Consider the following 72,089-nt stretch of genomic DNA (forward strand, 5'->3'; position numbering starts at 1 on the left):
ATCCAACGTTTGTGGTGAATTTAAGTCGAATAATAAATAATTGTCAATATAAAACTTTAACAGCATATGATTCGTAGCTTTTTTTAATGTTTAAATTATTATTGTAAGTAATCTTTATTATAATTTAAAAGCTTTAAGATACATCTTTAAGATGAGTTATAACATTTTTTTAGTTCTAAAACTATTACAATACTATCTTTTAAAATATAAATACATTCAATACAGTGGGCTGGCAAATGACCATTAAACAGTTTAACTACTTTAAAAATAAACCAAAAGAATATATTTAATTGCTTAGAGCTGTGCTTCAACTTTTTTAAACTTTTTCAACTTTATACTAGATTTTTCGTCTTTAGTTATAAATGTAAGTTATAATCGAGTTGTAAGACTTGCAAATAATCTAGTTATACAATAATAATATAGAAAATGCTGTTTTAAACAATAATATGTAAAATGATGCTGATGATAATTTACCGTAATAAAAACTTTATCTAATTCTACCTACTAAATTGTATGAAATTTTGTCATTTAAATGGTTTACAATAGTCGATAAAACAGGTAGGTTGTAATCAAACTGTACAACTTATTGAATAGATTAAAGAAGTAATTTTATATGTAAAAGGCTGTTTAATAACTAAAAAACCAACTAAGACAATATTTATTTTTAAGAAAGAATTACTTTTAGAACTCTTAAAACATTGTATGATTAAAATAGTAATTCCAAAATGGATTTTGTTTAAAATGAATAATTAAAAATTAAAGTTGTCTAGTGAAAGGAATAAATATTTTTAAATTCTGATATTTTGGAAGTCGAATGAAACTATAAATGTCTTGAATCTGCAAGCTAATATTACTCGAGTAACTTATAACGTAACAAAACAGTTTTAATAACGTGATGCATTAAACTAAACTTCTATAAGTATTTTCCAAAATAAAATGTCTCAAATTATATGGTCATTTAGTTTTTCTAATAGCTTAAATGATTAGGTATTTCCTAAAAAAGAAGAATAACTAATTAATTTGAATTTAGTCAAAAAAGCTGACAGTTATTGTTTTTTATTGTAAAATGAAATAATTTTTTTAGGTGTTTGTTTTTAGATAAATAATTATAAAATATTAAGATATTCTTAATATAATGAGTCTATTCATACATATTCTAAGAAACCATATTTTCAAATGTTTTGAAATTTTTAATTAAACTGTAAAAATAAGACAAAAAATTAAATTATGCATGGTTTGCATTTAATGTTTACGTAACTTAAAAATGTTAATAAAATAAAAGCCTTTCAATACAAATATTCGCAAACAACTTGTTAATATGAACTAAATTTGCTACTTCTTTTATTTCAATTTGTAACTTTACGTTTTTTTTTTTTTCAAATCATACAATTTACATCAAAGTATGTTTGACAGCTTTTCTCCTAATAACTTAAATCATTTAATTTAATCAGTCGTGTTGCACGACTTACAACTTAGTCTAAACCTTGCCGGATAATAATCGTATTTTCAACAAATTATATATAACGGCTGTAAGTTAAGGTTTGGGTATTGATTTAATGACGTAAAAAATTAAATTTTTTAGCATCTAATAACTTATAGTTTTATAAAATAGTGATCTACAAAACACTTTAGTACACTTTAGATTATTGTTACGGTTTCACTATAAAATGAGTAATTCGAACTAATTTTATTATTTTTACAGACTTTCTCAACAATTAATAAAAAACTTAATTTTTTTTATAAACTAATAAAAATTTTACATAGATAAACTTTTTTTTTGAAAACATTAGTAAAAAAGTTAAACATTTTTTTTTAAAGTATGTTTAAAAATTAGACTCTTAATAAATTAAAGCTATAACATTAAAAAAAATAATAACAAATGAAAAAAATATAGTTACAATATCCAATAAAAAAAGTTGTATACTGAAAAACAAATTGCCTAAACAAAATAAAACGTATTAAATAATTATATCCTTTTAATTAAAACTATCACTTTTTACAAACCTGAATAAATATATATGTATTGAAGATTAATTATATAAAAATAACAATGTAAACAACCACAAAAAATTTAAAACAGTAAATAAAACTTTTCTTTGAGAAAAAAAAGTAAATAAAATAAAAAACTTTAATAACTATAAAATGAATCAACTTTTTACTAGTTTTAATATTTATCAGTGATTTCAGCTCAAGATTTAAATATTTAACTTTCTTTGTTTTTTTGGGGCAATATATTTAAAGACTAACAATTTTATTTACACAGATAAAATGTAGACTATGTAATGAAATTCTTTACTAAAAAACTAAAAAGCTGCAAACAGAAAAAAAATATATATGTTACAACTTTCTACAAACTAGACTTAACTATTGCTATTGAAACCAAGTTGTTATACTCAAAAAATATAAATACCTACTCAGATAAAAAACAGTAACTAGTCTACTGTTTGAAAATAACAAAAAGTTATGTGAACTCTATTGAATTAGTTGATCATTTAATAAGTTATCCTTTGGTTCAACCTTGAATCTTCCAAGATGGTTTTAGTCTTTTAACTTAATAGGTAGGTCTGTCCAAAAGTTACTACCTCGATAAGCTAGTAATTTATGACCATTACTGCTTTTAAGTTTTAGATAAAGTTAGTTTTTAAGAATCATTTGAATGTCTATGTATTAACTTATATTTTTAAAGTAACACTTAAAATTTTCTGATAAAATATTTTATACAAATTTGAACATAAGAATTCGTAATTTATATTTAAATAAATTTTAAGCATATAACAATTTTTTTGTTACTTTTAAATTTCTTACACTTTCATTGTACTTCTTATAGTGACGGCACCTGAAAACTTTTTTTAAAGAGTACATTGATTTCGATAACTTTCTTTTATCGGTTCTGACCCAGCGTAAGAGACCATATGGCTCATAAAATGTTAGTTAATAAATAAGTAGAAAGATTTTTCGTTTATAATATTCTTTGATCTATAACATGGGTCGGCAGGCAATTGGTGCTCGCGGGCCAAATTTCAATTTTCCAAAAACTTCGCGGGCCGCAGTTTTAGTTTTAGTGATATTTGAATAAACTTTTTATTTTAGTTTTAGTCACATTAAAGAAAGTTTTACTTTCGTTCACTTTATTAATTTTAATGATATTTAGCTACACATAGAATTCCTTTTTAAATTATAATAATTTGTTAGAGTAAAATTTACATTGACAAATATACTTAAGTCTTAATTAACTGTGTAGTACCTTATTAGTAATAAATTAGCTTTTAACAGGGTTTCCACTTTAGAAAAGTAAAAAAACTTGCAATTAATCAAGCTAAGATACTTAACTAAAACATATTCAGTACAAAAAGTACATAATATATAAGTAGACCAGAAAAAAATATAATTAGTTAAGTACACTACAGTCATAAAAACTGTTTTGAGAATTCGAAGATTTATTTAAAGTGTTTGAATAAAGATTTACCTGAGTTTCTTTTAAATGTCTCAAACAAGTTTAACCTAGTTTGAATTTTTTGAATTTTTTAAATTTTTAATTAGACTGTATGTTTGGCAACCCTTTTTAAAATAAAGTCACAAAATAAATAAATAACAAAGTTTATTAAAAGTGAATTAAATATATAGAAAAATATTATCATAAGTCAGCTTGAATGGACAATTAAGTTTCTTAAACATTTTTAACAAAATTTAAAAATTTATTAAGCCAGCATTAAAGTAGAAAAACTTAACTTTTTATTGAACATAATAAAAATTCTTTATCTGCAATAAATATATTGTATACAAAGGGTAAATTTGAAATATAAAACGAGCTATAAAAAATAAAAAACGTTAGGAGTTAGTGCGAGAAACAAAAAAAAACAAATAGCTATAATCAGTTTCAATAAAGCAAATAATTATATTTAGTTACTACAGAATAAACAGAAAAAACTGTTAAGGCAAGTTATAAAGTATCAAAAGTAATTAAAAAAAGAAGATACCGTTTAGAATTAAAAAAAATTTTAAGAATTTATGTCGGCAGTAGTAATTTTTTTTTAGTTTATTTCTTCAATGACAACAAGAAGTCGTGTTTAGTAAATCTCTAAAGATTATAAAGCAACATAAATTAAATTAGAACTTTAATCAATCTGTTAAGATGAGAGAACTGGTACAACAAATATTGCTCATCTGAGAGTTTTTATTAGAGGTGGTTTTACTGACTTTGATATTTTAGAAAAGTTTCTAGGTTTAGTTCCAATGCACAACAATAGCTAAAGGCGTCTTAAAAGCAAAGATACATTGAACTTACATAAAGTTTTTGAAAGTATACTTTTCTGCTTCTTTTTTGGGTATAAAATTAAATTACATTTAATAAAAAAACTGTCTTTAATAATATAGCAATACTAAATAAGTACTGTTAAACTACTTTTAATGTGTTTAAAAAAAATTATCTATAAAGTAAACTTTTTGTGTCAAATCGAAACTTCATACTTTACACGTTAAAGATGTTTAAAATTCCAGTATTTTTCACAAATTCTCAAATTCAAGGTTTTTCTAGAATTTTTAAGCATAATTTTTTAAATTCCAAGCTTTTCCGAGATTCAAGTTTTTTAGCAACACTAATTGTTCACACCTATATGTATACCATTATATAAATTTTTCATTTTCAAATTTTATCAGCTGCAAGACTTAAAAGTTTAATATATATTATAATTTAAACCAACACTGTAAATTGAACAAAACATACATCATAAATTTAATTTGCTACTCATAAAGCAAAAAAGCCTGCCTAAAAACCAAAAACTAGCCTAATATTTTAGTATACAAATATTTATTCAAACCAAAAACTGAAAAAATTACTAAATTGACTTTAGATTTGAAATCTACAGATAGTCATAGTTGAAGTGTGTGGCAATTTTTAGTTGTTTATTTGCTTTAATTTAAACTATTTTGATTAAAAATATACAAACCTTATAAATTTACCATCCCTAAATTTAGTTTGTATTAAATAGGTAGTTCAAAAAAACAGTAACTGTGTATATTAGTGCATAGAAATTAACTTAGTTTGTCAGAAAAACTTTGTTTGAAAAATGAAAATGTATACCTATCAAAAAATATTTTAAATTATATCATGTATTGTTTTAAATGTGTCTTTACACACCTAGATACTACATGTATAAACAATAATTTAAAAAAATATTTAATTAACTAAACTTAATTTAAGTAGTAAAAAAAATTGGTAAAAAATTGAAACTGCTTATTTCCAACCCGCGATCATTTCTCACTCAATTAAATCCGAAAACCGCTTACCAACCAAGGGTTAGGGGTACCAGTGATGGTAAAACATAAATTAATATTAAATAGAAAAAAAAATAAAAAAAGGAATAAATAATAAAAGTTAAAAACATTTTTGAGTGGTAATTGTGCACGGATGGGATATGATCGGTTGGGAATAATCGCGGTTGGGAATTGTCAGTATGCCGATTAAAATATGAGCATCTTTGTACGTTTGTGTGCATAGGGATTAGTTTAAAGTGATAAAAAAACTTATAAAAATATCAAATTGTGTAAAAATCAAATAGAAATAAACATTTTTTTACTAATATGTTAATTAATATGTTTTTGTGCCCAATTAAATATAACTTTTAGTAATATAACGTCTACAAAAGAAACTTAGTCTAAAAAAAAAATGTAAAAAATACCTAAACTTGCTGTTGTAAGAAGAAAGTTATGATGAAACAGAGAAAAAACCTGTTGGAATTCTAATCTGTCTTTTTTACATTTATAAGCTGATACTGTAACGTATTTTGATTGTTTCAAAATGTTAAACAGGGACTTAAAACGGATTTAATAAAATTAAACATAAAACCAAAATAAGTTTAACTTAAATTTTTTTTTGCTCAGCGGGCCACATTTATATGCTCGCGGGCCATAAAATTTTCTTCCGCGGGCCGCATTCCATTCAAAAAATAAACGTGTTTGCGGGCCGCAGATTTACCCTTCAAGGGCCGCATTTTGCCCGCGGGCCGCAGTTTACCGACCCCTGATCTATAAAGAACGCCAATTACCTTTAATAATTTACGTTTTACCATTTTAATATGTTCCGCCAAACTTAAATTATTATCTATTATTACTTCTTAGTACTTGTAACTTTTTACTATTGTTTTACTTATTTTGACACAAAATTTAAGACTTTCAAAGAAATTATTTTAATTTGATGAAACAGAATGCAGAAAACTTTTAGAGTAATTTTTCATTTAAAACATTTTTTTAATAAAACTCTTAGTACTGAATTTATTTAGTATTTTAAACATTTACCTTCAGAACACTGTTTATATATATCAATCATGTTTCTAATTTTTAGCTAAAAATTAGTTTAAAGTAAGTAAAACATATATACCTAAGTTAAAATGGGATGAAGGTAGTCTTCCTCTTTTGATTTTAAAGACCGGACAGGATTGAACTTTAGATTAACAAAAATAACTGATCTTTTTTTTCATAGTTCTAACCTTTTTTTTTTCGTTTATACCTAATGTATAATAATGACTAATTAAGTTTGTGTTAATACAAGAATGATACTTAACTATTAACATTTAGTTTTGTTGCTTACATTATTACTTACGAACTAATTTCAAATTTATAACTTTAGGAACCATAAAGTTTTTCAAAAAATCAAGCAACTGAAAGACTTCAATAGTTTGCCTTTATATAAATTTATATCAATAACTTTAATTTATATCATAAAGCATTTTATTTCAATTATCGTGAAACGGAATTTTATTTTCAAAGTCGTTTAACACAACTAAAAAACATATCTAATTTAAATTTCATCTAAATTAAGTATTTAAAGCTGTTAGTTTTGACGCATATATACTTAGTAATATTGTATTACTGCACATAGTTGCTGTATCTGTTTTGTTTTATAAATTTTTAAACTTTTTCTTAAAACTCTTGGAGTGTCATTCAATCTATACTAAATGTGATTTAAAATAAATATTTAAACGTATAATTAAAAAAGATTATAGAAAAATTAACATTCTGTAAACATAAGTGAGTTTAATTAAAAAACAAAGTATTTTTTTTTTAATTCTGTTAAACAGCTTATCCTTATTAACATTTAAATAGTTTAACTACATTTATGCACCTAATGTACATTTTATATTTCTCTTTAATGATTATTTTCCCTCAAACGTAAGTTTACATCTAGCTTAAATATTTTTAAAATTTTGATTTTTTCTACTTCAATTATTGTACTTACAGAGTTTAAAGCACAGTGTGCAAATTATTTAAATGTGTAATACTAAAGATTTCTGCTTTGAATTAATGTTCAAATGTCTAACATTTAGTGAAATATTTAAGAGAAATTTAGTTTTACTTTGGTATATGGTTGTACTTTGTTAAATAAAAAGTTAATTTAATGTATAACAAATGATTACTTAATAAATTATTTGATAACATTACAATTTAAAAACCCCTATCACATTTTAAACAAATGATTTGACGTCATCGATTTACCCTCAAACATCAGTTTACACGTTTACATAAAAATATAAAAAAAATCTATTTTACGCTTAACATCAAAATTTGAAGTTTGTAAGTCCTAAAACACGACCATAACTCTCACTTTTTCATCAAACGCTTTACTGAGCATAAAGTAGAATATAAAATATAGAAAGGCAAGCAAAATTGATAAAAAATCATTAAGTTACATAACATTGTCCATAACGGTTTTTTAAGTTTTATTTACGTCATTTAAAACTTATACAAACAGAAACATTAATTTGAAACCTTATCCATATCACTTTGGCAATAGAAATACCAAAGTGGTATTGATACCATGCCAAATAACAACTAAATGAACGTTTGTTTATTTTAAATCAAAATGTCAAGCCAAAGTAATTTATATGTGAACTAAGCAACATGTTTTAAAAAGTATGGTCGGAATTAGGCAGTTTATTATATGTAACGAGCCATACTTTATAAAATAAAAGTTGCTCGCCTACTCTAAAGAAAACTTTCTTTAGAAATTTAGTTAGTTTATGGGTTTCTAAAGAAAAATTAATGAAATGACAATAATTAAACAATAGTGTTGTAGTTGTAGTGTATTGATTTTATATGAACCTTGTTGTAAGTTTTCTAATTTCAAAAAATCATGGTATAATTCGTAATCCGCAAGTTTGTAATTTAAGAGGTGTATTTTGCCGAATCCTATTAAAATTAAATTAAGTAGCCATTTTTTAAATAAAAAAGTAAAATAGAAAGTTAAAAGTAATATTGTTTTGTCGACAGTCAAAATATCAGTGGTAGCTAAAACAAAGTAAAACAATATTATGTAAACTTTTATTTCAATAGAATATATTTAACGAAAAAAAGTATTGGTTTGGTCACTTTAAGGTAAATCAATATTTTTTGAAAAAAACTACTAATTTATTTGAATAATAAAACTAAAAGGTTTTTTTTGCACTACATTATTAGGGTGCGCAACAGTTTAATTTCTTACACTTAAATTAATTGTTGTGAACATTTTTAATGATATTACTTAAAAAAAAATATTTTTTTTTGTTGTATGGTTTAGTAGTTTAACCAAATGGGTTATTTTAATGGTTTTTATGTTTTTGTTTTAACTACGTGGTCTCCAGTAACTTACTAACTGCTATACTTACGAGAAGTAAATAATATACTAACAGTATAAGTTACAAAACTATTTCCTAAGTTATGAATAAAACACACTTTGAATAAATGCAATTTACTTTATTTTCAACAATAATTCTTAGTTCTGAAGAAAGAAACTATTAAATCACGACACAAATAAAATCTATAAAAAGTATCAACAATCGTAAAGTTACATGAATACTAACATCAACTCCGCGAGTAGACGTTTTCTTTATTCTCGAAAATTGAAGTAAAACGTTGAACTTAATCGTAACTAGATCGTACCGCAGAACAACTTTGCAACTAACTTTAACGCGTATTTGAAAGACAAACGCCGATATATACTCGTCGGAATGAAATTAACTCCTTGAAATAATAAAAATGTTTGTTTTTAATACTGGAAGCACGTCACGAAATCTGCGTAAAACAGTTTACAACATCCGCTTTAAAATACGAAAATGAGATGTTAATATCATTACATTGTTTCTTTTTAAATTTTCAATTTTAACGTTTAAAGCCTGGTTTTAAATATTTTAAATTCTTAAAATCCTACTTAACTTTAATTTTTTTTATAATTGTTAAAAGGCCGCGTCAAAAAAAAAAGTAATAAAAAGAAACTGAATAACTTATTATCTCAAAAATTACATAATTTACAAAAGCAAAGATAAAACACAACATGAAGACAAAGTTCAATGATAGTCATTTAGTTGGCTTCTGGCTTCTTTTCTTCGGGGTTCTTGTCCTTGGGCTTGTTGTCCTCGGTCTTGTTGTATTCCGGCATTTCTCTTCCGTTTTCTTCTACGGTGGTTTATTTAGCAGGAAAGAATTGTTTTAATTCGCTTGTTCTTCTCTAAACTTCAAATTCAAAAATTCATCGAAGTCACTTGTTGACATAGAAAAAATTGATCTTTTCATTGTCCATCATTGTAGTATTCATTTTAAAAATACGCGGCTCAAAAATAAAAGTTGAGATATTTTTTCAAGAAAGTTTAGTAAAAACTACCAAGTTATTATGCCAAAAGACAATAACGAAACTGTCAGTATTTACGTTTAAACCTATTATTTTATACAAAACAAAACATTTTAAGCATTTAAAGGTGCATTAAATAGAAAATTAATATTTTAAAACACATGAAACATTTTAATTTTGTTTTTAACTTAGAAAAACATATGTTCTTAATATTTAACTCGCAAACTTTAATAAACAAAACAGAAAACATTTTCTTTAAAGTATTTTACAAAATAATAAGTAGTATTTTCATGCACAAACTTTTAAAGGATTCAAGTATAAAATATTTCTATTAAAGCAACACAAAACTTAAGCATTATAGAAATTTATAATGAGAAAAATTTAGCGAGTGCTTTTTTTCGATCGTTAACAGTCAAAACTAAATGGGAGTTGAAAGTACTTTTAAATTCAAAATTTATAGGAAAAGTTTATCACGAGTCGAATTTGAAAGCTTTAAACTTGAACTTGATTTTTTTGCTAGCAAAAAGTCTGGTAATTTAATTTTGTTTTAAAATTAGAGAAAATGTACTTACTAAACTTTCAATATAAAAATAGGCTTATTAAACTTTTTTATTGTATAATTGTTATGTCTTAGCTTTTAATTAATAGTTCAATTACCAAACTGTAATTTATATATAAAAAATATTATAAGACATCAATAAAAGTAAAAAAAGCTATAAAATTTTACAATTCAGAAATTGTATCAGAAAAGAATACAAAATAAATACACTTAATAGTTTCTTTCATTTTAACTTCTTAAAAAAATTACCTGAGTTTAAAAAATATTAAAATAGATGTTCATGTTAATAAAAAATTACAATTTTTTTGCTTTATTAAAATCCGTTTCGTTAGTTTTGTGAAAATACTTATATTTTATCTTCAAAAGGCTTTATGATAAATGTTAAAAGTTTTAGACCTGCTATTAGTAATTGTGACTCTTTTTTATTCTGTGTTATAATTTCTTTTTTGTCAAAGGAATTAAGTACTGCCAAATTGTTTTTCTCTTTAGCTAATATGTTGCTTGATACGCTAGTTTGTGATTTTGTTTTTGAAGAATTGTAATAGCCTGAGTCTTGTTTATAACTTTTAAGCTGCACTGTTGGCACTTGATATTTTGGCTTGCTATCATACTTTTTATTGTAACTGATATTTTTCTGCTGTTGTTTCTGATGTTTTTCTTTGATAAGTTTACCTTGTTTTGCTTTAAAAGCAAAAGCTTGCTTATAAACTCTACTAGCTTTTCTTTTCCGCTGTTGGGGGTTACTTGAATAATAGTTTCCGCTTAATCTTTTTTGTTGAAACTTTTGGTTGTAGTTTGAATTCTTATCTACAGCATATTTAGACCCTTGAACTGTTTTACCATTAGGACCTGTCACGTTTGCGGCTTCTGACATGTTATTTTTACCTACAACAATATCAAATTGGACTTTCTCTCCTTGTGCAAGAGACCTTAAGAATTTGTTCGGGTTGTTTTTGATGATAGCTGTATAATGAACAAAAATATCGCTGTTCTGATCATCACGATGAATAAAACCGTAACCTTTGCGAACATTAAACCATACTACTTGACCAGTTACTCCAAATGCTATAGTGTTTTTGGTTACCTGAGCTTTTTCTTCGGCTGTTTGTGACGCCTTAGTTATATCAAATGTTTTTGTGGGTAAGTATTGATGACATGACAAACACTGTGCTATGTTAACATTGTTACTACTATTCCCATTGTATGATTTTCTTGGTTTAAAATTATCTCTATTTTGATTATGTTGACGATAATTGTAAATATGATTAATACCATTATCTCTAAAATGAAAATTTTGTTGATTATTAGCACGAACTCGCTTATGGTAATTTATTTTAGACTTATATTGACTTTGTTCATACTGCTGTACTCTATCGTAATTAACTTGCTTAGGTATTAATGCGTTTTCTTTATAAGCATTCCATATGGCTTGTCCTTTTCTTTTAAAAACTTCTAAGCTTTCATCAAAATAATCCCTAATCTTATTTTTGATCGAAAAGGGCATTAAGTATGCAAGAAAAAACTTAATTCTGTCCTGTTCTGGACATTTGGCCCAACTTACGGCTGTAGCAAATATTTTATTAAAGTTTGTACAATCATCCCAAATTGGAATTTTATCTAAAATTTCAGCTAACTGATTGTCCCTATTAATAAAAAAGTTTCTTAAAGAACTGTAATTTCTTTCACCTCGTTCTGTCATTTTATAATAGTCTGACAACTCTTCTCTTGGCCAAAACCCAGTTAAAAATTTATACTTTTCTGTATTACTATAAATATTTTCATTTAACATTTCCTCCTCGAAAAAACTAATAATATCACGAGGGTTTCTTACAGAGTCTAACCTTTTAAACTTTTTACTTAGTCTTTGCGCCTTAAATGTGTCGCTAAAAATGTTTAAATTATTTTGATTACTTTTTTCGTAATCATCGTAAAAAGGTTCGCGTTTTTCTAGCATCGCACGTTCGTAATGTGGTGATCTAGACTTCTTTAATCTATTATTTAACTTTTTTATTTGCATTTGCAAAACTCTTAACTCTTCTTCATTTGTTAGCTGCTTAACTTCGCTTGATTTTCTAAATTGTTGTTGAATGCTGTTTAACTGATAAAATTCAACATTATCATTCATCATCTCTGTTTGATGAGAATTATTAAGATTGATATCGTCATTGTTGTTTGTGTGCATTTATGTTGTTGACTGCTTAAAGATTTGTAACCAGAAGATTCAAGGTTCTTAAAAGACACTGCGTGGTTTCCACTTTAACCAAATAGGTTTACTTTCGAGATAGTTTAATATAGTTACAAACTTATTCCTAAGTTATGAATAAAACACACTTTGAATAAATGCAATTTACTTTATTTTCAAAAATAATTCTTAGTTCTGAAGAAAGAAACTATTAAATCACGACACAAATAAAATCTATAAAAAGTATCAACAATCGTAAAGTTACATGAATACTAACATCAACTCCGCGAGTAGACGTTTTCTTTATTCTCGAAAATTGAAGTAAAACGTTGAACTTAATCGTAACTAGATCGTACCGCAGAACAACTTTGCAACTAACTTTAACGCGTATTTGAAAGACAAACGCCGATATATACTCGTCGGAATGAAATTAACTCCTTGAAATAATAAAAATGTTTGTTTTTAATACTGGAAGCACGTCACGAAATCTGCGTAAAACAGTTTACAACATCCGCTTTAAAATACGAAAATGAGATGTTATTATCATTACAGTAGCATTAAAATTTCTATAAACATGATTTTATATATAGAATCTTTATGTACAGGCATATACTTTTTTATTATTTTATTCATTGGACCCTTAAAACTTTTTAAATATTTACATATTTTAGATTTTAATTGGCATGTAAGCAGTTTGGTAAGGTTTAAAATTAACTTTTTAAGCAATAAAAGCATAAAAGTCAATTTTTATACAATCGGAAAAAATAGTAAGGTTCTAATAGTTTCCAAATTCAATTATCAAGTTTAAATTTGATAGTAGCTTATTAACTTTTAATTCAAAAACTTTTAGTAAGATCAATTCGTATTATTTAAATAAAACTCACTTATAATAAGAAGTTTTTTTTTTCTAAATTTACCGATTCGATAAAAATCGTTTCAACTCAATTTTACAATAAAGCAATTGTATATTATTCTAACCATATTTCTTCTTTTCTTTTTGTTTAATGACGTCAATTTTATGCTATACTCAACACAATTTTAATTTTTTTTCTATATGTTTAAACGCTGTTTATAGACATGTGACAAAATATATGGTTGCAGTTTTAAAGTCGTACAACGCGATAGTAAGCAATTTTTAAATTTTTAACTTAAGCACATGGTAAAAGTAAAGTATTTATTTTCCAGAGGCGTAGCGTTTAGAGGGTCACTAGAGCATGCGTGTCACTCAAAAAAGAAAATAAATGAAAAAAGAAAATGTATTATGTTTATCCTTCATTATTAATTTTCGCCCCTTAGTTTGTAATTTTTTTCAACTATGTTTATCTAGTATTTGAAATATTAAACGAGTTTTTGAATAATAATTAACTAATACTGCTAAAATACTGATTAGTTGGGGGCAAGTGTGCAACATAAACTCCATAGAGAAAAATTTATACTAATATACACTTCATAGGAATTTAGACTAAAAAAAATGCTATGAGAGTAGTCCAACGAAGCAGTATAACACTTATGATAGAATCTTCTACAAAGACAAATGCTAACATTTTATAATACAAGAAATATAACAAAAACATATTTCTGTAAATGTTGGTACAAGTTCGCTCAGCTAATAAACATGGAAAAAATCAATATTCAGCTTCGTTAAACTTATAAGTTAAAAATAAACAGCGATTCTTGTTATTCATTATGCTTAAATAGCAACAAATACTTATAATTGTTTCAGTAACTTGTTGAAAATAAATTATAAAGTCTAACAATAGTACACGAGTTTGCAAAAATTTCTTTAAGTTATAGAAAAATATACAACTTGTTTACGTCAACGATATAATACCAAAAATGACGGTTACTGATTTTTGTAAGACATTTATTGTATTACAATTTTTAAGTCGCAAACGCGACTACAAATCATATTTTCAAAGTAAAGCCTACATTGCCTGCAAATGACTAACTAGTTCTAAAATTTAGGGATATATCGATTTTTTTTCATGTTAGCAACATCAGTAATACATCCTGCAAATATCGTTTTACTGATTTTGCATAATAACAAGATTAGTAATTAAGTAAATGAACACTAGTTTATAGCATGTGTGTAAATCGTACGATGTGATTATAACTACTTTAAAGTCTTATAGCTACTTAAAACCTACTTAAAATAAAACTTTAATAGCTATAAAATGTTATTATAATTTAAAAGCCATTTATTTAAAAATTTTATATACATTGCTCAACTAAATATAAAAACAAACTTATTTTTTATTCTATATTTAATTAATTTGATTTTAATATTACAAGTTGAAAACATTTCATAACTTGAATATATATTAAATAGTTCTATATTAATATATAGATAAGATGTAACGTTATAAGGCGTTAAATCCTGGAGATCCTGATAAGCTAAGCTTATCGGAATGTATATCACAGATGTTCTTGTGCTAAAACTTTATTTCAACTAACGGCGTTTCACTGCTCTCAAATAAATTTAAGGACAGATCTACGGAGTCTATAAAATGTTAACACACATTAGAAAAAAAGCAGAAAAAAGCATGTATAATTATGTATAGTGTTTATCTAGGTAGTAACTATAAATGGACTTTATGGTTTAAAAACAAAGTTTGGGATAAAAGCATAAAATTATAAAATTGTCTACAAAAAATCAAATTTAATAAAAGTAGGCACTAACCTCAAAAAGCTCTAAGAATAAGCAAATTTTAAAAATGAAAATTAAATTGAGTTGTGCAGAAATATTACGTCATAATAATTTTAACAAATTTTTCAATAATTTATACAGCTTAAAAACATGAAGTATTAAACTTGCAAGGATATGTAAGTTTTGTGAAATAAATTAGTACATAAATAGACAGAGTTATTTAAAGTAGAATCGTCGGTTATGGGGACAGATATTCGATAAATCTTGCCGCTTATTCAGAAGTAGGTCTTTATCTTCTGCTGCAATTACTGCTCTTTCTGTATTGCAAGTTGGGCAAATTCTACTTACTCCGTTGGATGCATGTTTTATCTTTGAAACAATACTCCACTCCATGTTTGGCCTTTTACCGTACCTGTGGTAAAACACTGTTTTTCACAGGTACGGTAAAAGGCCAAACATGGAGTGGAGTATTGTTTCAAAGATAAAACATGCATCCAACGGAGTAAGTAGAATTTGCCCAACTTGCAATACAGAAAGAGCAGTAATTGCAGCAGAAGATAAAGACCTACTTCTGAATAAGCGGCAAGATTTATCGAATATCTGTCCCCATAACCGACGATTCTACTTTAAATAACTCTGTCTATTTATGTACTAATTTATTTCACAAAACTTACATATCCTTGCAAGTTTAATACTTCATGTTTTTAAGCTGTATAAATTATTGAAAAATTTGTTAAAATTATTATGACGTAATATTTCTGCACAACTCAATTTAATTTTCATTTTTAAAATTTACTTATTCTTAGAGCTTTTTGAGGTTAGTGCCTACTTTTATTAAATTTGATTTTTTGTAGACAATTTTATAATTTTATGCTTTTATCCCAAACTTTGTTTTTAAACCATAAAGTCCATTTATAGTTACTACCTAGATAAACACTATACATAATTATACATGCTTTTTTCTGCTTTTTTTCTAATGTGTGTTAACATTTTATAGACTCCGTAGATCTGTCCTTAAATTTATTTGAGAGCAGTGAAACGCCGTTAGTTGAAATAAAGTTTTAGCACAAGAACATCTGTGATTAATATATAGATATATATTTTTTTATTTAACAAATAATAATCAACTTATTGTATTACGTAACGTTGATAAATTTATTTTCTTAAACAAATATACAGAAGATTAGATAAAAATTTATAACACATTTGAAATGAAAAAAAAAAATGATATAAAAAAGTGCGTAAAATAATTTAGTCATTTTGTATAAGTTACAAATCATCTATTAAAGGCCTAAAAAATAAAATTTAGCTAAATAAATATTCTGTTTATAAATTTAAAGTCGTTTATTAGTTATTCAAAAAAACTTTCAACATTATATTTTTAAATTTTGTTATTAAAAATAGAATGTAATAAATTTTGTAGATGTTAAGACATAAATGTATGTTTAGTTGTATGTTTATGCTTATTTACGAAATTGAGAAAAAACGGCTTTTTGAAATATAAAGCAACAAAAATTTAAAATTTAATATATTAAGTTGTTTATTAAAGTTATGCAATAAGTATAATAGTCGCGCCTGACGACTTAAAATATTCCAGCAAGAAAATTGAGAAATAGAAATAACTTTGCCGATTTACATTTATATATATACAAATACTTAAAACTATTGTTTGCGGGATTTTTTTGATGACGTCACTAAGAGCGTGATGAAATTTGTCGCAAAAATGTTTTTACGTGAATTATACTAAATACGTTCTAGTTGTGTCGTATAATTTGTTAACAGGTTTTCTCTTATTTGCTTTTTGAATCTTTTTTTTGCTGTAAAAAACTTTGACCATAAGTTTTAAAATCGAGAATTTAGGAATTATAGAAGGAATTATTATATCATTTTGTTTTTTTTTAGCATTAAACTAAATATTACAAAAATGAGATTATTTTTACTTAAAACCATTACCAAAATATCAAGTATTTTAAAATTTATAAGTAAAAAACTTAGTAAAAAAAATCTTAAACAGAGTTTATAATAGTTGATTTTATTAGTACTAATAAAAAAAAATTTTATGAAATCAAAAAGTAGTATTTTAATTTTTAGTAAACTACTTATATGAAATAAAAAATCGTGCTAAATGAAGTGTGAAACGTCTATTACACTGATTTTTAGCATTTTATTTATAATTTATAAAATATCGTAAGTTTTGTTAAATTTTTTCTAAAAAAACTCTACAAGTTTTTAAAAAAAATATATAAATAAGACCAGATATACAGAGGAATAAAAAACTATAGTTCTAAAATGTTAAACAGATGCTAAATAAATATTTATGTTAAAATTTGATTAAAAATTAAAATTATTAAAAAGTGCAAGCCAAGTAGAGAAAAACTTACATTAATTTATTAACAACACTTTTAAGCTTTATTTAAAGTTTGATTAAATATAAGGATCTTTTGTAAAAATAAAATTAAATCAGATATTAGATTTATAGTTAGTGAGTATAAAAAAAATAAATAACTATAAAACCTAGAATTAAGCATAAGTATGATACAAACATGAGTAATACTAACAATAAATTAAATAAGTAATATTTATGTACTACAAAAATAAAAGTTTTAAAAATAAGTATATTAAATGTTTCACTTCTAATTGAGTTTAAAAAAGACATGCAATATTGCATTGATACAAAATAATTTTAAAAATATAGTCGCATTGCAAGACCTAAACATTTTTTGTACTATACGAAACTTACTAAAATTTATTATATATATAATTTTTATTTTAAGGTATAAAACTGAATATAAACTATAATTTAGTGTATTGAATACGTTGATCTATTTATTTGTTTCAAAATAAACTTCGTCACCTTGCTCATAAAAAAAAAACGTTTATTTTTTTTTTATCTAATGCTGCAAATTTTTAACAAACGAATAAACATTATAATCAGATATCTGTTTGAGAATAAATAAAAATCATTGAACAACTTTTCTTAAATATTTGTTTGAGTAACCTTAATTTATTCTTATCTAATTAACAAAATATAAATATATTTTTGAATGTTCACATTTTGAACGGTTTCTAATATAATACAATTTCTTTAAAATAAGTGTAAAAACAATTAGCAAAGTTTGAATTGTTATTCAGATTATTTCCTATTTACGTCGCTTAAATGATACAGTAAACAGTTCGCTATCCTATATAGAATTAAAAGCATTCTAATATACTGCATTTGTCTAAATATATTTTAATTTTACTGTTGTAATGATTTGAAAGTCGTTCAATGCGACTATTTATTATGCTATTTTTAATTTGTTTCTTTTTAGTTGATGCAATTTTGTTATAAATTCAGACCCATTTTAGTATTATTTGCGTGAAAATATTTTTATACAGCAGTTTCTTGATAGCAAATATTTTTTTTTTCGGTTTTACTAAAGTAGAGTCACATTTTGTATTTAGCTTTTATTTTTAATTAAATACCACATTCAGTTTGTGCTTTTATATATTACATTTTAAATTAAATTTTATTATAAACCAGTTTTGAATACCTTTTAACTTCTCTAGAATTATCACGTAGTCTATACAAGTTTTTTAATAATTATTAAATATTTAGCTCGCAGTTTTGGTGTTTTTTTAAATAGTTCTACAATATTTTTTTACTTTTTTATTAGCTCACAAACCCATATTGTTTATATAACTTATTTTTAGTATAGAAGCAAAAAGAATTACGAAAAAGGAACTTATTTATTGTAATTAGTTATTTGATTGTTGTTTTAAAGTCTTTAAAATGTTACTTAAACGTTTATGACAATATAATTATTATAAAAACATAATTAATATTAGTAGTTTTATATGTTTCTAATGTTTTATATTTAACTATACTAATATTTTCATGCTTACAAAAGCTTTAAATTACAGTTCCTAACTTATAATTCACTTTACGACTGTTATAATATATTATTTAAATCTAATGTAAATAAATATTATTTCAGTCGTTTAACTTTACCTTACTACTATTCTTACTGGTAAGGTTTTCACTGTTTAATTGAAAATAAACAGTAATAAATAAATTTTAGATAAACACAATTATATATCGATATTGAAAAATTTTAGTTTAGTCAAAAATATTTAAGTAAAGTAGCAAAACATAAAATGCCCTATATATCTTTAAATGATCAATGCGAAAAAACTTACAAACTTTATTGTATAACTTATTACACATAAATATGCGACAAAAATAAGTAAGACTCTGGTAACGTCATAACAAAAATGCTGCAAACATCATTTTGCAGTGTTTTTATATATTTAAATCTACATTGGCTTCATCAACTCATTTCACATAAATTCGTGCTTATTATTTAAAGTCGTCAAGTGCGACTGTAAAGTTTATCACTATACAAAAAGGATTTGATATTTAAAACTATAAGTATTGTTTAAAGTAATTATCTAAGTGCATTATTAACTTTTTTTTAAATTAACCAGTACAAAACTTAATCAGCATAACATAAGCTTGAATTTATCTTTAAAAATTATAACAGACTTAACTTTCAATAAAAAACTAGAAAAATAAATTATTGTGAAACTTGATAAAACTTTTCAGCAAGTTATTAAGTTAATCAACGAAATTAAAGATACTTTATTTTCTTGTAACTAACTAACAAAAAAACCCATTAAACAGTTTTACTCATCAAAAATCATTTAATATCAATATTATGTTAGTTTAAGGTGTAATACATTACATTATTTGTGGTAAGTTCTCGTTTAAATGAAATACTAATGATTTCCTCCTATAAATTACAATTTTTAAATTCTAGTTAAATTGAACAGTTATAACCATATTGTAAATGAGGTTTTGTAGCTTTTCTAATAAAATGTTTAGTTTCAGTCAATTAAAATTTAGTAAATATTAGTAAAACAAATAATTTGTCACCATTTATTATTAAAATTAATATATTTTAACATGAAATATTTAAACCATACTACATGAGTCACAATTTAGGTAAAAACTTTCAAAAAAAAATTAAAATTGCACAATGAAAAATCATTTGGTGTTAGATATTTTCGTAATTGTTTTTAACTTAGATAGCTCAAAAGTAAATTTTTCTAATTACTTTAAACATTGCCTAGTTACAGGTCACTTTAAAATTCCATCAAACTTTAGTTTACTATTCTGTCAAATAGTTTAAACCAGTTTTTGTCTAATTGAAAAACTAAATATTTTGGTCAAGTTGACTATTTAGTTTACTTGTAAGCCATACAACGCGATTACAAGAACACCTATTGTTCTATTTACCTTATTGTTACCTGGACTTGGAGCCTCACTGGTTTCCTTCGAAATTGTCTCGGTCTCAGGCTCGACAATCTCATCAGATTCAAGGTTAGCAGTAGTCTCGGAACAACTCATTTTGGTGCACGAATGTGTGCGTGGCACTTTCAAGACTAATGCCTTTTTTAGGGGTTTTAAGGACATAACTATATAATCTATATAACCAAATATAATAAAACTAAGTAATGTTGTTTTATTATGTACAAATAAACGCAATGACAGCTCACAATAAGTCTAAACACTAAAAGTTAACAACTAGAAGGAAAACGTGCTCTGGATTCCCTCTTTGACGTGTCACTGGTCTCCGGTCACTCAGTTTCTGGCACTCGACGTTGGTCCGTCTCGTTTACAGAATCTTGATGAACGTGGCTTGATCTTCTTTTGTTTCCTTTCCGTAATCGGAGCGTGGCGATAAAATACAATATAAATAGGCACGATGATATAAATATGTATAAATATTACAATACAAGTATAATATCAAGTAAATACGATAATATAAATATGTACAAAAATTACGACAGAATTATTTAAAAGTACGAAAACAACTTGTTCGTAGAAGTGTAGCTAAGGTTGACGCCACAGTCTGTGTGGGCTTGCTCGATAAGATAAATGTTCAAGTTTGTTTCTTTAGACGCTGAGGACTCAATCGTGGAATTCAGAGTTCAAATTGATCCAAAGAAGTTGTCTGCTACAATATGCGTAGGCTTATGAGTATGGCACGTTGACAACTCAAATCGAGTTGTTCGCCCCGTCGACGTTGTTGAATAAGAAGGTTTTCTCGGGTGTCATCTAGCTTTTCCAAGATGGCGACTTATGTTCAGAGCGCCAAGAGAAGGTTTTTCCAAAGATTAGCTAGTTTTTCCAATATGGCGGCTAACGCTCAAATTTGCGAGCAGCAGAGTGTCGCTTTGTGCTTGTTTCGAGGTAAATGACCTGCTTCACGCTTTGATTGGGCGTATTTATAGTTTTTCGATTCTTTTATCTAGAATTTCCAATAATCACGCGATCTCTCATTTAATATAGTAAAAATTGAAATTTAGTTTATTTTAAGTTATATTTATAACTTTAACTTTAATCGCTGACAATCAGTGATTAACTAGAGTTTTGTTCTCTATTATATCAGTGATTTAATAGGTTAGACAAAATGGTTTATTTGCTATAACAATTAATTATGATATAAAACAGAGGTTTAAAAACAGTATATAAAAGTTAGCTTAGTATAGCTGTGTAAAGTAAGTTAAGGCAGTTAGAAATTATTTAAGGACAATTTTACAAAATTAATCAGCAAAATATAATTGTTTGCCTACCTACAATAATCTACTCAAAAACCGTAAGTAATTGCGTGAACGCATTTCCGTAAACTATTATCTAATTTATCTTGATTTTGTAAAATTGCAATTATAGAGCTTAAAAGTTAAGAAAACGATATTTTAATTTAGGCATAAATTTTAACAACTAGTTTCATGTTGATTTTTTTTTTGTAATTAAGCATTATTACCTTTCCTTAGATAAAGTATTTTAACATAAATATAAAGTGTTGTGCTTAAACTTATTATATAAGATGTTAACTGTAGAACTTCTAAAAATTTTTGAAAAAAAAATATTAAAATGATATATCAGGTTTATAAAAATTCTAGAAGTCATTTAAATTATTGACGTCTCTAATACCAAACGACAAGTTTGTACGATTAAAAAAGTTGTCTATAAACTTCTTTTACATTTTAAAACTGCATAATAATGGATTCATAACAGTATAACTAAAAAATTATAGAAAATATCAAAGACATAGTAAAAAAAATATAATAATTGAATGTCTTAATTAGATTAATAAGTCGTTTGGCAGAAACTGAATAGTTGAATTATTGTTATTTATTAAATCTAATAAACTGGTAAAAAAATTTTGTAATTTTTTTGCTAAAATCCAGATGTATAATTATTTAAGTAAAAATTATTATTTTAAAACTGTGTGAAGGTTAAGGTTTTATAAAAGGTATTAAAACTTTGCTAATGTTAAACAAACTAGTTAAAATGTAAAATATATATATATATATAGTTTAAAGTAAAATTTGTAAAATCAAAATAAACAAATTGTCACTTAAGATTATATTTTTAATACAATTAGTTAATTAAACTTGTTTAGTGTTATTTAAAAATACTTTCAAGTCTTTATATAATTAAACCACACTGATTTGTGATAAGATTAGAATAACATACTCCACTCTATAATATAATATAGTGTTAAGTTAATTTAAATTATTATTTACCATCGCATTATACGACTTTAAATATTGTCATAAGTAGCTGTGACAAGTATCATTAAACTGTAAGTTTTATTATTAAAAATAGAATGCTGGTAATTGTATAAAAATACGTCATTAAGTTAATAGTAACATTTGATAAACTATCAGAAGTTTTTGATGTTTTGAATAATAAAAAAAATATATATCTGAGTTTTTATTAATAATAAGTGTTTTTTTTTGACGTACTAAGAACGTCATTTTAGTACAACTTGAAAAATAAAGTTTTTTATCATGTTTAGTGTAGATGATAATTGTTTTTATCATCTACTTTTTATATTTAATATTATTAACATATAAAAAAAAATAAACTAGTTGAATAGAACTTTGATAAAACATATTTACTTTTATAAATGTGTATGACGTTTAATAAATCTGTTAGTAAATTTCAAAAATGTTTTTATATGTATAATTAGATAATTTACATTGATTTTTTACCATTTGTTATTATTTTAACTATTAAAACTATTTTACTAAGTTCAAACTACTTCGGACACTTATTGATACTTGTTAGCTGTTAAATTTTTTCAAACCGGAATAACTCTTGAAATTTTTATTGTAGTAATTTTCAAATTCAACAATTAAAAACGTCTTATTCTTTAAACATAAGTAGCTAAAAACTATTGTAATCACTTTTAATTTCTGTTCAATTTAATTACTATAAGTACTGTTACTGAAAACTATTAAATTAATTATGGTTTCAACGTTATAAAACATAATTAAAGTCTATTGAAAATCTTAACAGAGGCATGTTTAAAACTTATTTTTATTGATATTAATTAAAATTAATTAAAATTAATTAAAATGTTGTAATATCAAATTATAGGTAAACTTTGAAAGTATAATATTTTTTTATATAGAGTTTTATTTAGATTAAAATTATTTTGCTTGATCAGTATAAAAAACAATTAATTAAGTAGTATTAAAGTATACTTTTGAATTTTTAAAATAAGAAAACATAGTTTTATAAACTATACAAGCGTCTGAAACTTTATGTCAGATTTTTCAATTTACAACATTTTAACTAGTAACTAAGTTAAACCAATATTTTATTACTTTATCAACACGTACAACAATTTTTTTATTTTAATTTTTCTACGCTCTTCATTGTTCCGTAAATATTTTCTAAATAGAATTTTTTTTATGTCGGTTATCGCGACTGTAACTAATAAGTTATTTTTATAAAAAAATATTGTTTTATGATTTAATATGATTTTAATTTTTTAAGGTTTTATTAACGGGAATATAGTTCAGATTTTTTTTAATTTGACTAAAATCATATTTACTACTATAATTGACTAGTAAGTCAATAAAATGTACTATATTCAATTTTACTAATCAGTTTTACTTAATCTCACACTTTTTTTTTACTAAAAACTGTCATGAAAGATACTGACACAAGAATCTTTAGTTAATCTATGAAATGTTAAAAAAAATCATCATAATGACGACAACGACTCATTACAGCAAACTTATTCATTATAGTTATTGATAAATCTTAGGCAGCAATAAGTTTTAACGCGTACTGGAACTCAGAATTAATTTATCGAAGAAATCCTATTTAGTTACTAGTTATTAGATTTAAGTATCTTTTTTTTCTTAGGAAGTTTCACTTAGAGTAATTAAATCACAATTCTTAAAACTTTGCTGGCGATTTGTCTTTAAAAAAAGACTTAATGTGAGCTATTAGAGACTTAAAACTTTAATGAAACAAAATATGTGTTAACTCTTATTTGATTAAATAAGGCTTAGTTTTAATATATTTATTTTGAGGGTGAAAATAAATATTTCTACAAAGTTTAAAACCACGAAACAAATATTTTTATTTTTTTATGATAGTACAACAGGTTATAACAAACTTATTTACTCGAACAGTACTTATAAAAGATTAGAATTGATTTTAAATCAAATGTGTTAAAAATAGCAACTCATTACTTTTCTTTCAATGTTTTGACAAATGTGTATTTTTAATATCATTTAAAATTTAGAAATTTTTCATAAAAAGCACTTAACCGTTAATGTATAATAGTTTTTACATATTTATAGTAACATGAATTAGTATTTTACATGTTGAAAAGTTATAAAGTAGTTAGAACTTTCTCTAACGATTTTTATATAACTTTTTTTAATGCCCTAGATTACTAAATTTTAAAATAACTATAACATTACTTTCTAATTTATTTTAAAATAACAAGCCTTGATAATTTTGGCTTCTAAATTTTTTTCACACAATATCTCGTACATCTATAAAATTTGAAAATCAAAGTGAAACATATATTCATAAGTACTAAAATCATTATTAAGTAAGTAATAATTTTGTCATAAGTTTTTCAATATAACCCATTACTGATAAAAAAACCTGTAAAAATTCATTATCATTTTACTTATTGACTTTGCTAGAAACATCAATTCGCGAATTTCATTTATTATGCTAAGAAGCATAAACATTACTGCAACTGTTACTTAACCCAATATTTTTTTTAGGTCGTATAACACGACTATAACTCACACATATTATTGTATTGAATGTAGTACAGACCAGGTACGTTAAGCGGGTATGATAACAAAATAATCAGTTATGTGCTTAGAAAATTAAACTTAATCCCATTTTTATAAAGTTCTGTTGCTATTTTTGCAGTCACATTATTCCGTTAAAGTGAAGTACACACAACCAGAAATTTTTATTTTAAGACTATAATATGGTAAGTAAAACATAAGTTTGGTACAAAGACTTTTTTTAATGCTATGAAAACAGTTTATTACTATAACCTATAAGGTTATAAGTGTTTCTGCCAATTTGTAATATAACACTTATATAAAGTTTACTAAACTTAGTCAAAATAGTCTTTCACATAATTAAGGTCCTTGATACATTACCCTGAACACAATTTTACTCTCTTAATACTTTTAAACGTAGGAATTATTCATTGAAAAATTTATTAGCCCAACTATTTGCAACTCGTACAATGCAATTATAACTCAGATGGTTTGTTGAATCTAGTAAAAACTTTAAAAGTCGTAATAAGATTATAAAGTACAAATTGAAACAATTTTGTATTTCTATCTTTTAGAAAAGTTTCGTTTAAGTTAACTTTCTTTTTTTTAATATTTAGATAGTAGATAAATATCATTTAGAAAATAAAAACTATTAAAAATGAAACTTTTAAACTAGATTTTTTTGTTTACTTTTTAAATAATTTCAGCTTTTTGATTTTTAGGAGAAAACGTTTAAGCTTTTAATTTAGTTAAGATAGTTTACAACTTTGCAACATCATTTAAACTGTTGAAATAATATGCAACGGATTAAAAAACATGTGTATATAGTTTTGTTCAATTGTTTTAAAAAGTTCTAATGTTTTTCAACAATCATTTAGATGTCTAATAAGTGTGTGTTCTACTATGTTTTGTAGTTTTTATAACCGGTCTTTTAAGTAAAGTTAAATAAAAATTAACTTCTATAGATTTCTTTAATAGAACAAATTATTAAAATTTGTCTACGTTATAGCTCGTACTTTTAGTTAAAAAACAAATTTAGTTGCTTATTAATAATAATTAGTAAAAAACCGTTAGTAACTTTTTAAAACTTTTAATTTTGCAACTATTTTATAGTTTTTAAATTTAAAATTATGATTATCTCGAAAAATTATATTTAAAAATTAAAAAGTTTTTCAAAGTAGTAAAACACGACTAATTTGTTTAAAAAGTACTCAACTTTCAATGGACCAGGAGTCGTTTTACTCTTGATATATATTAATGTATATAAAGTTAGTGACATCAACGATATATTGCAACAAACATAATCTTCAAGTTTTTTTTTATATTATCTAACACCTTTGTTGAATTAGTCTAAGCTAATGAGCCTTTAGTTTTTATGTCGCATAAACGACTACAACTTTTATCTATATTATTCATCTAACATATTACATGTCTTAAACATGTTCGTAAACTATAAAAAGGTATTGGAATATTAAAAAAATTAGAAATAAAAAATATAACAAAAATCATATTTGATTGTTGTTAGAGCAGAAAGTATAGCAAAAACTTTATACTGATACAATTTGTTAACAAGAAATCATAAAAATATGCTTATCAGAAGAAATTTGTTAAATAAAAAGAATAAATAAACTAGAAAAATGTAAAAAAGTTTTCTAATCTTAACTTTACAGTACATATATTTAGAATATAATATGCTGAGTAATTAAGAATATTAATACGTCAACTACATCATTAATATATTCTAGATTTTTTTTTTACTTTTTTGTTCTTTTTTTGCGATTCTATAATTCTTATATAAGTAGTAGCAAAAATAATTTTGTCATACAGCGCAACTGAAACTATCATGTGTTATCAAATAGTTTATAATAGGTAATGCAAAATTCTTCGTTAGTATAAAGCAATACTACGATGAGTACGCATGACTTTATTTCAACTGTTTTAAAAGAAGATCTTTGATAAAACTCTAAAAATTTAATTTAGTACTAGAAGTTTTTTTAAATAGATTTACCTAAAAAAAGATGGTTCATGTTTTATAAAGTAATTTCCATAAAAAAGTTAACGATTTAAATAAAAGTGTAAAATAATATTTATTTAAATCGAGCTGTCAATATAAATATTTGAATTTTATTTGGAAATATAGTTGTACTTTATAAAACAAAAGCAGTTTCAGCTCATTAGTTAAAATTATTTTTTTACTGTAATTAATTCAAAAAAGTATTTTGCATACATTAACAATTTAAATTATATTTCTAAAATACATCTTAACAAACATATAATTTATGTAACTAATTAAATTTAGAGGCAATTTGTTAAGTATAGAGTAGGACAAAGGAAACTATTTTAAAGCCGTGCAACGCGACTGTTGTTATAATTTAATTTCATCAACTAAATTAGAGGTCCTAAATAATCTTGAAATTTATTAGACATGAACTATAGTAGATATATGCATATTATTTTTTAATGTGTTTTCAATAATTTAATTAAAAATATATACAACATTTTTCATTAAAAACATCAAGTATTTAGCTTTATATAGTTTTAAAGTTCATAAATTTAATTTAAAGTTTTTGTCTATATAGATTTTGGCGGATTAAAATTACATAAAACATCTTAAGAATAGGTAATAGTAAGTTTGTTAAAAATCGTACAACTTTCTTATAACACTGCTTAAGAATTTTTAAATGCAACTTTAAAACAACATTAAAAACATTTTTTTGCTTACGACTAATTTACATGATTAGCATTATTTAAATTTCAATAAGTTTTGAACTAAATATTAAAAACTTTTACATTAAACACATATTTGTTCTGCACAAAAGAATATATTAAAACTAATGATTCGTATGGAAGTAAATATGCCGAAAGAATTGTGTAATTAACACTAAAAGTAAGATTTCTTGTTTAACGTAAAATTGTATTTTACTGCTTTAGTAATGTCGTCAAACTTTTTAAAAAATATACAACAGTGAAGAATATTATTTTATAGATGAAATTATTAGTTTTATGCCAAAATTTTTGATAAAATTTTAAATTGGATAAAAAATAGCTAATAAATTTATTTTCACGCAAAACCTTAGTCAACAGAATTAGTTCACTTTTGAAAACTAATAGATATAATAAGTAAGCAAACATAGACAAACTTTACAAAAAAATCAATATTAATAATTAAGTTTCAAATGAAACTTTATTAACCGTGTTATGGACGGCTTAAAATTATAACTGTCTGATGAAAGCAACAGCTGTAAAAAAATAAATACTTTTATATTTTAAGTTAAAGCTTATATTTCTGTGTACGCACATGACGTCATGACTTTATATAACTAATAAAATAAAATTAATAAAAATATACTGTATTTATAAGCGATTGTTAAAATAAAAATCTTATCAGTTTTGTTAATAACTATACCAGATACTATCATAATTTCTCCGTATAGAACTCTTTCAAAAAAAATTACTTTATAAATAAAGTTTAAACATTTTTTAAGAATAAAATTAATTTATCTGTTAAAAAAGTTTTAATGATCAATTATTACCTATCTACTACTTGTTGAACAGTTTATTTTCAACTATTAATAAACTTTACAAACACTCCAACTTATTAACTTTGATACAGATTATTTAATAATACATCTTAGTTTAACTTTATTAAGTACAATCCAAAATAATTTTAAATATTCAAAATTAAACGTACAAAATACAACTTAAACTGAATTATAGATGTTGATCATATAATTTTAATTTACTAATAAATATTAAATAGTTGAAAAGAATAGCTGAAAATAAAAATTAAAGTTTTTTCTTTACAAACATTTAAACAAAACAAAAATATTTTAACTATAACTTAAATTTTTGTACGTTTATTATTTAAGTATTTAAAATTCCTTTTAACCTTATTTAATGAAATTAAACTAAGATGTATTATTCAAAATTTTGTATTAAAGTTTTAAAGTTTAAGTGTTTGTAGACTTTAATAACAGTTGAAATTAAACTGTTCAACAAGAAATAGATAGTTAATAATTAATCATTATAACTTGTTCAACAAATCAATGAATTTTATTCTTAATACTTTTTAAAACTTTATTTATAAAGTTTTTTTTTGAAATAGTTCTATATAGAGACAAAATGATAATATCTGGTATAGTTATTAACAAAACTGATGAGAATTTTGTTTTGATAACTCGATCATAAATACAGTATATTTTATTAATTATATTTTTATAAGATATATAAAGTCATATATACATACATAAGCTTTAAGTTATAGTATAAAAATACTTGTTTCTATATAATTATTGCTTCCATCAGACATTTATAACTTTAAGCTGCTATAACACGGTTAATAAAATTTCTATTAATACTAAATTATTAATATTGATATAACTGTAAAGGTTTGTCTATGTTTGCTTACTTATTGTATCTATTAGTTCTTTCAAAAGTGAACTAAAATGGTTGACTAAGACTTTGCTTGACAATAAATTTATTACAAATTTTTTATTCAATTTAAAATTTTATTAAAAACACTGGCATAAAACTTATAATTTCATCTATAAAACAATATTTTTTACTGTTGTTTTTTTTTCAAGTTTGATGACATTGTTAAGGCATTTAAAAACAGTTTTACTTTAAACAAGATATTTTAATTTTAGTGTTTTATTTAGTATACACATTTTATCGGCATTTTTACTTATATACGAATCAATAGTTTTAATATATTCTTTTGTGCGAAACAACAATGTGTTAAATGTAACAGTTTTTTAAAATTTATTTCAAAACTTTTTTACACATGCTAATTGGTTAGTAAAAAAGTTTTATTATAAAGTGCTTTATAATATAGTTTTAAAATATTTAAAACAATCCCAAAAAATTTTTCCAATACTTTTTTCTAGTTCTATTTTAGACTTATGAAACTATTAAGGAATTAACTTTAAATGTTTTTTTTTCAATAGTTTGTTTTTAGATTAAAGATACAATATGTTTATATGTATTACTGTAAGGTTCTTGTTTAAGTCTCGTTTACAATAGATACTTTTATTGTATTCAATAAATTTGTTAATTCCTACTTTTGATGGTAATGTTCAGGTTCGTATAAAATTAATAAATGTTTTATCATTAGCACGATATATGTAATTTGTAGTGAATTTACGTCTACGATTCATTATACTTTTCAAAATATAGCGCGTTTTTAATGGTTTCAAATTCCACTCGGCATGAATAATTAATTTGATATATTTACTAAATAATGTAATAAAGATAAAAATTAAATGTTGATGGAAAAGTTCTGACATCAGTTTCAGTAAGGAAAAAAAAAATCAAAAATTTATAAAATTCTTAAATTAAAGAAATATTGTTTTAAAACTATCTATAAAATGACACCACCATAAAAAAATTAAATAACATTAGCTTTAACTATATATTTAATTTTATATTTAAAAAGGTGACGAAAAATATTTTTTTAAAAGTCTTTATTTAATAAAAGAGTTATTTAAAACCCAATGTGACCACATGCAGACTAAAATTCACTGAAAAAACTATGCACTTAGACTTACTAAATATTTGTATTTTTTTATCCAAAATAAATTAAAATATTGTATATTTTATGGTAATTTATCTTTACTTGAACTATTGTACGAAATTGCTACTTGTCTAAGAAAGAAATACTTATTAAGAAATGATAAGACCAAACAACCAACTTTCTAGACAAACTAAAAGCTTGTAACTTAATTTAAACGGAATATTTTAGTCGCTACAAAAATATTATTTCAAATATAAAAAAAGAAAACTAAGTTTTAAAATAAACAATTTTATTTTAAAACTTGTATCGAGTTATTTTTTTTTTGACAAACTAAATGTCTAACAGGTTTGAAATAAATCATGTAATATATTTTTAAAACAAAAGTTTTAATGCTACAAGAAAAAAAAAAGTATAACAACCAACTTTAAAGTATTAACTTGTTTTTTTTTGGAAGCTTACTTTTTTCTTATTTACTTAAGTAAATCTAGGCTACCAAAAAGCTAAAATAACAATTTTTTGATGAACTTTAGTAAAGTTTTACACTAAAAATCAGCAGAGAATATTTTCAGCAATAATAAACTTTTAATTGATTTTAATGTATAATAATTCATATTGATCATCAATTATTCAAAACAACTTCTTTATTATCAAAGTAGTTTTTAAACCTTTACTAATTTTTTCTTTGACTATTGTCTTATAAGGAATAGCACATTCTTTTTTTTAGTATGTGTGTTTTCTTAATGCTGTTAGAATTCAACACACAAAACCTAGTTTGAAATTTCGATTTATATACTAAGTATGTATGCTATTTACAGGTTGCAAAGGAAGTTTGAATTTGAAACCCTTAAAAACGCAGTAAGCTCTATACTTGTACAAGGTGCATGATTGCAAAAAAATAGTTCTAGTTTTTAATCTATGACTCATGATGTCAGCAAGTTTAAATACTTAATAAGTTTATTTTTAGGAGTTGTTAATTTAACGTTATTATGTATTTGTAAATGAGAATTATTTACATCAAATTTAAATTGTAAAATTTGACAGTTTTTATTTTTTAGAACATTATTGTAACATTTACTTATATTCTTATTAATTAAAATAAAACTACTAAAAAAAACTATCATTTGTTAAACTAATTACTACTTCATAATTATAATCATCTGAATTTACTTTACACCCAGACTATATAACTAATTTTTAAGCTCTCACAAAAATACTACACTTCCTATCAATTAAAAATAATTTTTAAAACTAAATTTTACAGCATGAAAAAAAACATTATAAAAAGTTTAAAAATAAAAAGAGTTTGCGTTTAAAACGGTTATAAATTGAACTTTGTTCTGAGTTGTAATTTAATTAATTTATGTGTAAATAAACTGTTTTTTAAGGCAGTTTACATCAAATCGATTTTGTTTTTAATTCTTTTCTATAGAGTATGTGAGTGCAATTCGAGTATAAATATAACTACACATAAATAGACTTTATTTGTTACATTCTTTTGAACTAAAGCAAGGTGACTACAAATTCTAGTTACCACTAATAGTACGACTTAAACGTAGTTTGTTTTTTTATTACGTATTAAGACTGTGTTTCAGTTTTTTTTCTATAGTTTACAAACATTTCATTTTAAACGTAGAAAAAAAAAGATACATTTTAACATATCATAATGAATTAATTTCAATAAAAAAATTAAAAGTTTTTTATTTGTTTCTAAAACTAAATAATGCTTAATAAAACTAAAAAAAGTTTCTTTTTTTATTAAGTGGAAGCGGTTAATTTTCTGCAATTTAAAAAATGGTATGTGAAGCCCCTGCACTTAAAAAACTCAATAGCTTTCTAGAAAATGAAGACTTTTTAATAAAATTTTTACCTGTCTGAAATTTCATTTATAGGTTTGAAGCATACAAATTATATACTATCTTAATACTAAGTGTAAAATAATTATAAAGTAAGGTAGTTTTGATACAAGTAAGATTTAGAAACAATATTGTTGTTTCTTTGAAGGTGTTATATTACCAAAACAAAATTTAAATAAATTAATGATTAATTGCTTTATAGTGTTTAAGTTTTCTCATAAGGGTTACTTATAAAAGTAATTTGGAACCAAAAAAGCTTACATAAGTTACTATGGACCATTTCTTGCAGTTTAAAACCCTTAAACATGCAGTGTATTCCAATCATAAATGTTTTGAAATCTATTATTCTACAACACTGTTTTTTTCAAATGTTGTTATAATAACGACTCTTCGTTGAATATAGAGAAAATTTTTATTTTTGAAATACGAAAATGTTGACTTTAACCAAAAGTTAACTAAAAGTTGTACAAACATACATGATAAACAAACAAACATTAAGTATTCTGAATTAAGATATTTTATTTCGCCGAAAAGGTTAAAAATTATTGGATAAGTACTTTTTTTTCAATTTCTAAACATTTAATTGAAAATTATTAGTTTTTGATTCAATAATTTGTTTCTACTTAAACAAATTTTAATTTATTAGAATAACTACGTAGTTAATTAAAAAAGTATTTTTTTTTTGCTGAGAAGCTTAAACTACTTTTAGATTATAATTCTATAAATAAAACTCTTATATATTTAGTTTCTTATTAAAAAGGTATTCATATAATTTTTTTAAATAAAAATGTTATAGTTTAGTACTTTAAAAGTAAAAAAATAACAGTAATTAAAGTTTATATAGTATTTTTTTTTTTATTAATTAAACTTATAATAGACACAGAAACTTTTAAAACTTTTCATATATTTTGTAATTTTTTTTTACCAATAAATCAAAAACTGGTGTTCGTCGCACAATAAACTCAGCAGTAAATCTTACTTATCATTACGCTTTGCTGTTTTCCTCAGTGATACTATTGTATGATATATTTAACAACTTATAAAATAAGGTTTATTTTCATTTGTTATATAAAGTTAAACTGTGTGTTTAACAACTATAAAGATTAATACTATTTTTTGTTGTATTTTAATAAAAATAAACTGCATGTTTTAAAAAAACTATTCTATAATATCAACCTTATAAACATTTATTGTTATTTTTACTTTGTGATTAGTTTATAGTAAATAAACTGCTTAAAAATATCTTTAGACTATACTTGAGTTACAAAAAAGAAATTGTTTACAGTCGTGTTATACAACTTTAAAACTACTGATAAATACTTGTGCATCAAACCTGAAGTCTGCAAAACAAAATTGACATCATTTCAAAAAGCCATTAACTTAACATTTTAAGTATAACTGATTATAAATACAGTAAAAAACTAAAAATTATAAACTTTCAATATTTTGCTGTTTGTACATTTAAAACATAACAAATAGCAATGTAATAAAAATGCATAAGAGACAGCCAGCTATAATTTTTAGATCTTTTAAATCCAGTAACTTTTTTTAAAGTTCATCAAAAAACACTATGTAAGTTTCTGCTGTAAGTAAAACTTCATAGTATCTAGAAACATGGCACAACCTATACTTTTTATAAGAAAAAGAGATCGAAGTGTTTGTCGCGTTGTCGCTTAAAATACCGACTTATTCTGACAGTTTAATCTAAAGTCAGCAGAAAAACATTTTTACTTTGATTAAATAGGTTGTTTTAAAGTATTTAAGCAACGTCAATGAGTTACTAGTGTTATAGTTACTCTAGAAACAGTTTTCAAACGCGTCTACAGTTTCGCTGAATGTTTTCATTCAAATAATGTTTATTACTTTAAAATGAAATTCATAAATAATAATTCTAACTAAGTTTTTATAAAAAATTTAGAGTTTTAAATACTTAAACCTTGATTATAAAAAACAAAATTCACTAAGTGCACTGTTGTTAAACTTCATAAACAATTAAGCAAAGCTCATTTAAACAGTCAAATACAAAAAGAAAAGATCGATTATATATTATTAAAACAGGTTGCTTAAAAACTATTATTTGATTTATTAAAAATAAATATAGTCATAAAAATTAAAATGTAAGAAAGCATTAAATTAGATATACTTTTAAGCTAAAGTATATAAGAAATTCTAGACTAAATATTTAAAAACTTTTTTTTTAAACATTGAAAAAAAAGAAAGAAGAAATATTTGATTTACTTAGTTGTTATCAAATGTTTAGATTTATGTATTTTATTAACCTAAAATTAACTTTTATCTATAATTTTTACCATGTTTAGTTAATAAAAATGATTTTAATAAAGTGTTAGAAGTCCTTGTAGAACAAGTAGAGTTAAGTTATATATTAAATTAAAAGCTATTTTTTTGAAGCCTTATATAAAGAATTCCTCTAATAAGATGGAATGTTATTTTATAATAGAGTTAATAAATATAGTAAAATATATGGTAACATAAAAAGATAAAGTTGGCTATCATAAGGTTTTAGTTAATATTATTTAATCTAACTACATATAGTAGTTCCTTTGGTGAAATTAAACTTAAGTTTCATAAAACATAAATTGTTTTAATGAAATTCTCATGCGCAACTTAATATCTGTTTTTTAAATTTTCATGCAAATAAACACATATTTATGTTAATACATGAACGTATTTCATCTTATTCAATTAACCGCTAAATATTTACTAACCAGTTTATGATCCGTACCTAATTTTAAAAAATGAAAGGTTCAAGGTAGAGTCGCGTTGTACGACTTAAAAACTAAAAAAAAATACTCGAAGCGTTACAATATCACTGCATTATATAATATACGAAACAGTAAAATTATTTTGGTTGTAAAGTATCATTGACTTTATTAAGTTATTAGAAAAGAAAAAAAAAAATCATCAAAAAAAATGGCTAAGTTTTGGAAGTTTTTCAAACTCAAGTGCCGTTTACAGAGTTTAAAAAGGGTTAGTTAAACTATAATATGTGTTACAAATAAATTTATAAAGGGATATCTTTTTGAGTTGGATATCGTTATACAAACTGTGTTAGATTGCATTCTTAATCAGTAAAATAGTGTATGTAAGTTATTTTAGTGACTTCAACTAGTTAGCAAAAAATTTTCTAAAAGTCGGCAAATTAGTACATTGCTAGACCCTGATCAACTATATAGTGGTTTGTCTCATTGTAATTAAACTTTAAAATATAATATATAATTATTTACTATTTTGAAAAAATTATTTAAAAACAAAACTTGAAACTATCTGCTCTACAAATAAAAAAAACAACTGAATATATTTTTAAACAGTGATGTGTAATAAAATCACAATAAAAACTGATTACATTTCTATTAAGACAAATCAGCAGTGTATTAATCAATCACAAAAATAAATTATAGTTACCTGTAACAGATAAATCAAAAAAAAAAAGTATATCTATAGTGAAGTTGCATGACTTCAAAAAACAGCTAACATTTGGTCAGGTAATTCAAATATGATTATAATATATAACATGTAAATATGTAAATACGTAAAGTAAGTTTTTAAATTATATTTTTAACCAACGTAAATAAAGTAAACAAAGTCATTTAAATTTAAATTCCATTAAACTTTGAACGAGTTAAATAGTTTAAATTTCTTTTTTTTATTTAAACTTACCATGTTTTTAAAATTTTAAATTTTAAACAAAATCAAGATAGGTTAATTTTCACTACATTACAGTAATTAATACAATTTTCACACTAAGATTTGTGGGAAATTAAGAGTGAGAAAAATATTTCAATCAATAAAGTTTACGTAGCAATAAACTGTTTGAATAAATTGGTTAAACTTAAAATATGTATTGCTTTGTAGTTAAAAGTAAGTTTAAAAAAAAATCGATTTATGCATTTCGTGTAAAATTTCGTTTTTAATTACTGTAAAATTTAATCTAAACAAATTAGATATACTAAGAGAAAATACTTGAAAAATAATTTCTGATTTTTTAAAAGTACAGTTTTGTTATATTATCAATCATCCTATTTTAATTTTAAGATTAAAACTATTTACAATGAAAAAGTTTTATTTGAAAAATAATTGTTAAAAATAAATAATTTTCTAAAAAGTTTTGGCTTACAAGTATGATTTTCTGAATTTTTATTTACCATTTTATGCAAACGAGTTAATATAAAACTTAAACCTGAAATTAATTGAATGTAAACGCTTATACATATCGTTACTCATTACACTTAAAATCTTTTTTATATAACATTACTTTAACGTAACTCACTAAAATATGCAACAAAAAAAAGCAAAAATAACTTTTATAGATATAATTTGAAGGAAAATTTATTTTAGCTGATCGAGTGCACTTTAATTTAGAAACTAATAGATTTTAAGAAAAATTATTTATATTAACTACAACAGTCAATAGTTTTTATTTTTAGCTAAATAAACTAAAAAACATATTATTAAAATTTACACAAGTAGCAAAATATTTTTTCATTAATCAAAGTAAAATGTCTTAATTCTTAGAAATAAATGAAAGTTTATTTTTATCAAATTAAAAAAGAAAGAGTTAAATAAATATTATTTGTTGCAAAATAAATTTAATACACTTAATTGTCTTTGATTTATATATTTCTTTGTTTAAACATAACAAATTAGTATTAAAAGAGGAGTTCGTAAATCAAACTCAAATTAGTTTTGTATTTGAAAGCAGTTCAATCATACATACAAGTGTAAAATACCGCGTCTTCAACATTAATCAAAATTCTTAGAGTGTGCTAATGCTTTTTTAAGTTCTTCAGATCTATACATTGTTATTTAACTAACACTTGTTTTTAAATTTCAATGTAATGATAAAACAACTAAAAAACTACAAAACTAATATACCGCATATTATAACGAAATAAAATTATATACACATTTTATTGAGCAAATATCTCCAAATACAAATTTAATAAAAGCAAAAACTCTTGGTAAATTTTTGTTTGTGTTAGTTTTTTAATATATTCTGTGTTTTATTCAAGTTTTTTAATCTTATTAAAAAATAATGTTTAACTTGTTGCATTGTTTTGATAACAATATTAAATTATTACATATAGTAATTTTACTTATCATTTAGTCAAGAACTTTTATTGTGATTTATAAAGTAAAAGTACACAATGAACTAAATTAACGATATTATTACGCACTTAAACAAGTTAATAAAACTTAAAAAGCTTTATAGCTGCGTTAAACAACTTACAAATTAAATATTAAAAGAGTTGACATTCTTCTTAAAAGCGAGCTTGAATATATATTTTAAGAAATTGAAAATAATGTTATAATATTTTAGTGACGTCAATTAGCTACGAAATTTTTTATTCAGTTTTCCAGTTTACATTTAAGATAAATTACAGAAGAAATGAAATTATTTTAATACAATTTTTGTACAACGTAGGTGGACAACGGACAATTTCCACCCTTACATTAGATTAATATCTAAACAAATTCTTTCTACAAATAGTCAAAATTAATAATCGTGATTATGATCATAGGTTAATCATATATTTTTTAAGATTGCAGCTATATGCCGTAAAAATATTCAAACTGCCTAAAGAATACTTGTCTAGAATAGCATTTTTTATATTCATAAACAGTTTGCTTTTACTTGTCATTTCCGTTAATTTATGTAAGTATTTAATATGATAACCTTTCAAAAATACTTATTTATAATAAAACCTGTTTTTTTTATTCTCTTTATTAAAAACTCAACACATTTATTAACTGATAAATCTTTACTGTTTATTTTAATATTAATAATTATTTTAATAAAAACTAAAATAAAAGATTATATTTCATATAAAATAGTCGTATTTTGTCGTTCAATTATTAGATATAACCTCTCCTTAATGTTTTTTTAATTAAATCTTATAAAGTAGATGAGAGTCTAGATAAAAAAAAATCACAAATCCAAGCAAAATATTTCTCAATATACCCATAGCAGATTTGTCAAACGTGCTTTCGACAAGGTCAAACATTTTCAATTTAAAAAGCCGCACTACATGAATACTCATGTGGTTTTGACAAAATGACAGTAAAGGCTTATTGTTAAGCCTTGAAAAAGTATGTAAAGAACTTTTAATAAAATACTTATAAAAATTTTTGATAAAAAAAAGGTTATTGTCTCCTCAATTTTTTTAAGCGCTTTATTTTTATAATTTCATAACTGTGTATAACTTATACTTATAACTGTTTATTATTGATTTAATTTATAATAAAATAAAAACATATAATTGATAACTAAAATATTTTTTGATAACTTGGAAAGTGTATGTTTTCGGTAAGCAAAAACTTTATAAACTTCGTTATTAGCCTGGTTTTGTTGATACGAACTGAGCTCAAAATTATACTAAAAGCTGAAAAAATTGTATTTTTCTTTGAATAAGTAATAATAAAAGTGTCAATGCTTTTATTTATGATATTCAGTATAAAAATGCTATAGTTTAAATAAATGAAATGATTAATATTTATTAAGTTAAATTTCATAAACGCAACTATATTAGAATCAGTAAAGTATAGATTTGTTTGTCTCTCAAGCGAATACGTCAACTAAGTTTCAACAACGCAAACAAGTTAATAAATATATAAACTGAATATTGTGTTTAAATTTCTGGTTATTTACTAATTTAAGTGAGTTCAGACCGTTTGTTCTAACTTGTCGTGCAGCATTAATCCGTAAAAATACTTGTGTAATGTTGGTTTCAGCATCTAAAATATCATTTCGTTTATAGTCAACAACAGTTTCCTTTTTTTTGTGCTTTTTCTTCATACATCACTAACTATAAAATTTATTGTTTCAATACGTTTAAATAAATTAATAATACTAATGTGTATTCTAATGTATTTATATTTACTTCAAAGCAAGCCAAGGCGGTTGTTTTATTTATTTTAATATTTAAGAAACTTAAAAAAACTTTTAAAAAACACAGCAATACAAAAGAGTGATTACAAAACTTTAACTGTAATATATATTCGTACTAAAAACAGTAAAAACAGGTATTTTTTTTAATAATTCGTGTTTGATGAAAAGCATCATTGACATGATTAAAATTAAACAAACCAAACATAAAAATTAGATATTAATTTTAAATATATACAAAATACATAAAAAAGACGTTTGCGTTTGTGTGCAAATGACGTCTATAATTAAAAATTAAAGAATATATCAAAAAATTTATGAAACTCAATGAATTATTTTAAGTATTATTAAAAGTTTGATTATTTATCTACAATAGTTTATAAAATACTATGTTTAATGACATTATTAAATTGTTTACAACTCTTTTTACAAAAGTTGTCATCTAAATTAATTTTTTTAGACCTAAATTCTTAGTACTTTCAATAAAACAAAGCTTTAGTAAGTATTTTTGTATATTACAAAATAAATCTTATTTTAACTTTGCATGACAACAATTTTTTTCATTTATAAAGTTTTAAATTTATTTTTAAAGAAAGGAAAATATTTTTAAACGGACTAGTTTTATTGAAACATGATTGTAAATAACTTTAAATAGTTAAGATTTTTATGAAAATTTTAATATTTCTTTCATTATTATATACTCCTAAACATTTTTAAGTATGCAAAAAGTTAATTAGTTAGATAAATTAGTTTTGTTTTTAAAGTAATTTATTTTCAATATAATGTAGTATATAATGAGATTAGTTATCAAAATTATTCAATAACTAAAAAAAAAATTCTCTTCGTTTTAAAAGTACAATTTGAACGATATTTTTTAAATGATAATTTTGCATATTTATCGTCAACTTTTTTTATGAAATTCCGCAACTTAATGTATATAAAAGTGCAAAGACTCTAGTTGCAAAAACAACTTAAAAATTCAACATATTTGCTAACCCATTCTATACAATAATAAGCGTATAATTTAGATATAAAAGTCCGTAGACAGTTTACGTTTATATACTAATGACGTCACTAAATTTTTAATCTAGATTTTTTGCCTTATTTGAAATTTGAAATTTTTTTTTTATAATTAATAGTCAATTTAATAATCATTTTAATAGAAACAATTAAATTTTATTATTAAAAAAAATTTAATTGTATTTTTATTCAAAGTTTAATTTATCGTAGTATAAATTCAATAAAAAACAATTATAAACATAAGCTGTTCAAACTAAGAAATAAAACTTTTTATTATCAATTTTAGATAAATAAATAATTATAAACTAGTTTATAGTTTTTATTTAATAATTAATCATTTTAAAATATATTATAATTCACAACTTTTTAAAATTAATATAGAGTTATAATTTTAAGTTTTATTAGTCAGCTCAAAGGTAAGTGACATATGATATCATTATATAATTTCTAAATGTTTGTAGTATTTTCATAAGACAGTCGATAGTTATTCTACGTTTAAGAATAAGTAGTAAACTAGATATAAATGCTTATATTTTTAGCGACATAGATTAACTTTATCACGAAAATGTTTGTAAAAATTGTTTGTAGTTTCGCTGAAGTTAATTATTTTTCAAATAGTATTAGTAAAAAAAGAATTATTTTTTATAGTACATAATTTAAATTTCAAGAATACTTGTTAAAGCTTTGAAAGTTTGTTAAAGAAAACATAATCGAAATGCTTAGTAAATACTCTATCTTTTCTGTACGTTACAACTTTTACACTTCTGTTATTTAAAGATTATGTTAATAACTGAATAAAAAACTTGTTTTTGAACAAAGTATGAAAGAATAAATTAAGTAATAATAGTAAAGACAAGAAATACTTTAAAAAAAAATAACAAACTTGTACTACACACTTAGTAAACTGCCGAAAAAATTTTAACTATACTAAAATTTACAACTTAAGACTTAATTAACTTTTTAAGCGTTTAAAGAATATTTTTCGGCACAAAATTGCTTCAAGGTACGCAAAAAATGAAATAAAGTTTGTACTAAAATAAAAATATCACTCGCATTGCACGAATTAAAAAATAATACTTTTCAATAATTAAAAAGAGCCTTTAAACTGTGTTAGAATATATAGAATAACATTCATCTTTTTTTTTTTTTAAGTTTAAAAACCATGATTTTAAATAAACTCAAATAGTCAACGAGTTTTATCATAAACAGAATCTTTGTATTACAAAATCATTTTTTAAAACTAAACTGCAGTATAAAGTACATTAAAGACACATGTTCTAAAACTGGCACCAACTAGAACTTATTTTAGTTAGACGTCATTATATTAACAATATTTCTTTAGTTTGCTGTAAAATATAATTACAAAAAAGTTTATTCACAAATCAAGTAGTTTAGCTTGTAAATTTAGACTAAAAATTGAAAAAATCTACGAAAAAAACATACTAAAAGGTTCTCAGCTCTGATGCATCCGTCTTTTTTACCGAATACAACTATTTTTAAGTCAAAAAAATATATACCACAATGCCTAGAATTATCTTTGAAAACCAAAGATAACAACAAAAACTGTTTTGATGAAATCTTCGAGCAGTAACTCTTCTATTATAGATAAAGCAAGTAACACGAATCGGAGGATATTTCGTGAAGCAAAAAATAAAATTTTTAAGAACAGCTAGGAAATTTGTTTTTGCGTTTTGCTTAAAAAGTAGTACTCGTATTTAAGATGCTGCTGGTAAAGGAGATTCCAAATCAGTCTATGAAGGAAAAAGAAAAGCAATTGGACCAACAAAATGTTAACAAAACTTTTGTTATCAATAACTAGGTAAATCTTACACAGTAGGACTGAAAAGTTGGATATACGGATTTAACACTTTTCCTTTTTGTTTTCTTTAATAATATTGTTATTGAAGATACACTTATTAGCATGGATAATCTAGCAATGACGGATGATCTAAAACCAACTGCAGAAGATTAATAGCTCCGTGGAAAGCAACACACAGTGAACTCGTAAATCATGGTTATTACCTTATCTTCATGATATTTTAGTTCATAGCTACTAAAGGGAAGGTATAATACCACATGACATGCGTGATCCTAAGATCATAACCTCATATAGAACAAAAGTTCAAGATCGGACTGCAATAATCACAGGAAAGTTTTCGCAATTTCGCGGTAAACATTTTACAAGAGTAATTCTTCCTCGACTCAGGAAACTAGCTGATTGAATATACAATGTGTATTTAGAGTTAAACGATCTTCCACTGCCATGATATTCTCTGTACGCAACTTACAAGGGAAATGTAATGATTAGAATATGTCTTTATACATTACTTTTTTACCTTACTAAAACTTTAGACTTAGTAAGTAGAGAAGAACTATTTGCTAAACTGCTGAACATTGGATGTATTCTAAAAATGTTTAAGGTTATGAAGTCTTTTCACAAAAACACAAGGGTTACCATCCAATATGGTGTTTCTGAATAATTTAAAACAAAAAGTGGGGTAAAGTAAGGCTGCGTACTCAAACTCTTTTGCAAATCTTCTTTTCAATGCTATTAAAGCATGCTTTTTGTTCCTCTACAACTGATATTTAGCTCAATACAAGAATTGATTTACGATTTTTCAATCTTGGAAGTCTTAAAGCAAAGCAAAATTTGGAGATTGTAACAGTACGTGATCCTTTCTTTGCTGATGATGCTGCATTCGTGGCTCTATTTTCCCAAGACCTGCATACACTACTGAGTCAGTTTAAATCGGCATGCATGAAATTCGACCTTACGATAAGTCTTAAGAAAAATAACGTATTAACTCAAGGGACAGATATTTTCCACCGATCAAAATTCTTAATATGAATATTAGAAATATAAAAAAAACATTGAGTACCTAGTTCTAATGTTGCGTCAAACGATTAATTGGACACATACATAAAAGATGCATTGGTAAGGCCTAAGGAAATTTTGCTCGTTTGACTTCAGAATATTTGGATAGCCAAAAGTTAAGCATTTGCACAAAGCCTAACGTTTATCGTGCATTTACATGCAGTACTCTTGCAATACGGTAGTGAACCATGGAAGTTTGACTTGCGTGCAAAAGAAGAAAATTAATACCTTTTACCTACGATGCCTTCTTGGCATCCTTAGAATTGCATGGCAACACAAGATCTCTGACAAGGAAGTGTTGTACAAGTATTACCACCATGTACTTTACACTCAGTCAGTACAAACTTCACTGACTCAGTCATGTTCTGAGGATGGATACTGAGCGAATCCCAAAGTCGTTGTTGTATGGTGAGTTGGTCGTTGGCAAACGCAACATGATTTGTTCAAAACTTAATTTAAAGGACGCATGCAAGCGCAACCTAAAAAGGTTGAGTATAAGATCTGATTAGATAGAGTTGCTTGCAAATGACTGCGCTAAATGAAGATCTACTTTACATTAACTGAAAGAAATGGAAAAAGTACTTTAAGAAACCATAGTAAATGAAGAAAAAGAAGCAGAATGACTTTTTTTTTTAATTTTATATATTATTTCTATTTTCTGTTTGTTTTGTTTATTGCAACACTGTGCTTTTTAGCTTACTGTCTATATTTTTTCTCTATGAACAATAAGCTAGCCGATCTCAGCTTTTAGGGGCCTTTTACTTCTGAAAATTTAATTAACTAATTAAACTTTAATGTAAGTCAACAGCGAAATCAATTAACTATTTTTAATTTCACCTTATAAAGTCTGTGTTTCTTAGTTATAAAACTTTGTAAATATTCTTACAAGTTTGTTCTGATAATAACATCGAAAAAAGCTTTCAGTTTTGTAAAACTTATAAGTCAAAACAAAGCAGTCATTCTCGTTATTCATTATTCTAAGATATTTATATGCTTATATAGCAACAAAAAGTTATAACTGTTCTATTAACTTGTTGGTTATAAATTATAAATCCTGTTAATAACACCAGAGTTTGCAAAAACTACCTTAATTTTTAAAAAAAATAAAAAATAATTTTATTAACGTCAACGATATGTTACCACAATTAATGTTAACTGATTTTGTATGATATTTATTGTATTATAAAATTAGTGGTTAATAACTACGTTTTAACTTTTTAGTCGTACAACGCTACTATAAATCTTACTTACATTTTTTTATGTTAAGTCTAATTTGCCTGCAAATGACTAATGAGTTCTGAAATTTCGGGACATATCAATTTTTTTTCATGTTAGTCACATCAGTAATACATCCCGCATCGTTTTACTGATTTTGTCAAATAACGAGATTAGTAATGAAATAAAAGAAGACAAGTTTATAGCATTTGTGTGAATCGTACAACGTGATTATAACTATAATATCTTTAACTGGAAGGTAATTACCAAATATTAGTAGTAATATGATTTTTCTGAATAAACTTTTTAATTAGCCTGAAAAACCATAAAAAGTTTATTTAAAAAGTTGCTTTAGTTCTAGTTGCCACACTATTATCTTTAAGTTTGGTACTAAGAATATAGAAGACTTTAAATAGATCATATATATTTTAGATAACAGACTTATATTAAAAAAAGTAGTAATAGCTAGTAAAAACTACATGCTGAAAAATAAACATACTAGTTTTAGTAAAAAAAAACATTTTGTAAAGCTTTTAAAAATTCAACTTTAATAGCTAGTAGAGGTTATTATTATTTTTTAGCTATCAATTTTATTTATACATTCTTCAACTACATATAAACAGTATAAATAAAAACACTTATACATTTATATTTTTACTTATATTTTTAATCTATATTTCCTTAACTTTATATTATTAGTACAAGCTATTAACCTTTCAGAACTATAAAACATATCTAAATGTTCTATGTTTGTATATATATTTTCTTATGTTATTTTATACAAACAATGAATGCTTTATTGTATTACTTAACGTTTACAAATTTAGTTTCTTAAAGAAATATACAGAAAATTTACAAAATATTTTTTACACATTAGAATTAAATTAATGAGCTTGCTAAAAATTTCCTAAATTATGTAGAAAATAAAATTAGTTACGTCAACTATATAATACCACAAATAACTTTTACTGATTTTTGTACAATTTTTATTTTTTAACTAAATTTAAGGTTGATGACGACCATTTTAGTTTTTAAATCGTACAACGCGACTATAAATCCTTTTTAAAATTTTCAAAATAAAGCCTACATTGCCTACAAATGATTAATGTATATTAGTACAAATGAGTCTAAAGCTTTTTGTAACTGAATTAAAGATTACTTAAATATCTGACAAATAGTTTGGAATAAACATTTGAAGTCTAACAAACCCGTTTAGCTTTCAGTTATGCTTTTAAATCCGTATAAAACTGAATTTTTTTAGCCATCAATTGTATTTATAAGTTGTACAACTCACATTAAATGAAATAATTCTTTAAAAACCATATAAACTATACGTAAATAAAATCTTGCAAAAATATTCAATGATTCGATAACACAAATACTGTAGTACTTTTATTTTACATCTATAAAATAACATTACTAATGACTAAGATGTGATATTAAAACAAAATGGAAATTGATGTCCATGAAAAAAACAATTTATGTTGAGTTTATTTAAATTTTTTGTTTCAATTTTAGCACATAGCCTACTTTTATATTACAAACAAAGAAAAAATAAAACCTTTAAATAAAGATTTTTTTTGTTTTGTACATTAGTTAATATAAAAACATGACTACATTATATACCATAAGTTAAAAGTTTTATTTTGTTAAACTATATTACATAACTAACAAAAAGGCAACAGCATTTTAAAATTTAATAAACACATAAATATTAAATAAGTTTTTGTATACAATTATACTTTTTTTTTATTGTTTAGGCAAGTATGTACTTGCACTTCTATTTAAAACTTAGAAGTATTCAATTGTAAACTATACCTTATTCTGTGTATTGTTAATTCAAATGTTAGTTTATTATATTTTATTAAGACATGGTCTTAAGTTTTATTATTTTGTTTTAAGAGTAAAATTTAATAAACATTGTAAACATATAGCTTGTGTTATTACTTATTAAAACTGAATCGAAACCATTAGTACTAAACATAAAAGTAAGAACCGTTTTGATAAGTGTGTAAATTTTCGACTTTTAACATAATCTTTCAGTTTTAGTTCGAATTGTAACAGTTTAGCACTGTTTTTACGCATTCAAAAGCGGCCTTCTCTTTTCTTGCTTTTTTTCTCAAACTATTCAAGCGGCTTAAATTAAGAAAACGCGCTTATTTTTGGCCAGTTAGTTTTTAGCTTTGTAGTAATATCATATCGTGCTTAGAAGGTTGTTTTCGCCTCATACTTCTTGTACGAAGTTTTATATATATATATATACTGTTTTATATATGAACTTTTGAATAGAAGTAGTTGTTTGTATAGTTTGCTTTATGCTATCGCAGTTTATATTTATAGTAATACAGCTTTTATTTCTAGGCTCGATTTCTTTATATAGAACTAGTTTAAGCATTCTAACCATCTAACTATTTAATTAAGCTAATCATTAAATTATAATCTCAGTTCAACTTGCATTTAATAAATCGACTTAGCTAAATAGCTTAGCTAAGTCTAAACATTTAAACAACCGTCGCCGATATTGTTATAATGCGTTGAGTCAGATAATAGCCAGGTTCGCGCGTAAAGATAAGTAATATATAAATATCGCTTGATAGTTAAAGAATTCTTATTTATTGTAATATTCAAATCTCACATTTACACATTAAAGGTGTTTTTAAGTCGTACAGCGCTACTAAATTTACTTTGAAAATATTTTTTTAAACACCTAGATGTCCATCGTGTCTGTTTACTTTTTGAACAAAAAAATCAATTAAACTTTGTAACGCTGATAATATAGTAATAAAAACATAATTTTACGTTCTCTTACATTACCAAGCCTTATTGTTAAATTACAGGTTTTACAAAAAACAGTTATTAAAAACTAAAAGTAATAAGATACTAATACCACCTTAACAACTTTTTAGAACCAGTTTTTAGTCTGTGCTAGATTAAAAATTATGCATCGGAGTTATAGTCGCGTTGTACGACTTACAAATTACAACATTCGGAACCCAGACTACTAAATATATGGGTTGGATAATAAACTAAAGCGGTGAAACGAATTTCGGTTGTAGTAAACCATTGACGTCACAAAGTTTATATAAAACATTAGACTAAATTTAGTAAGCTTGTGTGACATCTATAGAACTTTATATTTTTGATAAAATAGCAGTGAATTTAAGTTGACTGTAAGACATAAAAACTTTAATAAATATTTTTCAAGGTATAAACTAAACTACAAACACTGTTTATTTAGCAGTAGACTTGTAACTTTATAAATTTAACGGTTTCGTTCGCACTTATCGGTCAAAAACATCTATTTATCCATTTACCCAGCTACACAAATATAAAAAACAAGATATTGAACTAGATGTCTGTAATGAAGTTGAATGACGTTACTAGGTACTTTTAAAATATATAATAAAATTTTACCTGCATAAATTATCTTTATAATATGTAATGAATAAAAGCATACTTTAACGTTATGCTTGTTTGTTCAAACTTTCAATATTTTGTAGTTTATACATTTAAATTATGACAAATAGCAATTTATAAGTTGCATAGTAGACAGTCTACATTACCTTAAAAAGTAACTTTTAAATGAAAGAACACTTTTTAAAGTTCATTGAAAAATACTATGTAATGTTTCTAGATACTGTAAGTCATATTTTGCAGTATTTAGGAACATTGCATAACCTCTACTGAATATAATAAATAAAGATCGTAGTGTTTGTCACGCTGTCGCTTAAAAAAAGCTACTTATTCTGACAGTTTAATCTAAAGTCAATTAAAAATATTTAATTAAGTTTAAAATAAGTTGTTTATAAGTATTTAAGTAACGTCAATGAGTTATTAGTGTTATTGTTAATCGACAAACAGTTTTCAGACGCGTCTACAGTTCGCTCTTTTACCAAAATAAAGTAAATTTTTAAATATAAAATTATTTTAAATATATTAGTTTAAAATAAAATTTTTAAATAATAACTCTAACTAACGTTTTACAAAAATTATAATGTTTAGAGTTTATAATTACTTAAAACTTGACTTTTGTTTAATGGCTTTACAATAGTTGATACAACAATTGTTAGTTAAAATCGCGTTTCACTACTTTTAAGCATCGTTGCTGGTTCAAATACAAAAATTGGAGATATGCAGATTAAGAACTAGAACTGAAAGTTGAACACTTGTGGCAACATTACAAAGTTTTTTAGCAGTTTTTTGACACATTTGTATAAGTTGAAACAATATTTTATTTTATTATTTAATAAAGGACAAGCGAGATAGTCTGTATGTTAGTATACTGTAAATTTATTAATAACAAAACGATTTTTTATACAAATAGGTTATAAAAAAGATGTTGCATAAACCCAATTGACAATTTGAAAAAAATATGTTATCAAAAATTCTGAACCGGAATGATTTTCACTTATTTAATGCAAACTTAATTTATAACTCTTTATTCTAATTTTATTTTTTTAACTTAAAAAATAGTAATTTGGTTGCTAAAACTTTAACTAAAATATTAAAAAAGTGTAATTTAGGCAAAATTTCAAGGCATACTAATAACTTTTTTTTGATACCTAATTTTTAATCTACATTTTATGGTTTAGACCAGATTCGCGTTTTACGAATTAGAAATACAAAATTTGTCATAATTCACTTTTTTTTGACGACTGTTTTCCACAGTAATTAATAAAAAAAAAGATTTCGCAAATTAATGTATTATTGACGTTTTAAGTAAATAAAAAAATAACTTACTAAATTGAACTATTTTTTATAAAAAAGTTGAACTATATTTTCTTTATATATAGTTGACAATCATAAAGTTTGTTCAAAATTTGAATATTGCTTTAAGACGTAATGCGCTTGTTAAAACTAGAGAAGAGTTTACAATTTAATTAAAATGACGTTTTCTTAGCACATAGAAATCTTTTGTTTTAAAACTAATACTCAATTATTATTTATTTATATCGTTTAATAACCTGCTAACACATTTATGATATGTAGTAGATTTGACAGAGTAATACGAATTGTAGTCATAATGTGCGAGTTACAAATTGATATGTTTAACTCGCTGCATTTCTAATAACTATTATGTAGTATATAAAAAACGATAAAGTTAGGTTTTAGGTATTTTTTAGTTTATTTCATTAAGAATAACAGATACTTGTGTGCTACTAACATATTTACAAAAGATAATAAAACAGTAGGGAGTTTCAGTGGCGTTGTAAGGTTTATATATTTATATAGTAATCTTTTACAATGGTGAGTACCAATGTTCAAACTATGTTTAAATAGATATTAAAGTACTTTACTAATATCTTTAAATATTACGTAGTGACTTAATATAGTCACTGTAAAAAACTAGCAATGATCGGCAAAGAACATTTTGCAAATGTCTGAGAATTTTAAATTATTTTATCTAGTTGTGTTAAAATTTAGGATAATTTACATGTTTACAATATACATATACATTTTTTACATAAGCAGTCATAAAATTTATTACCATAAAAAACACTTTAAATATGCTAAATCATAAAAAAATACTTTCAAGCACTTATGTTGCGTAACTATTTCATAGAATTTCTCAAACAAATTGATAAAATTAACATATCACAGAGTAAACTATTTGTAGAACTTTAAGCTTTACTTACCTGCAACAGTTAAGCAAAAGTAGCTTTTAGTCGAATAGCACGACTTCAAAACTATTACAGAAAAGTTGAAAAAAGATTAAAATAGTTATAATATTAAGTAAAACTGTGAACTTATGAATGCTGGAACAATTGATGACGTCATTACTATATACTTTTAAAAGATTTTAATTGGAAAGGTAATTAAATTTGTTAGTTAATAGTTATGTCAATGAGTTGTACAAGTTTTTAAATAAAGTTAAATAAATCATAAAGGTTAATTTAGCTATGTGTTTGTTAATTAATCAGTTAAATAATAAAAAATGAATAGGAAATTATAAGCTTTAACTGACAAAATTAGTAAAAAAAAATTTATTTGTATTTACTGTCTCTAAGGGGTTAAATATGAAATTACCTCTCTTTTACTTTTAATATTTTAGTTTATAATTCTAATTTATATAAAAAAATTAACAGTTTTTTCTACCTTGATAATTGTTTAATAGATGAATTAAAGTATTTATACTGAAGACATAAAACAAAGAAATAACTATTTTTCTAAGGATTTAATTTGGTGATTAGGGACAACTTTAATTTTAAATGTTTTTAGTTTATAAATGTCAGTTTTACATAAAAATTTTGTTGGTTTTACTGATTCCATATAAATTAAAACACAATAAAGAAATTGTGCTAAGCATTACCTTTTTTTTACAATATAGATTACAAGATATTTAATAAATAAAAAATTAAAAAACAACTTTACTTAATTTTTATTTTTTTTCACTAATTTTGTAAACTTTATCATACTTGTAATTAGTTTTAACTATTAGGCTTTTAAATCACTTTAAAAACAATTACCTAACTAGGCCTAACTGTATAAAATAGTATGCTTTTTTTATATACCTTTTTAGCATATTAGTTTACTGAGTATGTTAAATAATTCCACTTTTACTTACAAAAGTACTTTTTGATACGAGTAAACTGCATAGATATAATTTAAAGTTTTTTTGATTGATTTTACTAATAATAAAAGGCTACAACAATCTTATATTAATTAAATTTAAACTCAATTCTCTTTCAAATCATACTTTTAAGTCGTGTTTTAAGTCTAAACTTTTTCTTCTAATCTACGTTATCAAACTTATAAAAAAGATATAAAATTTAAAACTAACAGAGATTAAGTTTTAGCCAATCAGTAGCTTCTCAAATTAGCAGATTGCAGTATCAATAAAAGATTGTATACAAACAATTCAAAATTAAAACTCAATATAATAGAGCACTATGTAGAATAATACTCTTTATAGAATAATAATTTTTTCATTCTAATAGCAGCTTACAGTATACACGTGGTTGTATGGTCTGTGCTAGATTATAAGGGATGATTGGTGTTAGTTGTGGTCGCATTATACGACTTGAAAATTTAAACCAATTTCATTAAAGTTGTAACAAATACTGTTTGATATTTGATAAAAAACAAGTAAGTTAAAGCTTGTGTTCACATTCAGTGACGTTATAGCTTATTTTCTTTTTTTTTGACACTATGCAAAAAGTATGTTAGATTCTGATCAAAAATAGTTTTGTTCTTACGTGTTGTTATTGTTTTTAAAATTAAAATAATTTTATATATTTGAATTTATTATCTGTACCATCTAATCTAGTATATTAACTAGTAAAAACTAACATCAAAACATAAATTTATACCTTTCCAAAAATTTTAAAAATACTTTAATTATTGATAATAACCAATTTATTAAGTAGAAAATTGACTAATAAATTTTAAAATAATAAAAAAACTAATAATTAACTCAATAATAAAGCTAAATACTATTGTTCTTTATTTTATACATAGGAATTTTTTGGATTTAAATATTTTTAAAAAAATTTTAAGGACATTTAAACTATAAAACTACAAACTTTTTTTTTTAAATCTACTTTTAACTATTTAGTTAAAACTGCACTTAAAACAAACAATATTAAAAAACTTGTATCTCGAAATTACAATTTTAATTAAAAATTAAATACAGAATTTTAAAATATCACATTTGTAATTCACCAATTAAATTTTTATAACTAATGACAAAAAAAATAACATTTTTGTTTATGATTGCCAAAAATAAAAACTAGTCATTTGTATAAATATGAAGCTCTAAATAGTTATTTGTTTTTTGTACCTGTTAACCTGCTTTTACCTGTTAAACTTAGTCGTACTAAACAAACTTGAATGAACACAAAAATTTTTAGTTGAAAATTCATGATTTTTAAATTTGTTACAAGTTTATCTAAAACTACTATAGTACAAAATACTACTTATACAAGTTCTCACAAAAACTAAACTAGCATAAAAGGTAATTTGTTTCAAAAAATACATTTTGTTAGATTAAAACTTTTAACTATTTATAAAAAAAAGTTCTTCAAACTTTTTATGATGGTTTATAATTTTGTAAATGTTGCTTTTAGTTTGAAATTATTTACATTTTTTTAAATAGAATTGCTATGTTACATAAAGTTTGCTTTAAGGAAGTTTTATTACCTTTATAATTTTATGTAACACGAATATTTTTACAATAGTTAATTAAAATGTGATCGAAAGTTATGTGATCTAAAGCTTATTTAACAGGTTTCTAAAAGAAAATTGCAACACAGTAACTTAAGTAAGGAATTTTAACAAATAGCTTTTTGTTCGGTCTTCAGAGATTTTTATTAACTGAATTCTAATAGTCCTGACATAGGTATAAAACAAGTATAAATTAATGTGAAAATCTTTAACAACACGAGAATTATTGATATTTTGACACCTTCTAAGTCTTTATTTGATCAAATACTTCTTAAATCAAGTTTCATAAAGTTAATTTTTTCTAGGTAACTGAAATATAGAAAAAAAAGTTATTAGAAGTTCAGTTAATTTTTTTTACTTTATACTTTGCTAAAGTTTTAACTTTAATTGCTTACTTAAACTTAAAAGTTTTAATGTTGATATAATAGAATACTAGTTTTCAGTTGCTGTTCTATTTAGTTTAATATTGAATAATATAGAATCAGTCAACCAGAAAGCAATTTTTTCTGGTTTAAGTTGGAATAAAAAGAGAAAAGAGCTTTATAAACCAGCCGTAGAGAGATTTGGATCAAGACCTTCAAGATGTAGTTCTATAGATAAACTTAATTATTACTTGTGTTGTTTATTATAAAGTTCTCTTTTTTAGTTTTATTTATATGTAAGTAACTTTTGATTTAAAATCTAAGTAGACTGATCTTAATTTAATATATACACCTTCTAAAAGTATATTTCTTTTAGATTTGATTTATTTTTAGAAGTTTTTATTTCATAGAAAGTATTTTCCAAAGTTGATGTTAGATTATATATATTTGTAAGCGTTTGTATCTGTTCTTTATATAAACTATAACTAATAATTTTCATACCTAGTATTATAAGTAGTATAGTAAAACATTAAAATATCATTTAGTTTTAAGTTAAGTTCGAACTTTATAATGCTATATAGAGTGGTTGTACAATATAATTTTACAAGTAATTACTTAGTAACCTACAATCTTTATACATAAGTTGAACAAGACTTTTATTTTTGATTAAACATAATTATAACATTAAGCAATTAAATTTTAAAGATCTACAATGATTTAAAAACAAAAAAATCTTATTTGCTTCAACAAATAAAAAACATATAATATTTTTTTATTTCAAGTAAGTTTGTAAAAACTTGACTCTGTAAATTGAAAGTAAACAACAAAATAAAAAAGTTCTTGTGAAAATTTTTCACAAAGAGGTTTTAAAGTTTTCACCTTTCTTAAATATACTTTTTTATTTCTGCAACATATTAATAATAATAAAGTAAGTTAATTTTAATGTTTATCCTGCCAGTTTTTTTTGAAATTTTGAACTACTTCTATGTATCACTATCTAAATATTTTATTTTTATTATAAATATAAGTATGATATTTACACTAATTTTTGACAAAAGAAATATATTATTAGAAGCTAAGTTTACAAAGTGCAATAATATAACTAAAAGTAATGAAAAATACACACAGGGATGCTTCTTACTCAGGGAAATCAGGGAATTCACGGAAACTCATGGAATTTTAACCTTTTTTTAATTCAGGGAAACTCAGAAAATTTTTAATTTTTTCTAAAAACTTCAGAGAAGATTTCAGGTTTTTTAAAATATCTCAGGGAATTTTTTTTCCAGCTCTAGAATAAGATTTAGTTAATTCAGTTTCAATATTTTGTTCAAAAAAGTTAATTTTATTAATTTTCACGTGTTTATTTAAAAGTTTTTTAGCCTTGCGGCTAGTTATTTAATATTTTTAAAATTAACATTCTAGTTTTTTAATAAAAAAATAAATATTTTTAGGTTTAAATAAAAAAACTCAGGGAAACTCAGGGAAGTTTAAAGTTACTCAGAGAAGTTTCTGGTTACTCAGGGTAGATTTTTTCACTCAATAAGTGGCAACCCTATACACATCTTAATAACAAATGTGATTAGCTTATAATTATTAGTTATATAACTTATAGCTAAAGAAGGCTTATAAGAAAAAGAAACTCTGCAATAGTTAACATTCAACATATTTTTTTTATTATTATGTGCATTTAAAAAATATGTTTTAAGTTTTAAACCCAGTACTGTAACTTTACCTAAAATCTGTTTAAGTTTTGATATTAATGGTGAGTTACCCTAATTTTTTTTTGCTGTTGATCATCACCCTAAAATATCTGGCGGAAGTTTCAAATTATGGTCTCATGACCCCTTTACTGCTCAAAAGCCCCTAAATTTCTATAATGGCTTCCAAGGGGACCAATTGGACAAGTCTAGGAAACCCTGGCTTATATTAATACAGAGTTGCCTTACACTTATACTAGATTGAACTTTTAAATTTTTTTTTTGCAAATTTCAAGCTTGTTAGGTCTGTTTATAAAAATAAGTTTTAAACCAATTTAATTTTTTTTTTCTATTTAATTCTTTCATTTTAAACAAAAAAATCTCAAGGGATTTATCCTTGATTAACTATATATTTACCAGTCTTGAACTTGTCTTCTTCTGAATTCTTTTTTTTTTCTAAAAGTTAAGATGAACTTAAGCAAGTTTGATGTTATTCTGGCTCGATCTTTTCAATTAGACTAATAATTTTACTTTAAAAAGTGACTACTCTGTTAATATCTTTTTTTAGGTTTTATTTTTACTTAGGGCTGCCTTTTATTCATGCTATTTAAAATTTTTCTTTAAAGTAGAATTTGACTGATGCAATCTTTTGTTTTTGCAAAACTTGAGGTAGTTTTCATATTTGTTTCAAATCTCTAAATGTATTCATGACTCAGATTTTTAAAGTTTTTTATTTTTTATTTTAGGTCTAAATTATTGTATATTAATTATTATAGTTTTTGTTATTCAGGGTTAATTAGCTTTATACTTTTTAAGCTTTTACCTTTTTTTGTAAAAACTAAAGATGCCCTATGCTGGTTTGATGTTGGGTTGTCACACACTCAGGATAATTAAGGTTAGTTAATTTTTTTGGAAAATCTAAAGGTGATTTGATAATTTTCAGCCTAACTTATACTAGTATAAACACAAAAAACACTAAAAGTAACTCAGGCCAGTTTGATTGTTTTAAATAAAAAACTCCGCATACTTTCAAAAAAATTTGGAAAATTTCAGTTTAGTGTTTTTATAAATAAGATTTTTAAAATTTAGTTTCAAAATTGTGATATTTAATAGCTAACTTTGTTTAAAACCTTAAACTAAAAGTTATATTTTGATTAAAAAATATTTTTTAGTCTTTAAAGGACTACTCATGAGGATGGCTTAAAATAGTTTAAGGTCACTTAAGATGGTTTTTTAGACTTAGAAAATAGCAACCCTGCCTATCCTATTTTGTATTGGTTTTAAGAAAGGCACACCCATTAATCACACTCTCTATAAAAACTTTAAGTCATTTGAAATTATCTTGAACTACTAACCAGAAATCTTAATTTTTATTCTCTGTAAATTATAAAAATTCAATTTAAACAACTAAATAAGAATATTTACAACATGAAAGATTAAGAAAGTTATTTCTTTATTTTTTGAAAATATTTTTGAAGTTGACTTTTAAAAGATTCGAATTGTTTTGTACTATAAAAATATGTAATTTTAAAATAATAAGTGAAATTTTAATACCCTGTGAAATTTAAAATAAACATTTGTTAAAACTATTTTTTTAAGATGAAAACATTTTTGTTTCAAATGTTTTCGAATGTTTTATAGTTCTTTTTTTTTTTAGTTTACCTGAAAATTTAAAATTGATTTTTTTTTTAGTTTTTAATACATTTTTTTTGTGCAATTGGATTAAAAAAGGATAATTTTAGGTTGTTTGGATTTAAATTTAAACTATTAACTAATTGTTGTTTTTTCAATATCAGGTTAGCTAAGACATTTTTACTAATCTTAAGCCTAGTTTCTTTTTGAAATTGAAGCATTTTTACCTTATAAATAATTTTTTAATTGGTTAATATTTTGTCTGTTTGTTGTAAATATGATAATTCAGGTCTTCAAAATTTTTTAACAATGTCTTTTTTCAGTATTTGGCTCTTACTACTATTTTAGTAAAAACTTATTTTATCAAAAAAATTAGTACTTCTGCTTTTAGTACAACACAACTTTGTTTTCTTACAAAGTATGCAGTGGAGTGTCAAGTTTACTACTTTTTTTGTATATAACATAGCTTTTACTTACTATAGGTAATATTTTATTTTACTTAAAATGAGCCAGAATTTTAAAATATTTGAAAACAATAATAAACCTCATGTAATTACAGTAAGTCATTTAATCCTTTTGCACAATACCTACTTTAAATTTATGTTTAAATTTAAACGCGTGTTTTGTATTTTTTAGAGAAAAACTATAAAGAATAAAATAAGTAAACGTTTAGCAACATTTTAAAAATATTTTAAATATAAACTGGTGTTAATAAAATAATGAATAGTTGTTACAAATGCTTATATAAATGTGTTACGTTCAATTTTTAACAAATTAATACAAGTGGTTTAAAAAGGTTTAATTACTTTAGAACAGTTGTAAAAATTAAGTTGACAAAAAAAAATTTAAAGTCATGTCTGCAAAAATTAGTTCAATCAGAAATGATTTGAAGAATGGTGATGTTGCAAAAATCGAAGAAAGTTTGAACATTTTTAATGTTGATGAACAAAAAAGTTTTCTAAAATTTTGCAAGAAAAATTCTGAAGTTAATTTTCAAAGGAAAAACTTTCAAATTTCTGATGGCTCTAATAAGCTGGGTAAGTCAATGTTATGTGTAAGTTACAATATTTTTTATGAATACAGTGTTCTACTAATAATTTTGAAGGGAAAAATGATTATGTATATTAAATGTTGAATATTTTATAGCAATTAATATAAAATGTTATATGATTAAACTAGTTTATACTTTATGTACTTACTCAATTGACTCCTGTTTCAAATCAACAAACTGTTTTAGATCAACTTATATTAATTGTTTCAAGTTTATTCGTTGTTAAATTATTAAAAACTTAATTTTAAGATTTTATTTTGTTTAAGAATTTTCAATAAAATGTGCTAGATATTTAATATCTGTTCAGTTTTTGATATTTTAATTGCTTAAAGATGTATGAAACTAATCGGTATAATCAATAGTAAGTTAGATATTTATAACTTCTTTAGATGGTTTTTTTTTTATTTATAGTAACAGTTTTTGTATCTTTAGTATTTCATGCATAGAAAATTTTAGTTTAGGTATAACGTTATGAAATAATTTTTCTATATTAGTTTAACAAGTATTAAAAAGATGTTAATAATTATGTTTGTTATTATTATTAAGAAATGACTAATTTTGTTAAGATTTGTCATGTATGTATTTGACATTTTGTAGAAGTATTACTACTTTCTATTTTACATTAGAACTTGTATAATACTTATAGAAACAATTAACAGATTAAAAACTATTATAACACAATCTAAAGGCTTTATTCAAAAAAAGCGAATGATTAAAAAACTTAAAATTTTAAAAATCTAAAAATTATAGTTAGAATATAAAATATTTAAGTAGTTAAATTTTGTCATATATTTAGAGTAATTATGTAGCTTTACACGAAGATTGCAGACATTGTAGAATCCAAAAAACAACCTGTTTACAAAGTTTTATAAATATATATACTACAGTTATAATAACTTGAGTTATAATATTTCAGATGAAATGAATCGAGAACATTGCAAACTAACATCGGCTATCAAATTAAACAAACATTTATTAAATGAAAACTTGATAAGTAAAGCATTTGAAAATTCTAACGAAAAGCTGGAAATTAAAAATGCCGTATTGTTTTATCAGCTAGCCACATTATTTAACATGCCAGTTCTTAACACTACAGTTTTTAGATACGTAGCACGTTGTTTTAGTATGATAGTTGAAACAGAAAGCTTTCTAGAGTTAGATTTTAATACTGTCTCTAAAATACTTGCAAGTTCTAGTTTACAAATCGATTCAGAAGTTGAAGTTCACAATGCAGCAAATAAATGGTTGAGCCACAATAAAGAAGAACGTAGCAAATTTTCAAAACAGTTGTTATTAAAAGTTCGTCTTAATCTTTTATCAGATCACTGTTTAAATTATCTCATAAATTTATCTTCGTGTTTTTCGAAAAATAATGATTGTCTTGAAGTGTTGAAAAACAGAGATAGTTTTTTTCAAAATTCGTCTACTATTCATGATAAAAGTAGACAGTGTGATGGAGTCATGTTTAATATTCTTCTTTGTGGAGGTTTAGATTTTAAGAGTTTTAAATCTATAAATCAAGTAAAACTACTAGATGTGAACAATTTTAAGGATCTCAAAGACCATCCGTCATTGTTAGAAAAACGACGTTTTTTTAAAGCAGTTAGTTTTAAAGGAGAAGCGTATGTATTTGGTGGGTTTGATCCTGAAGATAATTGTTTAATATCAGTTGAAAAATATTCACCTCTTGGTAAAACTTGGAGTTATGTTTGTGATTTGCCCGAAGAACGTCAACACTTTTGTGCTTGTTCATTTATGGATAAAATTTATCTTTTTGGTGGTCACAATTGTGAGTCTGAGTATTTAAAATCTTGTCTTCAGTTTGATGCTAAAACATTAAAATGGAATGAAATTGCAAAAATGAACGACACAAGATCAAATCCAGCTTGTGCAATATTTGAAGAAAATATTATAGTTTCTGGTGGAAATAATAACCGTAGAACTTTAAATACAGTTGAATTATATGATGTTTTTGCTGATACTTGGACTGCAATGCCAAATATGATAGAAAGAAGAAGTTATCATAGTTTAGTTTGTGTGAATAGAAAATTATTTGCAATTGGTGGTGCTCATCACGACACTAATTGCGAAATGTTTGATAAAACTAGCAATGTGTTTTTTACAATTCAAACACCTAAGTTACGATCATTAAGTATAAATGCAATTACAGTTGGAAGCAAAATTTTTGTTTTTCAAAATTTGACAAGAATTGTATTATGTTATGATGTTGATAAAGATAAATGGTCAGAAGAATCATGTGAAGTTACTGAAAATAATAGTCAGTATTCAACTGTCAAAGTCCCTTTGTATTAGTTTAACTGTCATATACTTAATGATTATCATCCTATTGATATGTAAACTCTTTTCAGGTATCTATAAGTTAGAAATGTAAGATAACGTTATCTAAAATCTGAGTAATAGTATTTTTTAAGTTCATAAAAATTTATATTTATATTAGTCTCTTTTTGCTTTTTAGACGTTAAGTTTGTCGGTTTTACTAATACTAAATGATATTTAAAATATGCTAAAGATTTTTTCTTAAGATCAAGAAGAAAATAATAATAATACGAATGCATATATACCTTTTATGTTTTATTGGTAGAAATGATTATATATCGCATCTGAAATATCTTTTGTTTAAAAAGATTTATATGACTTTGTATGTAGACATTTTAATCTTGTACTTAGAGAGACGTTTTTAGTGAATAAAAAATTACAAAATTACAGTATGTTTATTTTACGAACATTATCACATATCTTTAACTCTTTTATAACAACTTTACTTGAAAGTAAGAATCTATATAATATAATAACGTTAATGCATCTTTCTTTGATTAACAAAATTATAACCCTCATTTTCAAAAAAGTTTATGTTTTTATAAAAACAATTATAAAGACACAAGATGTTTAATTTTTAAAATGTTTTAGAGCTAATAATTTGTTATATTGTACTTGGATGTTATTTGAAATAAGCTAACTAATTTTCTATGTATTGTTTAAAACGATTTTTAGCTACACTAATAAAAAATAAAAGTAAATAGAGAAACTTATCGTTATCAAATATTTATACTTGCTATTAAAGTATGATTAATATTACAAATATAAGACTAACAGTTATGACAGTTAATTAAGCAATACAATAAAATCTGTCGAAACAATTTACTTATTTAAAGTTAAAACTACTTATTTGCATTCATAAAAAAGTAGCACAGTTTTTATTCTTAAAGCTTATAACTTTTACAGTTGTTATATTAACCAAAAATAAATAGTTGTGAGTACATACTAAACATAAGTATCTACTATTTACATAATTTTATTATACTGACATAAATAAATTTTATGGGTAGGTGTCAAGTTTACACGAGCGGACAAAATTGCACGAAAGAACAAAATTGTACGTAAATACTTTTGCACGAGAGGACACTTTTGCACGAGTAGACAATTTTGCCAGGAGAAATTTTACACGAAGGGTAACTGTTACACAAAGAAATATTTGGACCGGTTAAATATACAACTATTAATTTTCAAATTAAATATTATTTTTTGTTTTAGTGTTACTATCATTGTTACTCTTAATCATTACCCTCGGTCGGTAACTAATTTTTTTTAATCAAATAATTTTTTGAATTAGTTATTACTTGTTTTTTATTTTCAAATATTTACTAACTGTTACCCCTAACCCTTACCCTCGATCGATATGTTTTTTTTCTTGATTTTACAATAATATTTTTATAAAGTTATTGCTTTTTTTTACATTCACTGTTACCATAACCCTTACCCTCGTACAAATTATTTTTATTACCCGTGTAAAAGTGTATCTGTGCAAGTTTACCCTCCGTGCAAAACTGTCACTCGTGCAAAATTGGCCGTTGGTGCAAATATGCCTTCGTGCAACTTTGCCCATTCGTGAAACCGTTTCCTCACGTGCAAGTTTGTCTTCGAGAAAACGTGTCTTCTTGAAAAATTAACCCTTCGTGTAATTTTGTCCTAACGTGCAATTTTGCCCCGTTCCCATATATTATACTTAAATCGAAACTGTTGGTTAGGGATAAAGTTTCAAGTACATTTTAGAGGCAGTGAATTATTTCAAGCACTTTCGGGCCGTAATTGAAATTAGATCGAATAATTAAGTTTTACGAACTGTTTTATGTTTAAGTTAGATAATTATTATAAAACTAAAAGTAATTTATAGTCGTGTTGTACGACTTACAAATAATTATACGACGAGCTGTTATGAAATGGTCAAACTAAACTTTACTTTTTAATTTATAAGTTACATTTTTAAACTGATGTTTGTTTGCGTAAACTAAAGACGTCAACTGGTTACTAAATATTTAAGTTTATTGCTTTAAAAATGCAATTTTGTTATAAATTCTGACGCATTTTAGTATTAAATGCGTCAAAAATAATTTTTACAGCTGTTTTTCAAAAGCAACTAATATTTATTTCAAATTTAATTCAACTAGAACAATTTTTTTATGGTTTCAGTTTTAATTAAATACCTTAACCAGTTTGTTCTTGTATTGTGTACGACAATTTTGATTAAACTTTCTAAAAAAACAAATTTTGAATATTTTTTAGTTTTATTAGAACTATTTCGTGAGTCTAGACAAGTTTCTTTTGGTCTATATTACATGTTTAGCTATTACATAGTTCTTAGGCATTTAATATTATTTTAGATTAGGTCACAGATCCCAACTGTTTATATACTTTAGTTTTAATAACAGTAGCAACAAAATTTAAAAATAGAAACTTTTTTTTACAAATAGTTAGCTTTTTACTGTTTGAAAGTATACAGTTTTTTCTTTAATTTTTTTGAAAACATATTTATTAAAAAAATGTTAGTTTTGGTAGGTTTATATTATTTCAATACCCAGTATATATATTTACTCATTTTTACATACTTATAAAACCATGTGTTTTTTAAATTTAATATCATCAACTATAACTAACATTAGACATATAATTTGTTTAACTAATTCAATGTAACAATATAAGTTATTTTAATTTACCTTACTACAGAACAGATTTTCACTGTTCCAATTAATAATAACTAAAACATTAATATTAATAAACTCAATTAGTTTACAATGTTCAATAGTTTTACTACAGCGAAAAAAATTGAATAAAATAGAAAATATAATTATTAAATTTACACATTAAATAGATTATGCGACGAAACTTACAAAGTTTTTTGTATAGTTTACGAAAAATATATTTGCGACAAAAGTATGTAAGATTCGTAGTGACGTCATCAAAAATACTGCAAACATCATTTTGCAATAATTGTATATATAAAAATGTACATAGCAATAACGAAACCAGTTTAAAAATACCTAATAATTACTTTAGTCGTCAGTCGCTACTGTAAAATTTCTTAATAAACTTGAAACTACTTAGAATTTAAATTATAAGTTCTGCGTTAGATTAAAATTTAAGTACATCTATACTGTACTTGGAGTGTTAAATTAATTTTTCTAGGATACTATAAAATACAGACAGGTATTATTATTTTAGAAATACATTTTTTAATTCCAAAAAAACAGTTTTTGTATTCAAACCTACAAATACATCTGTAAGTCGTAGAATGCAACTAAAACTCACAATTGCTTTACAAATCTTGAAAACACTAAAAATGACACAAAAGTCTTACAAAATATATGAATTTTATATATATTTTTTTCATTTTTGACGTCAATGAAATTTAATAGTTATCTTTTTACCTACTTATTTAAATTATCTAACGTTTGTTAAATTTTGTTAGATAACTTTTGTTGTTAATTTTTAAGTTGTACAACATGACTATTACTCTCCAGTTATCTATCGAATCTAGAACAGAATTCAATACAAAGAGTCTAAATAAAAAACCTGAAAAAAATTATATTTCTCAAATCAAAAATTTTATCTATATTGTTATATAATCATAAAACTAAAAAAAGCTAAAGCTTAATAGTTCTACAGTTGATGACTTTTTATTTCAATTTTATCACGCTAAATCCAATTGGCATCAGATATGCAAAAAAAAATGTTTTGCATAAAGTGTAATATATAAACAATAACAATAAGTATAATGATTTTTATTTAAATCAAAAGACGCCATTAAAAATTTAATCAAACAGTAAATTGTAAAATTAGTAGCAAAAGCTAATTAAGTTTAGTGATATATTTTTACTAAAAGAACTTAGGACGTAGTTTCATTAAAGCAGAAAATTTAATTTACAACGTTTTTATATAACTACAGAAACATTTAATCTGATAAAAAAACAGTCAGAAGCAAGTTTATAAGTCGTGAAAATAATTAAAGCATTTTATGTGCATAATTATATGTTTTAGATATAAATTTTCTTCGAGATTTTTTATTAATTCCGTATACAAAATTAAAATTATTTATGTAGATTCGATTTAATTTGTCATTTTTTGAATTTCAATATTTTATAATTAACTACGTAATTTTTTTAGCTAAGTTTCGAATTAAATTAGTTGCTTTTATTTGTTTTCAATTAAATGGTTTCATTCCTAGGTCTAAACAAAACTTTTTCATTAATACTTAATTAGTTTTAAAGGTAGAACTGAAACAATAAACGTTGGTCTTAATAATTAGTTAAACTAACTTTTATATAAATGTACTAAATTTGGTACCTATCACAATAAAATAAATTAAACTCCTTTTTTTTTGTTATAGACTGTACTTTAGCAAAACTTAGCAAAATGTAGTCTAGTAAAAAACAATTAAAAGCTGTTCTTAAAGATTTTTTTTAGTATTGAGAATTTCCTAAATGATAAAAATGTCTATCATAAAGTTCAAACAAAACTTAACAGGATGATCTGTATAAATACTTGGCAAACAAACGCAACCAGTATCACCCGCACCCAAACAATTCAAATTATTATCATGCTTAACAGATGCATTAAGTGTGTAAAGCAGCTTAAAAAACAGTATTTTAAAACTGTAGTATAAGTACCTTAATGTTTAACTGCAACAAGATTAACCACTAGGAAGCTTACAAACCACAAACAAAAGTTCTTTAAAAATTATCATAAGTCTTTTACTTAGTGACGTTAATAATAAATTACTGCAAACATCAACTTAGTGTTTGTGTACAAATTTTAAGAAAGTGTTTAAATATTTTTGTCACAAAACTAGTAACTTATTTGAAAGTCGTACAACGCGACTATAACTCACTTTTATAACCCTATCGAGGCCATAAACCTTACTATCAAACAGAAATAGTTTAGAAATTCGTTTAACTTTTACAGCTTGTTTATGCAATTTTAATCTTTGCACTTTTACTTACATTAACTTAAGTACTTATTAAGAAAAAGCTATTACTAAATAGCATATTAAAAAGTTATTTTTATTACCATAAAATGTATCTTTTCAAAGTATTTAAGGTTTAAATAGATGCATATCCTACTCTAAATATAATTTTATTCTAAAAATATCTCTTAAACTGTACTTTGCCAGGAAAAAGTAGAATATTTTCAAATTAGTTTTAATATTTTTAATAATTAGTTTAATAGTAAGACGTATTTATTGGGAAATTTTTCTTTGAAAAAAAAGTTTATGTACTTACTCAATCATTTGCATACTTAGAAATGTTTAAATAAAAAGATAAATGAAAAATATTAAAACTTTGCAATAAAATTTAAATACTGTAGAGTTTATTACAATCGTATTAGAATATAAAGGGTCTGTTTGGAATTTTTTTTTTAATTTAACAAATAAAAGATTGTTGTAATGCATAATTAAGGTAAGTTTTATATTATAATATATCAAAATAATTTTAAAGAACTTCTTAACCATGTAGTAAGATTATAGGTTTAAAAAAAAAGTTAAGATAAAATACTTTTGTAGAAATGTTTAAGTATTTAATAATAGTATCATAAACTATTAATAAAAATATCAAAACTTTTGTTAACACTTAAAATGATTAATTGGTTTTTTATAGTTTAAGTACAAACCGTATGTTATATTCTGTAATTTTTATTATAACCTATTAGTGACATCATCTGTGCTAAATCGCTAAAAAAATTTTTACAATATCAAAAACCTGATAAAGCAAAATTTCTGATTAAACTTTTGTTTAAAAAAAAATTCTTGTAATGTTAATAGTTTGTCTTAATTAAAAAGTTTAAAAATTATAAAGTTAAGGGGTTTTTCAAACATTCATAAGTTTCTCAGCATCCCCTAATAAAAAACCATGCGTTGCCTACATTAAACTTTAAAATGAGATAAATAAATGCAATTACACTCAAGTTTACAAACTTAAATACAACTAAAAACTTTTTTATTTTATACAATTGTTCGTGGTTACGTAAACAGTAATGACATTCCAATGTTATATTCGCAGCCAAAGGATTTATATTCATAATACTTTTAATCTTCGTGATATTTGATGTTACTATTTTTTAGCGTGTTGATGATGTTTTATATCAAATACGTGTTAAACACATAAAATTGTACAAATACTATTATGATTTTGAAAACAAGTTGCAAGTTTGTTAAATTTAAAATTTATTTAATATTATACAACAACGATTGAATTTTGTATATGAAGTAATAGTTTTAAATAATTGTTTTAATAAATATTTTTTTTAAAGTTCTATCAACTTAAGTTACAGTGAAAAATATATAATTTACAAGCAAGAAAATAGACAATACACTTAAGCACCAACGTTGATTATATAACCTAAACTTTCTTATACTTTATTTAAACTAAATCCCACTTTTAAAAAAATTGAGGTGTTTAATTAATTATTATTTTACTATTTATTATAGGTTTGTTTGAATAAAACAGTACATACAAATCTTTGATAATTTATTGTGAAAAATATTTTATTTATACTTGTTATTATTTTGTTATCACACAGGTAGTTATATTTTCTCTAAAATGATAAGTTAATTTTTTTTTCTAACAAAATGGCTTAAAGATCAACTCTTGAAAAATTAATAGAATAATATTTAAAAAATTACTTAAACTGTTTTAATTAAGTTAGTTTTAAAAGTTTATAAAAAATACTTTATAAAAGTTTTATTCTAGTTCATTTATTATAGATTATATTAACTAAACCGATTCAAATATTTTGTATATAATTATTATCAGAAAACAATAAATTTTAAAATTCATTATATCTTATATGATACGGGTAACGAGTAAAATTTAAGTAGGTTCTTGTAAGGTTAGAATTTGTGAAACTCATTTTAACTTATTTCACAACTTACTTACACGTAGTTTTTTAATCTTAAAATTAAAATGTTAACTGGTGTAAAAGTAAAGCATGTATTAAAGTAAAACTGACTTTAGATTAAATCTATAGTTGTAAAGAAACAAGTTTACAACTAATAAAATAAAGTTAAAAGTTAAATAAATTAACAGAGAAATAATTATAACTTAGAACAGATCTTAAACTTTGTTAGCGTCTATACTAATAAGTCTTCACAAAATAAACACACAAACGTCAGTTTTATGTTTAAAAATAAGTATAATGCAAATTTAGAAGTTGACTTACTTTTAAAGTCTAATTGTTTTTAAGGTGCCATTGGTAATTTACATCAACACGTATTAATAAAAACTTATTTGTTTAAAACAACTTATCTAAAACACATTAATAAAATGGTTTCACATTATCACGTTTCAGTAGTGGACTATAAATACTTTTATAAACGTATTTTACAGTATTTTACTTTAAACTATACAATCAGTTATGGTAATGGCTATATTAACATTCTTGCAAAATACAAAACTACTTCGGAAATTTCAAACCTGTTTTTGTGTTCGGATTTTTTTGTGGAATTTGTATAGTCTTTATTTGGTATAGTTTAATAAGGAACATTTGAAAATTATATATATACTTAATTTTGTTTATCTCAATACAGGTTATTAAAGTTTATTAAGTTTCCTTTAATATTCTATTCAACTTAATTACTCTCTACAAAAGTTTGGTGTCGAAAGATATGCTTAAAATAAACAAAAATTATTTACCATACAGAAACATGTATAAAAACTTTACTCCTAAAAAGTTAAGAAAAAGATTTGTACTACCGCATTATTCGTAAAGTTTTAAAGCTTAAACAGCTTTTTTTGTTCTTATTTGAAGTTTTTGTCGTTTAGTATCAGTATTAAATGAGTTTTATTATATGAAATGCTAATTTTAATTTGTACTTTTGAAGTTTCACAATCATAAAACTTAATTTTAACAATACACAAGAGTCTGAAATGTTTTATCAAAAAAAAAAAACAGTACTTCAGTGACGTCAATAATACATACCTGCAAACGTCGTTTTATTATTGTTGTATATGATTTAACGTGGTTTAAAACAAGTACTCTTCTGTAAGCGGCATTCTTCAACTGTTCTTTAGTTCAGGTATAATAAGTAGTTGTGTAATGAGGGTAAATAAAAGCAAATATTTAAAAAAGTAAAAAAAGTGTTTTAATAGTCTTATTAAACAACTCCTGCAATTAGTAATAACTATTAAGTTACTAAAATAATTCAAAAATATATATATTTAGTTGACTTAAAAAAACTAAGAGTAGTTTAATTTGTCCTGGTTCTTTTATTTGTTAATTTCGAATAAGTATAATTAACTTAACAATTGAAGTAGTAAAAGATAAATCAATCTTATGTAATTTGTCTTAAGATTTGAGTTATTATAAAGCTTATAAAGTTTGAAATAATTCATTAAAATTGTTACTTAAACTGTAAGAAATACTTATTGTCATCCTAGATCACGTCATCACGCTTTGTTTTGTCTAAATTTTGTCGCTCAAATACATCTCATAGGCCTATTTTATAGGCAAAAAACGTTAAGTATTTTAAATTAAAAATAACAAGTTTATAAAGTTAACAAGTTACTTATTATTTAACAGCAATTTTATATTAGTATAATCGTTTTTTAAAGCAAACAAATTCAAAACTTGTTAAATTAAAAAAATATATATATAATTTACTGTTTCCTTTTTTTAGATAAAGTTGTTTTCATAGTTTTGTTTTAAAGCTTCGTTAAATTTGTGTAATTGTACTAATGTCGATAATTTTTGGAAAAACTCAAAAGTACGTTTTAATTTAAAGACAATAAAATATTTAGAAATAAAAAAAAGATTTTATGTATTTTTATATATTTTTGCTACCTCGCCTTTAATAGCTAAATTCAAACCTATAAAAACAAATTTTATTGAAAAATTTTAGCTTTACTTTATAGTTTTAAGTAAACTTATTTATAGTAAGTTATAACTTAATAAATCAAGTAAGTTATAAATTAACAATTTAAGTAAAACACTAGACGTGTCTAAATTTTTTAAACAGTTATAATAGTAAAAAAATACTCAGTTACGTCACTAATTTTTTCGCACAAATAACAGTTTTATGATTTATTATAGATTTGAAAAATATTCATGAATTCGCACGTAAAATAAATTTAAATATTTTTAAGTCGAAATATGCGACTATATTTCTCAATTATTTTTATTCACTCTAGTACAGTTTATAGAATGACGTTAGAGTGTAGCATGAACTCAGTTCATATTTACTTTTAAATTTTAGCTTGCTTTAAAACTTTTCTTTGATTCAACTACAAATTGTAACAGTTGTTTAACGAAAAAGCCTTAAAAACACAACATTCTCAAACTTAAAATATATAGAAATAGTTTTTAAAGAATAAAACAAACAATAAATAAGTTATGATGTATTAATAAACAATCAGTATAAATAGTAAAAAACTAGCCTTTGTGAGTTTTCATAGTTGACTTAATTAAATATTTTTTTATGTATATAGTATGCATCGTATACAAAATTTTATAACAATTAGACCTCAGCATTAAGTTTTTTATAAGTCAACAAGTTTAGTTTTAACTTATAAGCAGTGGAGTCGCGTGGTATTTTTTCTAGGTGGTGCAGAAAAAACAAGTTCGAGTGACCAGTACTCGATTTGCCCCTACTTAAGTTGTCCTTGCTCGAGCTGACTCTGCTAGAATTGCTTCTGCTCGAGTTGCTTCTGCTCGAGTTGCCTCTGCTCGAGTTGCCTCTGCTCGAGTTGCCTCTGCTCGAATCGCTTCTGCTCGAGTTGCTTCTGCTCGAGTTGATTCTGCTTGAGTTGCTTCTGCTCGAGTATCCTCTGCTCTAGTTGCCTATGCTCGAGTTGCTTCTGCTCGAGTTGCCTCTTCTAGAATTGCATTTTCTCGAGTTGCCTCTGCTCGAGTTGCTTCAGCTCGAATTGCCTCTGCTCGAATCGCTTCTGCTTGTGTTGCTTCTGCTCGAATTGCCTCTGCTCGAATCGCTTCTGCTTGTGTTTCTTCTACTCGGGTTGCCTCTGCTCGAGTTGCTTCTACCTGAGCTATCTCTGCTGTGCTTAGCTTTGTTTTCATTTTTTGTTTACAATAGCTTGTGGAATGATACTTAAGCCTGTACTGTTTTAGGAAATTTTCAACTTATTTTACTTACCGCAAGATATTGATTTCGCGGTAATTCGTGAAGAAATTCTGCATTTTTGAGTACATTTCTGACAGTCAGCTAAGAGTCTGCGGCAATGAAATGAGCAAAGTGGTTGTTTTCTAAATTGGAGTTTTATAAGAGACTTTGTTGTAAAAAATAACGAAAATGTAATAGATACTTAATATTTTCTTAAAAAATTTAAGGTTGTTTAATTGCGGCAGTGCAACACCCCACGCGACGCCCCTGCTTACAAGCATTCAAAATACTAGATTTAGGCGTGCAATTGATCTTTTACATCTTGCACGTAAAAAAAAATATGAAAAAGATACAAAGTTTTTCTATATTATTTAAATATATTAAAAACTATTAACAATTGTAGTAACATTTTAAACTCTTTTTTTTTAAGTCGTACAACGCGACTGTAGTTAATAGTTAACTTTTACAAAATAAAGCTTGTAATTGACAAACAAATTAATTACTTGAACTTTTTCATTTTTTAGATGACGTCAATAATATGTCACCACAAGTATTGTTTTATTGATATTTTATATAAACAATCACAATTTTTAAAAATTTCAAATCCAATTTTAGGCTAATTTGTAGGTCGTTCAAAAGGAGTATAATTAAAGTTTATCACTATGCTAAGTCTAGTACAAGCCAAAAACTTGTAATTAAATTATAAAACGAGTTAGAAATAAGTTTTTTATGCGCTAGAAAGAGCAGTTTTGATTAGAATTTTAGTAAGTTTTGGTTAAATTATAGAACGTTTACTATCATTATTGAAACACTAATTATAGATAGTAAATAACTATGGTTTTGCAAATAGTTAACTAAGAAACTTATTTAACTTTAGTTTAAATATTAAACTTTATTGTATATTGCATAATTATAATTGTAATGATGAATACTTCTATTATTTCTTAGGACACTTTTAAGTATTATAATACGAAAAAGAGAGTATTTAAGTTTTTATTTTTATACAACTTACCGAATTGTTTGAGCTATATTTAATTTTCGTTCTATACATAATAAGCTTGTCAGAAAAACTTAAATTATATTATTTGCAATATTGACATATATAAGCAGCTTTCATACACAACCAGATGCCAATAATACATTAGTTTAGTTATTTTAAATATGTTTTATAATAATTAAAACATTTTATAATAACATTTTTGTATCACTTACATTTTCAGTTTTTTTTTTATTTAGTCTTTCGTATGTATAACTTAAAGTAGAATTTTTGATGTTTCAAATAAACTTATTAATTTTAACTTTTTTAAGCTTCGTCATGTGTTAGATTTTAATTAAAACACTAAAGTTATTTTTTTTAATTTGTTAAAGTTATCTTTTTAGAGTAATTTAAAGTAACAAACGTATACTTAAAACTATTACATTTTAATAAAAAAAGTTGAAAAACATTTGCTAAACAAAAGATTATTTTGAACATTCATTGAAAAATTTATTTACTTTTAGTAGTTTAGTTTGCCATCTTTTTATTACGCTTTTATTAAGAGTTTTCCGTTTTTAATAGCTGGTACCAGTGGCGTAGCGTGGTATTTTGGTCAGGGGGTGCGCAAATTTATTTCTCAAAATATCCTCTAAATTAAAACTTTTTTAATTAGCTATAAAAAAACTTTTTATAAGTAATATAATTGAATTAATTTATTAAGCTATATAAGTTCGTTAACTGTTTAAAAAAATATTTATATATTACAAAGTTAAACAACTAAATAAAAGTATAAATCATTAGAATTACTTATACTTGCAAAAATGTAAACTTACTAAATAAAAATTGTTTTTATAACTTATAGTAAACTTTATATCTTTAAAAATTAATATATTCAATAAAACGAAAGTATCTGTTTTATTTACGAAAAAATATCAATCTCTTTAATATACAATACAACAGTGATAACAACACCTCATTTCACACATTTTTTATAAACTTACACAGAAGTTAAAATAGACCAACTTTATAACTGTTATTACAGTTTATTACAACTTTGTAAAAAATTTAAAAGTATACTTTTTAAATTTAATTCATTTAATTGTGTTTGTTTAAAATAAAAATCACAAACAAAGTTTATTTCTCATAGGCCGACACGCTTATCTTGTATGTTTACAAAAATAAAGTTCAGAAAACTAGCAGTAGTCTTAACAATGTAGAATAAAAAAAAACTTTGTAAAATTGTTTAATTTTTCTTTAAGCGTGACGTATTTTTGTAAACTTTTTGTAGAAAAATAATCTGCCATAAGGAGATACTACAGCGGTGCGCTATATT

General features: G+C 23.8%; 1 protein-coding gene across 1 annotated transcript; it reads left to right on the forward strand.

The window, feature by feature from the left end:
• Positions 1–21,100: 21,100 nt before the first annotated feature.
• Positions 21,101–59,687, forward strand: LOC145832616 (kelch-like protein 7). The gene is made up of 2 exons (XM_082939918.1): positions 21,101–21,221; positions 58,291–59,687. The coding sequence occupies exons 1-2, from the start codon at positions 21,101–21,103 to the stop codon at positions 59,685–59,687; spliced, it is 1,518 nt and encodes a 505-aa protein (XP_082796044.1).
• The last annotated feature ends 12,402 nt before the right edge of the window (positions 59,688–72,089 follow it).

The sequence above is a fragment of the Thalia democratica genome, chromosome 3, assembly GCF_965202585.1.
Source record: "Thalia democratica chromosome 3, ktThaDemo2.hap1.1, whole genome shotgun sequence".
Taxonomy (NCBI): domain Eukaryota; kingdom Metazoa; phylum Chordata; class Thaliacea; order Salpida; family Salpidae; genus Thalia; species Thalia democratica.

Bases quoted from the DNA above. Each gene is read 5' to 3' on its own strand.
- LOC145832616 (XM_082939918.1), top strand. From the start codon at position 21,101: ATGGCGACTTATGTTCAGAGCGCCAAGAGAAGGTTTTTCCAAAGATTA. The intron at 21,222-58,290 runs GTAAATGACCTG...ATAATATTTCAG, and splicing joins CGCTTTGTGCTTGTTTCGAG to ATGAAATGAATCGAGAACAT.